General features: G+C 61.1%; 3 protein-coding genes and 2 long non-coding RNA genes across 13 annotated transcripts; 1 reads left to right on the top strand and 4 right to left on the bottom strand.

Annotated features, from left to right (window-relative positions):
* Nucleotides 1-26,444: 26,444 nt before the first annotated feature.
* On the bottom strand, nt 26,445-28,569 carry LOC138442227 (uncharacterized). Its single transcript, XR_011257578.1, has 2 exons — nt 28,250-28,569; nt 26,445-27,870 (listed from the first exon to the last, which is right to left on the bottom strand). It is a non-coding gene; the product is annotated as an uncharacterized lncRNA (long non-coding RNA).
* An 889-nt stretch (nt 28,570-29,458) lies between these two features.
* On the bottom strand, nt 29,459-43,077 carry SLBP (stem-loop histone mRNA binding protein). Of its 2 annotated transcripts, XM_069594936.1 has the most exons (8): nt 42,640-43,077; nt 42,404-42,520; nt 37,931-38,035; nt 35,216-35,275; nt 34,779-34,916; nt 34,113-34,262; nt 32,534-32,615; nt 29,459-30,395 (listed from the first exon to the last, which is right to left on the bottom strand). In XM_069594936.1, the coding sequence occupies exons 1-8, from the start codon at nt 42,696-42,698 to the stop codon at nt 30,279-30,281; spliced, it is 828 nt and encodes a 275-aa protein (XP_069451037.1). In that variant the 5' UTR covers nt 42,699-43,077; the 3' UTR covers nt 29,459-30,278. The 2 variants fall into 2 exon arrangements, with proteins under 2 accessions (XP_069451037.1, XP_069451038.1); XM_069594937.1 differs by lacking the exon at nt 35,216-35,275 and having other exon boundaries at nt 42,640-43,066.
* A 1,493-nt stretch (nt 43,078-44,570) lies between these two features.
* Nucleotides 44,571-49,724, bottom strand: TMEM129 (transmembrane protein 129, E3 ubiquitin ligase). Of its 2 annotated transcripts, none has more exons than XR_011257916.1 (4): nt 48,715-49,110; nt 46,863-47,337; nt 46,224-46,720; nt 44,571-46,093 (listed from the first exon to the last, which is right to left on the bottom strand). XR_011257916.1 is itself a non-coding variant. In XM_069594934.1 (4 exons), exons 1-4 carry the CDS (start codon nt 49,235-49,237, stop codon nt 45,845-45,847), a joined length of 1,407 nt encoding a protein of 468 aa, XP_069451035.1. In that variant the 5' UTR covers nt 49,238-49,724; the 3' UTR covers nt 44,571-45,844. The 2 variants fall into 2 exon arrangements, 1 of the variants encoding a protein (XP_069451035.1); XM_069594934.1 differs by having other exon boundaries at nt 46,224-46,383; nt 48,715-49,724.
* Nucleotides 47,405-48,677, bottom strand: LOC138442803 (uncharacterized). Its single transcript, XR_011257917.1, has 3 exons — nt 48,501-48,677; nt 47,905-48,085; nt 47,405-47,553 (listed from the first exon to the last, which is right to left on the bottom strand). It is a non-coding gene; the product is annotated as an uncharacterized lncRNA (long non-coding RNA).
* On the top strand, nt 48,679-59,505 carry TACC3 (transforming acidic coiled-coil containing protein 3). Of its 7 annotated transcripts, none has more exons than XM_069594928.1 (17): nt 48,679-48,883; nt 49,386-49,639; nt 51,160-51,322; nt 51,491-51,633; nt 53,001-53,891; nt 54,366-54,420; nt 54,543-54,687; nt 55,817-55,869; nt 56,097-56,185; nt 56,280-56,484; nt 56,651-56,755; nt 57,139-57,215; nt 57,701-57,744; nt 58,141-58,301; nt 58,818-58,924; nt 59,048-59,168; nt 59,291-59,505. In XM_069594928.1, the coding sequence occupies exons 3-17, from the start codon at nt 51,161-51,163 to the stop codon at nt 59,354-59,356; spliced, it is 2,424 nt and encodes an 807-aa protein (XP_069451029.1). In that variant the 5' UTR covers nt 48,679-48,883; nt 49,386-49,639; nt 51,160; the 3' UTR covers nt 59,357-59,505. The 7 variants fall into 7 exon arrangements, with proteins under 7 accessions (XP_069451029.1, XP_069451030.1, XP_069451031.1 ...); XM_069594929.1 differs by having other exon boundaries at nt 48,853-48,883; nt 56,283-56,484; XM_069594930.1 differs by lacking the exon at nt 48,679-48,883 and having other exon boundaries at nt 56,406-56,484.
* The last annotated feature ends 7,719 nt before the right edge of the window (nt 59,506-67,224 follow it).

Here is a 67,224-nt window from a genome sequence, read left to right as displayed (position 1 = left end):
AATGCTCCAACAATAGAGTCACGTCTGACCTTTCACCAAACACTATGCAAGCCAGAAGACAATGGAACTGCTTCTCTGAAGAAGGAGGAGGGACTGCCCTGGTTGTCCAGTGGCCCAGGTTCACTCCCCGGTTCGGGAACTCGGTCCCCCACGCCACTGCACGCGGCAGTGAAGAACAAAGATCCCACGCGCTGCCACTAAGGCCCAGCACAACTAAATAGTTTAAAAAATTTTTAAGGTTATAAAATAAGAAAGGAAGGCAGCAAAGCAGAATTCCACGTATAACAAAGCTATCCTTCAAAAATTAAGGCAAAATGAAGATATTTTCAGATAAACGAAAGCTGCGCCATCACACCCACAGTTACAAGTCATGCCAAAGGGAGGTCTTCAGGCTGAAGACAAATGATACCCAGTGAAAACTCAGGTCTGCTGGAAGGAAGGAAGGCCATCAAAAGTGCTGAACGTGGCTCAAAAGAGAGATCGTAGCTGTCTTACTAACACAAATTAAATTTAATCAAAATTATCAGGAGACAAAGAGGGTCCATCTGTAACCAAGAAAGATTCCTTCGGAGGCTTCCCTGGTGGCTCAGCGGTAAAGAATCGGCCTGGCAATGCAGGAGACACGGGTTCCATCCCTGATCCAGTGAGATCCCATTCAGAGCAACTAGACCCGTGCGCCACAGCCAGGGAGCGTGCGCCGGAGCATGCGGCCGCGGCTCCTGAAGCCTGAGCGCCCCAAGCCCGCGCTCCACAGCAGGGGAAGCGGTGACAGAGAGAAGCCCACGGCCACAGCCGGAGAGGAGCCCCACTCCCCACAGCCAGAGGGCGAGCAGCCGGAGCAGCAGCAGAGACCCGGCACGGCCGAGAATACATACACACGGGAAATCGCTTTTAGAAAAGATTAACTGGAAATATAGAATTCCGACGTGAATGCGTCTACCAAGCTACAAGGGGAAACAGGCATTTCCACCATCACGGAGTCTAACCCGCTCTCAAGACTTGATTGATCAGGCAGACAAGGAATTCCAACAGAAATGAAGATCTGTGCAATGAATCTAGACCTTGCCGACATATCGAGAGCGCTGCATCTTCAGGATGTATGTCCTTTCCAAGCACAGGCACAACAGCTGTAAAAACTGGCCCTACGTCAGGCCATAAACTTCCGACACACTCCCTCCTATCATGCGGGAGAGTTAAATATCAGCCACGAAATAGAAAGCAGGCAATCTCCACAGGCACCAGCCCCCACCCCCGAGGGGAAGGCTGACTACCCACACAACAGCAAACCCCTGGCGCCGGCCAGGGCGTGGGCAGACGGGAGCCTGTGCACCGCTGGCGGGAACGTAAGCGGCGCGGCGGCTGGCAAACACCGTGGCGGCTCCTCGAAAACTAAGCAGCGCGACACCACAGGGTCGTCATTCCCCTTCTGGACACGCACCCCAGAGGATTGCAAGCAGGGTCTCAACAGGGTATCGGTGCCCCATGTGCACAGCGGCACGCTCTCCGCAGGCACGAGGTGGAGGCCGCCACAGCGCCCATCCACAGAGCGGGACGTGCTGCAGCCTCGGGCAGGAAGGGGACACGGACGCCCGCCACAAGGACGAACCTTGGGGACGTTGTGCTGAGTTTAGGGACGTGAGTCAGTCACCAAAAAAAAAACCCACACACAAAAAATACTGTGTGGCTTGTCTTACCTGAGGCCCCTAGAATAGTCAAATCCACAAAGTAGGGGGGTGCGAGGCTGGGGGAGGGGAATGGAAAGCTGAGCGGGGGGGGTGCAGAGTTCAGCTGGGGAAGACGGAGGCGCTCGGAGCGGCCGGTGGTGGTGGCTGCCCAGCAACGTGAACGTCCTCACTGCCTGAAGCGTCAGACAGGAGGCGGAGAGGCTTCCCCAGTGGCCCAGCGGCTAGGACTCTGCACTCACGGTCCCGGGTTCAATCCACGGTCAGGGAACTAGATACACGTGCCACAGCGAAGACCCAGTGCAGGCAAACAAGTAAAGAAGACGGTAAACAACAGTGACTAAAAACCAGAGATAGATGTACAGACGTGGTTACCCGTCTATAAAGCTGCGGGTACCCGGAGGGAAGGCGGGCAGCATAAATCGGGAGGTTGGGATTGACAGACGCACACAATATCTACTACAGGGGCCTCCCTGGTCGTGAAGAACTGTCTGCAATTGGGGGACCTGGGTTCCGTCCCTGGGTCGGGAAGATCCCCTGGAGGAGGGCATGGCAACCCACTGCAGCATTCTGGCCTGGAGAGTCCCATGGACTGCATAGTCCATGCGGACACGACTGAGCACAGCACGCAGCACGTCTCTACTTTATGAAACAGACATAAAGACCCGCCGTAGAGCACAGGGGGCTATGCTTAACTATGCTTAACTGCGGCGGCCTTCATGGGAAGAGTCCGAAACAGAGGCTATACACACAGCAGGTTCGCTTGGCTGCACACAACGCTGTGTGAAGCTGACAAGGCATTGTGAGTCAGCTGTAATCCAACACACTTTCAACTGGTTAACATGGTAACCATTGCGCGTACTCTCCCACGATCAAAACCTGGAGCCAGGGTTGTTTTCTATACTTAATTGATTAACACATTTATTCATCATTTCTGGTTTTGCCAGGCTTTCTCTGGTTGTGCTGAGCGGGAACAACTCCGCTGCAGTCTGCGGGCCTCTCCCGGGGCACAGGCTCAGCACGGACTTCAGTTTCTCCCCGACAAGTGGAATCTCCCCGGACCAGACTGAACCCACATCCCCTGCACTGGATTCTGACCCACTGGCCATCAGGGAAGTCCAAGACATGGTCTTCAAAGAAGTGACCGGCGTAAACTGAGGTCCCGAGAGTGGGCTCTGGTCCACTCTGCCTGGCGTCCTTATAGGAACGCGGGGTCAGGACACAGACACACAGAGGGAGAGCCTGTGAGGACAGAGGGCGCAGACGGCTGTCTACACGGCCAGGGAGAGGCCTCGGGGGAGCCCACCCGGCCCGCACCCTGACCTGGGACTTGCAGCCTGAGGACTGGGGGGAGCAGGTGCCTGTCGTCTGAGCCCCCCAGTGCCCCCAGATTAAAGGAGAAACATCACATGGTCATCTCAATAGACAAACAAAAGCTCAACATTCACGGGATTTTCTACAATCAGCAGACTAGGAGTAAAACTGGACTTGCTCTGTCTGAACCCCCTGGGTCCACTCCAAGCTCCACTCCTTGTTTCAGGGTTGAGGGGAAGGCCTGGCACACAGCCAGGCTGGGACCAGGATGAGGGCCACCCTCTGCGCCAGCACAGGGGCCCCCACAAGCCTCTCCCAGGCCGCCCAGCAGTGGGGCTTCAAGGTCTTTGTGGCTTGTTAACAAGCGGTCCTGGCCACCTGGACCCACCAAGGGGCACGAGATCGGGGGTGTCACTGTGAGTACCCGGGGAGCCCAGCTCCAGCGCCCAGACCTCAGCTAGAGGCCCAGGAGCAGGTGGACAAAACTGAAGGAGAGCGAGGCCTGAGTCCCCTCCCGCAGGCCCTGTCTGGGCAGCCCTCACCTGGCTGGAAACGACAGAATATTCCCCACCCGTGTGCACGTGTGTGTGCACCTGGGCACAGCCCCACGGGGCATATACACACCGGTGCCTGCACACACATCACACACGGACACAGCCACACATAGGCAAACACATGCTGCACACACGCACACGGTTCCACAGATGCTCACATGTGGCTGTGTGTGTACACGTGTGCACACAGAGGCGCACAGACACGCATGTGCACGTGTGTGTGGGTACATGTGTGCACGTGTGTACACACCACGCATGTATGCAGGCACACACGTGCATGTGTGCACATGCGTGGGCCCACAGGTCCTCACAGGTACGTGCACGTGGGTGTGGGTGTGTACACGTGTGCACACAGACATAGGTGCAGGTGTGCACGTGTGCACGCATAGGTACGTGCATGCACACGCATGAACACACGTGCACACATATCCTGCTATATTCCAAGCAATAAAACATTTGTAGGCCTCATTATTTAAGCTAATGCAGTGAACCTAAAAATCGCTAAAAGGATCTTTAAAAGAAGCCAGGCAATTTGGAAATTCAAAGCTACTCTCCTAAATAACTCCTAGGTCAGAGAGCAAATAAAAGTTACTGTGACAGACGATTTTACAGCTGTACAGAGAGAGAGAATGCACGTCCGCGGAGCCGGCCTCAGGAGGAGTTGGCGGGGAATTCACAGCCTTAAATATTTTTATTACTGAGCAAGAGAGACTGAAATAAATGAACTAAACATTGGACACAAGGAGGGAAAACAGGACGATAAAGCAAATCCAGGGAGGCGGGAGGGGCATGGATAAAGGCGGATTAATGAATTGGAAACAAGAAAAATGGGGGAGCTCCTCAGTAAATCCACGAGCTGGTGCCTCAAAATAAATAAATAAAATAAACAAACGTCTGACGGGCTAATGAACAGAGCGAGAGAACACAGAGGCCCAGCGGGCCCAGAGCGGGTCAGAGCGCCGGGATTAAAAGTGACAAGGTGGAGAGTGGGATTCTCTTGACGAAACTGACAACGTTCTAAGACAATATAAATTACCAAAATCAACTTAAATAGGTTTTAAATTAGTTAAAAAAAAAAACCTGCAGAAAAGCAGAAAGAGGTGCATGATTGCAGGGGAGGGGGTGTCATTTCCCTTCTACTGGACCCCAGAGCAGAAACCCTTGAGGGGGGCCCCTGCTGAGCATGGGGGGCCAAGGTCAGAGGCCCTGGGGAGACATGGGGAGGGGCTTGGGGCCTCCAGGCTGGTGGCCCGAGTGAGGGGACCAGGGCCCTCTCCCCACTGTGGTCTAGAGGGTTGGTGTGGAGGCTACAGAAGCTGGACCCTACTTGCCCTCGACCTTGTCCACCCTGACCCTTGACCCCGGCTGCCACTGAGCTCCACCCCCGCCCCCACGGTCCCCCCCACCCCCATCCACACCAGGGTCCTGGCTCGATTCTCAGGGGCGTGTCTCCACCCAGAACCTCGTCTATGTGCTCCGTGGGGTCTGCCCAAAACTGTCCTGAGTGGGCATGGTCTCTGCAGGACAGTCAGAGGTTGCAGGCCCTCCCCCCGGGCTCTGACTCCTGTGTCTCCACCCTGCCCCCTCCCCTGCCCACCGTGCCCCCTCACCAGCGTCAGCATCCCTGCCGCCCTCGGGGGCTGCATCCCTCCTCTCGTCCCCCCTCTGTCTCACCCTGGTCATCCCGCCTGGCCCGTCCTCTGAGGCCAGCAGAGGCAAGACCCCCAGTCTCCTCGTGGCAGCCTTGTCAAAGTCCTCCCTTTCTGCCCTATTTTATGACCTGTTTCCTCTTCGGTTTTATCCTTTTATTCCCTGAAATCAGGGCTCGGCAAACGCCCGCTGAACTTCGACTGGCTGAGAGCTCAGGTGGATCTTAGGTTTCTGGAGTGGGGAGACCAACCCTCCAGACCCAGCCCCCAAGCAGGAGGCGCAGTGCGGGCCCTTGGGCCGGCCCCTGCGCTGTCCTCTGAGGCCTCGGTCCCACCCCTCCAGCCCCGTGCTTGCGGCTCCCCCGCCCCCTTATCTTTGACCTTTCCTTTTTCAGCTAAGCCTGAGCAGCGTCCAAAACCCCGCCGTCCAGGCAACACCCGAGGGGCCACCAGTGCAGGGGAGCCTCCGATGGGACACGTGGACTGTTCAGAACAAGGCAGAAGGCGCGTTCTGCATCCGTCTGGGGCACAGACATCCAGCCCCCACCCCTCAGGGGAACAGCCAGTAGCAAACTGTGTGTCTGAGGGCAGCGGGGCCTCGGGCTGCAGCCGAGGTTGTAGCAGAAGACAGACCTCTCTGATGCCAACCGGAAGAAACCCTTCTGGCCACCAGGCAGGTGCTGCTGCGGTCCCAGCAGGAGACGGGCCAGCGCCTGGCAGGCGGCGCGACGTCCCAGGAGGGGCCCCAGCACTGAGGCAGCACTTGCAGGTGGAGGCCTGAGGGTGGGGGTCCAGCAGGACGAGCCCACCTCCCCACTTCGCCTGCCTTCCGCCTACATCCAAACTAGTTCAGAAGGTGCTTTTGCTCTCCACGGGGCCCCATGACAATTTCTCAGGAAAGAAAATCAAAGACGTTTCTGCAAAGGTCATAAACGTTTCCTTTTGCTGTTTCAAACTTTTTCTTACCCAAAGTTCCTCAGATCAACATTTTTGGTGGAAATCTCAGGGTTTATTGAGTCAGAACGAACAAACGGAGACCCGTGCAGCCCCTGCCCCACCCCGCACCTGCCCGGGGACCGTCCTCACCAGCCCAAAGCCTCGGCCCTGAGCCCCTGGCCGGCGGCCCGAGACGCGGACCTGCTCCAAACAGGGCAGCTGGCTCGCGGGGGACCGTGCCGGGGGGTCCCGAGGAGCTGAACCATGTGCGGGACACATGGCCACGCCAGTCCGCGCACAGGGCCTGTTAACAGAACACCCATCCGAAAGTTCTTTTCAAAACAGAGACGCTTTCTCAGAACTGCGAAAGCGTAAAAAGACAAAATACTGCTTTAGGAAAGACTGAATCCAAGAACACTTCACATTCAGAACAGCCCGCGCCTTTGCGGGGAAGAGGTGAGGGGCCCGCCCCCGGCCCCGCCCCAGCCCCGCCCCAGGCCCCGCCCCAGGCCCCCGGCCCAGCCCCGCCCCCGGTCAGCGGCTCTCCATCTGCTCCAGGTCCAGCTCGCCGGGCCCGGGGATGGGACGCCCTCCTCGCCAGCACCGTCCCTGTCACCGGAGTCCCCGCTGCTCCCACCCTCGCCCTCGCCAGTGGCCCAGCCCCACCAGGACCCCAGGCCAGGGCTGGTGCGGAGGAGGTCTGGGCCTCGCATGGCAGGGCCACGGGGGTCACACGGGGAGAACAAGGCCATCCTCACTCGGTCGTCCTCCTCCTCCTTGTCTTCGTAATCGAGAAGGCAGAAGCTTTTTGAAGTTTTCAGAGTCTGCAACAGAAGAGACGCAGGCTTCAGGCACTCCCAGGTCACGGGCAACGTGGTGTCCCACTGGCCCTGGAGGGTCCCCGAGTCCACGTTAACCTCCCTGGTCCTCTGGCAACAACACACACCCTCCCTGCCTGGGGGCCACCTTCTGAGAGCCCTGCCCACCCACCCCTGCTTCAGGCAGGCGGTCCCACTGAGACCCAGGGCACTGGGGATGGGGTCCGGGCCCCAAGGCCAAAGCTGTGTCCAGAGTCCCAGGAAATACTCAGAGGAAGGTGCACGTCCAACTGCCCCACTCAGCAGACCACCCTACTCCTGCCTCCGCAGCCTCAGGAGGCGCCCATCGGGAGCCCCCAGCTGCAGGCAGGCAAGCCACCCACGGCCCCTCCCCAGCTGCCTCCTCAGCCCTCCCTCTTGCAGTGGTTCCGCTTTCAACACAAACACACTGCAGCTGTCCTCACCCTTCAACTCCAGAGAGAGACACACACCCCAGGTCGGAGCCTCCCCCCCTCTGCCCCAGCGGGCATCTCCCCGCCCAGCCCTGGGCACCCAGCTGAGACGGGCTCTACAGGGCTCCTGCCCCCCTGTGGCCCGTTCCTCCCTGCCACGGCCCTGCCCCCGACAATCGCATCCCCAGTCTGTGCCCCCAGACCAAGCACCGGCCCCAGCGGCAGACGCACACCCACCGGCGCGGAGTCACCTCTCCCCGGTGGTCCCACGGGCAGCCGAGGCCCGGTGGCCACCTCAGGCCACCCCGGGGTCCTGATCCGGGCGGAGCAGCGGGCGCGCACACAGCAGCAGCGCCTCACACGGCCACGCCGCCCAGACCCGTCCCGGCACGCTTCAGGGTTTCTCAGGCCACTGGCAGAGCACGAGGTGCCCACGTGTGTGTGGGCAGCAGTCACGGGGTACGGTGCCCCCGGGCCCCCCACAGCCGGGGTCCTGACACGCGTGTCCCAGAACAGCGCCCGCAGGCCCCCCGCGGTCCCTCTGGAGCCGGCATTTTCGAGCCACTCGCTCGAGCAGACAAACGGCCTGGTTTCGGCGGCCACTGCTCTACTCCAGCGAGTGAGCCTCTGGGAAGTGAAACCGAAGAGTCAAGTCTTCAGAGACCTGACAACTGGCCACACGTTCTGGTCACGAAATGAGGGTTCGTGAAAGAATTTCCTCTGCGTTCAGATGCGTTCAGATCCAGGTGGACTCCACAGTCAAGGTCACGAAATGAGGGTTCGTGAAAGAATTTCCTCTGCGTTCAGATTCGTTCAGATCCAGGTGGACTCCACAGTCAAGGTCACTTTCCCCCCCACTGCAGGGCGGGCCCAGCCCCGCACACTTGGTGGCAGAGCCCATGTGTCCCTCCCCGCTGCTCCACCCGTGAAGACACGGCACAGAGGTCAGGCCTTCGGCCGGACGGTGGAAACCTGCCGGGAGGCAGAAGGACCGCGGCCCAGAGATCTCTCTGCGGCCGGGACACAGCCCAGCCGTGATCACAGCTGCAGCTCAAGTGTGAAAGGGGCAGCTCTGGTCGCTCCTGGCTCAGGCCACACGCAGCTAGAAACCACCAACTTCACGGCCCAAAAAGGTGTGTCACGAAAGGTGAGTCACAGGGGGGCAGTCCGGGCGGGTCAGGGGACCGGAACTGACATGCACAACTCTCGCCACTGGGCGGCCCTGCTCCAGTTTGATGGTGACCTACATCTGACCACCGAGAAAGCGATGGCCCCCCATTCCAGTCCTCTTGCCTGGAAAATCCCATGGGCGGAGGAGCCTGGAAGGCTACAGTCCATGGGGTCTCGAAGAGTCGGACACAACCGAGCGACTTCACTTTCACTTTTCACTTTCACGCATTGGAGAAGGAAATGGCAACCCACTCCAGTGTTCTTGCCTGGAGAATCCCAGGGATGGGGGAGCCTGGTGGGCTGCCGTCTATGGGGACGCAGAGTCGGACACGACTGAAGTGATTTAGCAGTTTAGCAGTACATCTAACCAGGTGAACAAAAAATACTTTTTCAAAAAATCAAAGGTCAAGGCTTTGAGTCTGAATCAGACGCCCTTGATCTTACGGGGTCTCTCATCTTGCATGCAAAACAGCCAGTGTGGACATGCCTGCCCGCGTCGGCCGACTTACGCCAGACAGGAGCTGTACCCAGGCTCGGCGACTGGAGCCAAGGGGCCCCAAGGCTGAGCTGAGAGCAGGGAGGACACCCGACCTGTCCGGCCACGTGCGGCCCTGAACAGATGCCGTCCCACGAGCCAAGAGCCAACCTGCCCGCTACGCGTGCCCCCAGCCGAGGCGTCGGGCCTTCTCCAGACAAACGCTCAACCTCTCTCCCTCGTGGAAACACAGCCCAGTGTCTGTGCTCACACCAGAGCTGACCCTGCCCACAGGCCACGGCCACGGACAGCTGAGCGAGGGGCCCCTGACTGTCCGGAGCACCTGGAGCCCGGCATCGGGGCTCCGGCCGCGGGAAGGCGCGCCGACACGCACCTCCGCCGACCTGCCCTGGCCAAGGCCCTCGTCCCCTGCCACCGGGCTGGGGGGGCCCACGGTCCACCAAAGGCAGGACACAGCACCAAGAGGGGCCACCTGAGGGGCACACCTACCTGGGCCCAGCCTCCCCAGGCGGCACGGGCCGAGGCCTCCCTGGAGAACCGGGGACGCAGATGGGGGTGTCCCAGCACCCCACTGAAAGCTCACGGTGGAAAGGTCGCACCCACATGCGAGGCCACAGGTCAGCTTCTGGGTCCCAGCGTCACCAGACACCCAGGGACAGCGCCCGCATCTGAGGCGGCCATGAAGACAAATGAGCCGACACGGTCTGCAGGAAACGGGGATGCAGGACAAAGGAAACGCCCACAGCACCAGCCGAGCGGACAGACAAGGTTCTCCACCGGCCAGCGGACAGACGCCGAGGGGGTCACAGACGCCGAGGGGGTCACAGACGCCGAGGGGGTCACAGACGCCGAGGGGGTCACAGACGCCGAGGCGGGCAGGAGTCCACCCTCCGCGGGCAGGGCCCCAGGAGGCAGGCCAGAGCCAACCGGGAGGGGCTGCGGGGTGGCACACGCCCCGGAAGCATCTCCCAACAGACCCGGGAGCCCCAGGCCCAGCTGACCCCCAAGGACCAGGCACAACCGACAAACACGGACACGTGGGTCTGTCCTTGCGCAGCGCTCCGAGGACAGAGGAGCTTGGGGAGCAGGATGAGCGGGGGGGGGGGGGGGGAGCGCGCCAGCACCGGACGCGGGAGGGAGCCTCACCGGGGCCATCTTCAGCAAGTCCAGGGCCGGGCGCGGCCAGCGGGCGCCGTCCGCGCGCCCGCGCTTCCACGGGCCCTTCCCGCCCGCGCGCACGCACGGCTGCGAGCGGCCGCGGAGCAGGCCCTGACGGCGGCCGGGCGCGGGGGTGGGCGCGGGGGTGGGCGCGGGGGTGGGCGCGGGGGTGGGCGCGGGTGCGCTGCCGGCGACGGCGGGGCCCGCCCGCCAGCTCCAGGCGCTCCTGCGGCGGCGACGGGCGGCGTCGCGGGGAGGCCGTGCGGTCCCCCTCCGGTGGCCCGCCCAGGCCCGGGGCCGGGAGGCTGCGGCTGGCCGAGGCCGGCCAGGGCGCAGGGGGCGAAGCGGCGCTGGTGGCCGAGAGGGCGCGGCCCGGCAACCAGGCGCTCCCGCTGCTGTGGCAGCGCCTCTTGGTGAGCGGAGTCCAGACCCTGGGGCCGCCGGGGCGCCGCGGGGACCCGCCGCGCGCCAGCTCTTCGGGCTCCGACAGGGAGCGGCCGGGCAGCTTGGTGGGCGGCCCGGCGCTGCCTCTGAGGTCCCGGGCGCTGAGCGCGCCTACGCTGGGGCCGCGGGGGCCAGGCGGGGAGGGGCTGGCGGGGCCCACGGCCACCTGGCTTCCGACGGGCCGTCCTCCACCGATGACCTCCTGCGGAAACAGAGAGGGGTGAGGGGTGCCGGCCCCCGTGCGCGCACCCCTGGCCTCCAGGGTGCTGAGGGGCCCTGCCCACCGGGAACATCACCCCCCAACCAGCGCACACTGTAGGGGTCGCCTAGCGGCACAGCGACGGGGACACCAGAGCCTCCACTTTCTCACTGCCAGCCAGGAGGCCTGAGCCTGGAGCCCAAGGGGCCCGGGTAGGAGAGCGGGACGCCCAGGGAGACCCTGGGGCACGAGCACACCCGGTCAGTCAAGAGAGGACGGCAGGGCTGGGTCCACGGGGGCACCCAGGGGCGGGCCCGCGCACCCACGCTCGGGCCTGCGCACCCACGCTCGGGCGGCCAGCCCACTCAGACTGCAGGGCGCACATCTGTGGGCGCGCACTGCAGGGCAGGCCGGCAGCCCCAGGCACTCCAGGCACTCAGGTCCCCGACGCGCACAGCACCCAGCAGCACTGGAGCCGAGGCTGCGCACACCGCCTGTCCTTTCACCGGCAGCCACAGGACCCCTCAGGGCAGGCCTTTCAGCTCCGCCCTGCAGGCATCTTCTAGAAGGTGGGCAGCAGCCCAGGGCTTCACCCACGCCGCTGCCCTGCGGAGGAAGGCCAGCAGAGGGCAACCTCGCCTCCGGGCCAGCGACCCTGTCCTTCCCGCCCTGCCCACGGTCCCAGCCCCCAGCAGCCCCAGAAAACCCCCCGGGGCTTTTGAACTCACTGTTGGTCTCAGGTGGCTGCTTCTGGTCAGCTTCTGGGCAGAGCACTGGAAGTGAAGAGAAAGCAGTTTCAGGACTGTGGGTCTACGCCTGCAGATTCACCAACAGTTCAGAAACAGGCCTGTTTTGAAACCTGTCTTTCTTCAGCGCCGGTCTTCCTGGTGATTGAGAGAAGTTGTTACTCAGTCGCCAAGTCGTGTCCAACTCTCGGCGACCCAGTGGACTGCAGCAGGCCTGGACCTCAAAATACGTTGTTTTTTTTCTTTTTTTTTCTCAAGACTTAAACACCTAACAGGTCTTCAGGTGACCAAAGGACATGAAACGCGTATCCGCTGTGGCCCACCACAGCTGTCCTCAGCAGGGCGGCTCCTCAGAAAGCTGGGCCTGCCTCGACCATGGCCACACAGGCCCTCTGTCCAGCGAGGCGGGCAGCTGCGGGATGCGGCGGCCAGTGGGGCCCAGCCCGAGCCCATGCAACTCTGCTCGGCCACGGTTTAGCCCTGGGAAGTTGAGGGCCCACTTGGAGCCGCGTCCTCTCAAGGCCTGAGTCTGTCTGATCCCCCTCAGACCTCGTGCACAAGCCGTGCTCAGCTTTCTCCGCCTCCAACACCTGGAGCCTCCTCCACAGCACGCAGCGCTTGGTCATGGGGCTCCAGCTCCTTGGGGGGACCGTTTCACAGAACAACAGGCTCATGACAAAACGAAGACCTTCTCTGCTGTTCTCATGAAGGGAGTGAGTTAAAAGCTGGGTTCATCACCCAGAAGGACGAGGCCCATCAACTGTCAGGCTGTGCAAATGCAGGCCGTCTGGTCGGCGGCGAGCAAGTGCCCCGGGCCTCCAGTTCAAGACAGAGCCACGCAGGGGGCCGTGCAGGCTGCACCAGGCCTCTGCTGAGAGGGGCGGGCTGCCAGGCTGTGTGCCTGCCGCGCCCAGCACAGGGCCAGCTTTGTGAAGTGCCCTGGGGCGGGGGCATTTGCAGGGACAGTGGGGGGTCGCGTTGGCTAAGGCCCCAGGCTGGTGCCTCCGGGGTCCCGGCGCCCCTCCACACTCACAGAAGCTCCCCATCTCAGTCCTCTGCCACGCCAGAACCCGGTGATGACTTGTGCAGTGAGTGGCCAGGAGCGCAGCCGGGACGGGGCAAGACCGGCCTTGAGTCCAGCTCCCCCAGCCTGTCCCCAGGGAGGCTGGCTCCTCTCTGCAGGCCTCGTCTCCCGCCCAGGACAGAAGTGATCATGGGACACACAGAACAGGGCTGCCACTGGGGTCCCACGGGAAGCCCACAAGACCACTGACGGGGCAGGGGCGGTGGTTTGAGTAGTGGTGCCAGCCGGCCGCGCCCCTACACACCTGCCTCGCCCCACACGGAACAGCTCAGACGGCACAGGCTTCAGGCTGCAGTAAGGGAGCAGCGCTTCAGAGAGTGTCTCCCGGACTCAGATTAGCAAAGACTTCTTAAACAGGATTTTAAAAAAAGAAAACTAATTTACACTGATACATTTGTCTGCGTTGAAATTTGGAATTTCTCTTCATCAAAAGATACCATTAAGAAAGTGACGCGGGGGGGATTCCCTGGTGGTCCAGTGGTTAAGAATCCGCCTTCCAAAGCAGGGGAGAGTGCATGCGTGCTGTCACATCTGACTCTTTGTGATTCTGTTAAAATCACTGCATCCCACCAGGCTCCTCTGTCCATGGGACTCTCCAGGCAAGAATACTGGAATGGGTTGCCATGCCCTCCTCCAAGGGATCTTCCCCACCCAGGGATCGAACCCACGTCTCCTGAGGCTCCTGACTTGTAGGAGGATTCTCTACCACTGAGCTACTGGGGAAGCCCCCAGTGCAGGGGACCTGGGTTCAGTCCCTGGTTGGGAGCTAAAACCCCTCCATGGCACGAGGAGCTGACCCCAAGTAAGACCCGGCACTCCCGGGAACAACTAGTTAATTAAATGCTCTATGAACTAGAGTGACAAGGCAAGCCCGACCAGATAGGGGAAAATACTTGCAATAATTCACAGGCGAGAAAAGGCTTGTAGTCAGAATACGCAAACCAATAAGAAAAATACACACAACTCCCCCCCCCCAAAAAAAAAATGAGCGAAAGAACACCAAAAAGCACATTTAAAAACTCCGACGAGCACAGGATTGAGGGCAGGGAGAGAAGGGAAACAGAGAATGAGATGGCGGATGGCGTCGTCCACTCAGCGGACACGAGTATGAGCAAGCCCCAGGAGAATGGCGAGGGGCAGAGAAGCCTGGCAGGCCGCAGCCCACGGGGTCGCGGAGAGTCCGGCGCGACTGAGCAGCGGAACTCCAACAGTACAGGAAGTGGCCGTGATCTCCCTGGCCATCGGAGACGCGAGGCCAGTGCCGTGACACCACCACAGCCGACCGGGGAGAAGGCACAGCGGGGTCAGTGCCCACAGACGGCGGGGACATGGACGCGGGAGCCACGCGGGATGTGGACGCCGAGAAACAAGCGGGCCATGGACGTGGGAGCCACACAGCCCAAGGTGGGCACACGTGGCGGGGGGGGGGTCCTCCGCCACCACAGACGTGCAGGGAAAGGCAGCCACTCGTCAGGGCCAGGCAAGCATGTCTCCTGGGGCGGTCAGGCACCACCCAGGGGCCACCAGCCACAGGCAAGGCCAGGGATGCCCGGTGAGGACGCCCAGCAGCACACCGGGCATCGGGGTACAGCTCAGCACTGAGCGCAGAGCACGGCCGTCCTGACGACGCTCTCACTGTCCTGCTGGGAAGGGACGTGTGCCACCTGGGGTTACCAACACGCGGACTCCAATCCCACTCCCGGGGCCACCCCCACGAAGCGCCAGGACAAGGTGGGGTTAGGATGGTTCTGAAGCGCAGAGCCGGAGGCCCAGCCGTCGGCAGGGTTGGCCCCCGCTGGGGGAGGCCGGTGGTCCGTGGGGGCCCGGCTGGGCCGGCATCACGGCCAGCCCCGCCCCCTCCTCCCACAGCCTCTGCTGGTCCTGCATCTCTGCGTCTCTCCACCCCAGGGACCAGGCCGAGGTCCACCCTGATCCAGCGTGACTGTCTCTTAGTTCAAACCTCAGTTACACTTGAAAGGACCCCGTTTCCAAATGAGATGTGTGCGCAGGTGCTGGGGGGCAGGGCCTCAGGGGTCAGGGGTCAGGGCTTACCTGAGTAACTTTTTGTGGGGACACAGTTTGGCCCATGAGGCCGAGCCAGGCCCCCTCACAAGAAACCCAGCAGGCGGGATGAAACCCCACTGTCACAGTGCGCGATGCCCTGCTCACCCCTGCCTGTGGTCAGCGTGCCGAGCGGGGCTGCAGCAGCTCAGAGCCCTGGCCCTGGGGACGCGTGCTCTCGCTGGGGACAAGCCAGCTGATGGCAGACGCGGAGACAGGAGGGTCAGGAAGCCCAGAGACCCCAGAGCGCCCCCTTGACCGGGGCAGCCTACCCCCGCGCCAGGCACAGCCACGGCAGAGGACGCACCCTCAAGGACAGTCTCCACTTCTCCTACAGTGAGAAACCCAAGCTCACGTCCCCACCTCCAAAGGCCCTGGTCCATCCTTGCGACCAAACCAGGGACTCAGCAGCCCACCTCCTGACTCCCCTCTCCCTGCCCGCCACGCCAGTGAGCCTGGGCAGCTGCAGCCCCTAAGCTAACCCTTCCTGTCCATCAGCGGCCCCCAGCCGGCCTCAACTGGAAGCAGCCACAAGGCTCCAACCCCAGAGCACCCCACGTGGCCGCAGGACACAGGCCAAAACCCTCAGGCTTGCCCTCCCTGCCCACGCTGTCGCCACTCGAATCCTGGCGATACTGGCATGCTCCAGGCCCAGGGTGGCACACACAGCGAGGGCTCCACAGACTGCGCTGCGCACGGGCCCGGCTGGCCGGGAGCCCCCCCTGTGGCCACCCTGGCCCCTCGGTCTCGGGACCCCATCCCGCAGGGGCCAGAGTGGGCTCCGGTCTGTTTCCGTCTCAGCTGATGCGCAGAGTCAGACAGGGTTTGTGGAGCGCCACGGGAGTGTCTGTGGAGGAGGGCACGGCGCCCACTCCAGCCCTCTTGCCTGGAGAACTCCATGGACAGAGGAGCCTGGCGGGCTGTCGTTCATGGGGTCACAAAGAGTCGGACGCAACTGAGTGACTAGGCACACACAGGAGTGTCTAGACAGCATCACGGATGCGGTGAATGGACTGGGGCAGACTCCAGGAGTCGGTGAGGGACGGGGAGGCCTGGCGTGCTGCAGTCCATGGGGTCACAAGGAGCCGGACACAACTGGGCGACCAAACGACAACATGAGCGTCTGGGGCGGCCGTGACAAGGTGCCGCACGCTGGGGGCTTAGCGACAGACGCTTCCTGTCTCCTGCTCCGGAGGCCAGGCTCCCCAGAGGCGCCGAGGAGAGCCTGCTCCGGGCTGTGCAGCTCCCGGCAGCTCCTTGGCTCATGTGTGTCCAAACCCCCGACTTTTCACCAGTCATCCTGGATTAGGGGCCACCCTCCTCCAGTGTGAAGGCATCCTGATGCATTCTGCACACAAGCCCATTCCTGAGGCACTGGGTTTAGGATTTCAACACAACTCAGCCGACGACAAGCAAAGTCCGTTGTATCACCCCACACATCGTTTCAAAGACCAGCACTGCCACGTTCCTGTGACGCGGGGCTGGGCACCTGGCCCGCAGCTCCGCCCTGGCCTCTGCTGAGTTCACAGCGAACGGCCCCGCGCATGGCTCTTCCTGGCTGTTTCTGACTTGGGGAGCATCAGGGCTGAGGTCTTGCCACCATGGTCCCCCACCCTACCTCCCCGCCCCCAAGCTCTACCAAATCCTCGTTCAGTCATCACGACATGATTCTGTCACTATAAATCATGTCCCCAGCGGAGCCACACGGGGAGTCTGTTTCCCAAAATTTATAACTGCCTCCTTTTCCTCCTATGCAAACTTTCTACACAAGGCAAACTCTTCCCCAAACTCCCCCGAAGAATTATAAACTCAACAAGTAAGCTTGGGACTTCCCTGCTGGCCCTGTGGTTAAGACCCTATGCTTCCAACTCAAGGTTCAAGCCGCAGTCAGGCACTAAGATTCCACGTGCCACAGGGCGTAGCCAAAAAGTTGGCTTTAGAGAAAAACAGGCATCATTTGGTCAGACACCAGGATGGCTGTTAGCCCTCATACTCCTTGACCCGTGGCCTCAGCTCAGGTCCAAAGGGCGCTGTCCAGCTCGGCCCTGGGCCCCCCACACCTCAGTGCTTCCCGGGCAGGGTGCCCAGTGCCCCTCTTCTCCTCCCTGGATGCCCGCCAGCTTTCCACATCTCCCGGGGTCAGGAGATGTGCACAGGCCTTGAGCAGGGTCTTCTCAACAAGGAGCCTGAGCTGTCAGGGCCTCTGAGGTCTGCCCGGGATCACTGCTGAGCCCTTCCTGCACCCCTACCCCCGTTCCTAGAGCAGCCGGTGCTCGGGGCTGGGGCCTGGCCCGGCCTGGCCTGGGCCTCCCTGCCTGTCCGTCTCCACCTCCCTGTTTGCTGCTGCTATCTGTTCCCACACTTGCCCGGTGACCACATCTTCCACGCCTCCCGATGCGACACCTATCCCTGCTCCCGGTCTAAGTGCCAGGGCCCCACCTCACTAAGCACCACGAGCCTGCGTCTGCTCACACAGCGCTTCCCTCGAAGCCTCGCCTCCAGTCCCTACTGTCCTGCCTGGATTCCTCGGCCTCCTCTGCTCCGCTTCCAGCCAGAGGGGTCCCCTGTGCGGGTCACCTGGCTCCCCATTCACACTGGGAGGAGAGTGCACGGCGTTCGGGGAGGTCAGCAACGGGTGGGTCTGCGCTGGCAGCAGGCTACAGACAGGGTGCAAGGGGGACGGGGCCCGGATGGCAGCCTCTCCAGCCCTTAAGCCCGACCCCGGCCTTGGCTGCAACCTGGATGCTAGGCCCGAGGCTGGGCTCTAGACAGGTCGCTCCAGCTCCCCGGCCAGCTCCTGAAGCCCGAAACGGGGAGGAAAATGTCCAGGACCTGCTTGGCCCGTTGTATCAGTTGGAGCCGGGAGGCCAGAGCCCGATCGCATTGGACCCAAAAGTTTCGGCCCTGAGGTTTTCACAGAAGAGACAGCACTAAGGCCCCGGTACCCCAGACCCAGCAGCGCACCCCCATCACCGCCCCCCGAGCAGTCGCCAGCCCGCGGCCAGCAGCTGCGCAGACCTCCTCCAGCGTCTCTGAGCTTCTACTTTGCTTCCTCTCCAAGAGCGCGCAAGTGAAACTCGGAACCCGGCTGGGCCTGAGCCTCTTTTTCCCTAAAGGGTTTATTTATTCATGGTGTGCTGGCGTGGGCTGCCCTCGCTGGGGAGCACGGCTCCAGAGTGCAGGCCCCGTACCTGTGGCTTAGTCGTCCCTCTGCACGTGAGATCCCCGTTCCCCGACCTGGGATCAAACCCGCGGCCCCTGCGTTGGAAGGCAGATTCTTCACCACTGGACAAGCAGGGACGTCTCCCTGTCCTTGAGCCGCTCTCCTCGCCTCCCCAGAAGAGATGGTGCTGAAGGCCCCGTGGACCTGAGGGGAGCACGGTGACTTCCAGGAGCCGCAGAGGCCTGGTTCCTTTAGGAACACCCCGCGGGGGTGTCACGCGGGGGACGGCCACAGCCACAGAGAGGCCAGCAGCCCTGCTGTCCACGTCTCCCCAGCCCTGGAGCCGGGAGGTCCCTGAGGGGGCGCTCAGCCCCACCCCCAGGCGGCCAAGCTGTCCAGTGAGAACCAGCGCGCTGCTCCCAATTCTGGGCCCTGAACCCCTGAGTGGTAACAAATGATGCTCACTGTAAGACTGGCTGTTAGCTCTCCGCCGGAACGTGCAGAGCACACAGGCTCAAGGAGGGCCACACCCAGGAAGCTCGCTCTGGGAAAGGACACGAGACGGACTCTGCTCAGCTGGACAGAAGATCCAGGGTCAGACCTGCTGGCCCACTCAGAGCTGGGCTCTCCCAGGCCTGCGACTTCACTCTGGGGAAGAACCAGCCACATCACGAGGCTGCGAGGGATCCAGTTAAGCAACGGGCAGGAAAATGCTGGGCCTGCGCGGCACAGGCATTATGACCACTTATAACAAATACTCCAAAGATTGTGCAAGTCCACGTTCCTTGGAAAAATATTACAGCAGAAAAAAGGTTTATATAAAAATTTTAATTTGCTTTTTTAAAAAAAGAAAAAGCCAATTTTTTGAATGTTTGCAATCCACCTGTTAAAAAAAAAAAACAAACTGACAGTTGCACTGGTTCCTTTATCCACCAGCAAACAAACAGGTCTCCTATGAGCCTGTTCCCTGTGTACACAGGTGCATATGAGCAAATGGCAGGTCCTGATGCACCCACTTAAAAAGGAAGAAAAAAAAAACATATTAATGATGGCTGCCTCCCAGTTACACACTCCCAGGGGCTCCCAGAACAGCCTCCTCTCCGTGGTCCCCAAATCCAAAGTAAGACAAGACAATGTAGGGATCCACCCAAAGGGCAAACCATTCACACCACGCGTAGCCGCCCCACCCCACGCAGATCCTGAGAAGGGCGCTGCAGAGCAGGGCAGGGGGCCACAGCGTCAGAACTGAGGTGTCGGCTCACTGGGCATCAAGGGAGGAGACTGGCTTAAAGAAAGGCCACTGTTCCTAAACAAGCGTATTTCAATTTCAGTTAGGAGGTGGGGGTAATATTCCAGAACTTCAAAATCAACCTGTTTTCCTGCCTTCTACTACCAGTGGGCAAGTCTGTGCTTCTCTGCCCAGACCTGCTTCAACGAGGACACACTCCAGTCGGTCAGAGGAAGAAGCCGCACCTAAAAGCTCGATTAAATTTCTTAAATACTGTGAAGCTGAAGCCATTCTTGAAGTCAAACTAACTTCCCTTGCAAAGCTCTCAATTCTGAGCGACCATCATAAACTCAGCTAAGCACTGAGTAACACAGGTAGGAAGAAACGTGACCCTGTGGGCACTCAGGAGTCCAGAAGAGGTAGCCCACGATCAAACGCAAACGACTGCTCAGCTGAACACAGCCTGACACGCTTCAGGCCCGCGAGTGCACCTGGACAAGGGGGAGACCACGCAGAAGTTAAGAAAAACGCCATCCCCCTAACACCCGTCTGCACTCCCAGGAAAAGCCCTGAAGAGACTTAGAACCCTCGTTCTTGGCAGAGACAGCAGCGTGGCAATCCACCTCCAGTCAGTCGCCTTCCACAGGTCCCCGGGAGGGTCTGGCCTGCCAGGTCCAGCGGGCCCGCCTTTGGGCTCCCATAAGGCACAGTCGACGGCGTCCAACTTCCTGCTTCTCTCGCCGCCGGAGAACAGGCGCGGGAGGGGCCCTGGGAGCCGCTCAGGCTGCGCGTCCGGGCGCTGGGCAGAGGCAGCTAACAAGGGCGGCACCCAAAGACGCTGTGGCGAGTGGCAGGGCGCCCCAGGCAGGGCCCTTTACAGCCGAAGGGCGGGCGGACTGCACGGGGCCCTCAGGCTCTCGGGGCGCCGGACTTCTGGGCAGCAGGGGTCCCGGGGCGCGCGGAGATCCCAGAGGGCGCAGACCTCTCGGGGTACGAGGGTCCCGAGATTTGTGGGGCGCAGGGGGCCCCAGGGTGAGCGAGGTCTTGGGGTGCAGGGGCGCCTGGGGCTTGGGGAGTCCCGGGGCTCAGGATCCCCAAGGCCAGGGACTCCTGGGGCACGAGAGATCCCGGAGTGCACAGAGCTCTCGGGGTACAAGGGTCCCGAGACTTGTGGGGCGCAGGGGCCCCAGGGTGAGCGAGGTCTTGGGGTGCAGGGGGCCTGGGGCTTGCGGGGGTCCCGGGGTCCGGACTGACTCGGGGCCGGTGAGCGCAGCGGGAGTTCCAACCCCGGGCCGCGAGCCCCCAGTCCCGGCGCCCCCAGGGAACAGCCGCGGAAAACGCCCGGCACCGACGCGGGCGGACGCGCTCCGGGCGGCGCGGGCCAGGCTCGGCGCGCTGAAGGAACGGACACCGTCGGGCCCAGGCTCACGCGCGGCTCCGCGCCGGCGCTCCCGGGCCACGCCGAGCCCGGCGCCTGAGCGCGGCCGGGCGGGAGAAGAGCGGGAGGCTCCGGCCCTCAGGCCGCGCTCGTCCCTCCAAGGATGCGGCGCCTCAGCGCCCACGGGACCGCCGGCGGGCGGCCGCCCGGCTACGAGCCCCCGGGGGCGGGGCTTGTGTTGGGGGCGGGACCCCCGTCTGGGGGTGGGCGGGGCTCGTGGGGAGGAAGGGCTGTTGGATGGGCGGGGCTTGTGGGGCCTAGGGGCGCGTCCGGTGGGCGGGGTTTGTGCCGATGGGCGGGGCCTGCGCAGACCCCGGCGCGTTTCCGCGGCCAGCCGGCAAACGGCGCTTGCGCAGCCCTAGCCCGGTCTGCAGACTCGGAGCCCCACCGGCCTACACGGCTGCGAGCGGTGGATGTCGGTCCCCCTCTCGGACCGCGAGGCCCGCCAGTGGCGGCGACTTGAGTCGGCGCGGGGCACGCTTGGCTCGGGGTTGGCGATCGATCCAGCGCGAAGAGCCCGGTCCCGCTGACGGCCCGGCCGGCCGTTCGAGGTCCCCGCTGGCCCGCCGTCGCCGCTCTTGCTGCCCTGTCTGGGGCTGGCTGCGAGGCCTTGGGCAGGCCTCCTGCTCTCTCGGGTCCCTTTGCGGCTCCGCCCTGTGCGATCGGTAGGGCGGCGGAGGCCCCCAGGCCGTGCGTGGTCCAAGGCCAGAGAGAAGGCTGGGCACTCTCCATCTGAACCCAGTGGCAGCTATGGTCGGACCTCGGAGGGGTCTCCAGATGAGGCTGGCGGTCAGCGCTCCTGCCCTTAGAAGGGGCCCTGCTCCACCTCTAGCCTTCCATCCTGGGGGTTGGCTGGGATACTGACCCAGGCCCACAGGCCCACTGGACCCAGCAGCAGACAGGGCCCTGGCACCCCAGCTCAGGAGCAGCCCTGAGTCTGCATGAAAGTGAAAGTCAGCCTGTCATGTCCGACTCTTTGCGACCCCATGGGCGCTATACAGTCCATGGAATTCTCCAGGCCAGAAGACCGGAGTGGGTAGCCTTTCCCCTCTCTAGAGGTCTTCCCAACCCGGGGATCAAACCCAGGTCTCCCGCACTGCGGGCAGATTCTTTACCAGCTGAGCCGCAAGGGAAGTCCATTTGTTTCAAATGAAATGGCTCACTAAAAGGGTGAAGACAGAAGGCTCCTCCCCCAGGAGAGGGGTCGCTGGGCCTGGAGTGGCCGTAGGGACCATGTGGTCCAGAGGCCTCCCATCTGAGTTCCCAGGCTCTGAGCTTCTTTCGGGTGGTGAGAAGGGGTCTGATGGGAAAGAGCCCCTTTCCACCTGTATGCTGACTCAGCCTGGGGGCAGGGAGAAATTGAAGAGGGGGCCCCAGCTGACCAGGCCCCTCTGTGGGCCCTGAGGCCAGACGATGCATGACAGAGATGGGGTGGAGGCTCTTTTAGACAGGATCAGGGGGCTGGATGGGGGTGGGGGACAGGCACTCTGATGCAGGTGCCCAGGCTGTCCACGGCGGGCCGGCAAAGCTGCAGCTGTCCACACTGCTGTCCTCTAATCCAAGAGTCAGGCAGTGCTGGCCAGGTTCCCCAGGACCAGCAGCTCTGTGATCTGGGCCAGAGCAAAACACGGACCCCTGGGGGTGCCTGTGCAGAGGATGGAAGCTGGGTCTTTTTTCTAGTCCATCTGGACCCATAATGACCACCTCAAGTCACCAAGGTCCCACTTCACAGCATAGAAGCCCGGGGGAGGTTGTGAAACTCAAGCTGGAGGTGGGTCTGGAAACCTGCCATTGGGAGCCAGGGTCCAAGTCCTCCTCGGGCCCAGCACCAGCCTTGACAGCCTCCGGGGCCAGGTGGGAGGTGGGCGGAGGTCTGGATGCACTGGGCTCAGCAAGCCCAGCATCAGTTCCGGGTGCCGCTCATGCCCTCGGGCACATGGCAGCCTGGGGCCTCCCTCCCGGACACGCTGCCCTTTGAGCTCAGGGCTCCAGGCAGAAAGTGCCCTGTGCTCCAGGGGGGTAGGCCTGAGAACTTGGGGACCAAAGTTGTGGGGCAGTGCTCTTGGGGAAAGATCCTTCTTCCAGGGCAGGAGGGTCCACAGGCCGGTGGGTGAGAGCCGTCACAGTGGACTGGCAGTGGGGATGACCGCCCGGGGAACAGTGGGAGCCTGGACTTGGTCTGGACCCCACTGGGCAGCCTGCAGGGCTCTGCTCGGGCCGGTGAGGCCCAGGACACAGGGCTGAGGTCATGGCTGAGGGGGGCTGCAGAGCCCCTGGGGAGCCTGGCCAGGGGGACCTGCCTCACGACGGCCAGCTGAACCGTCAGGTGAGGGTGCGGAGACAGGTCTGCCAGGGCCTCGGGCAGGAGCAGACTCCCATCTGGGAGGAGCTCCGCTCGTGGAGGTGGCTTCAGGCTGGCCTGAATGTTAACATGGCATCCGGGGGAGCGAGGAGCCAGTGTCTGAGGGGGCCTCTGCTGCTCCAGCCACGCTGCACTGGTCACCCCCCAGCAACTCAGGGCAGCACCCTGGACCCCTCAGTACACGGCCCACCCGCCCCGAACGGGAGGCCCCCCATCACCGCTCGAGGCTGGTGTAGAGGTGACTGTCCATGTCAGCTCTATGGGTCACTGGGCGCCCAGACACTTGGTCAAACACTGTGCCCTTAGGATTGCTGGGAGCGTGATTTTAGATGACAGTGACATTCAAATGGGTGGACTTTAGGCACAAGTCAAGCAAGCACACACGTGCACACACCCCCCACACACAGGCGCACCCTCCCCACCCCTGAGTGCACTGCTGGCTCTGAGGTCACTGTTTGGGAGCGCTGGCCAGCAGAGTGGGTTTGTCAGGACCAGGCTCCTCCCACCCCTTGCTGGGCCTGTTCAGTGGAAGGCTGCCTCCTGCTACAAGGCAGCTGCCCAGCTCCCCTCGTCCCCTCCTGAAGTGGGTCATAGGTCACTGGGCTGGACCGAGTCACATGGCCACAGCTACTGAGGAAATGTGGCCTTGAGCTAAAAATTCAGTCACCTGGGGAGAAAGAGAAGGCTGAGCAACGGGCTGTGTCCTAGATGGGACAACGGGCCGTGTTCACGATGGGGACAGCGGGCCGCGTCCTAGACGGAGACAGCGGGTCGCGTTCTAGATGGGGCTGCCCACCAGCACTGACTCACAAGGAAGCCGCGGTCACCCAGCCTCCGTGGTGGCAGTCCCAGCACTCAGGCTAGTCTGAGTCCTTGAGTCAAGGACCAGGAAGGAGGACACCCCCACCTGGCGCCGGCCATCCTGAGGCTGTGACCACAGGGCCAGGCTGCCTGCTGCCTGCCCCCTGGAGGGGTGCCTGCCTGAGCGACGGTGGTCCCAGACCACAGAGCGTGGCCTGGGAGGCCTGCAGCCTCACCTCCTCTCCTTGAAGCCTTCAAAGGGGCACTCACGGTTCGGGGATCTCCCGGCCTGCACACCGTCTCGTCCTCCGCTGCGGGTGCGTCCCGGAACGCAGGACTGATGGATGCGGCCGTGCTGATATGAATGCTGAGCAGCCCAGCAGCAGGAGCAGGCCTGCACGTCCCGACCCTGGCGTTTGCTCCAAAAAGTCAGAACAAAAAATACGTAAAAAACTAAAACAATTAAAAAATGTAAAGCTATGACAGTCCAACATGCTTTCTGATATAATGTGCCTTTTTCAAGATGCCCAAAGGATCCCTTTTCCCCGTAAAGTCCAGTCATTCCAGCAGAGGTGCCTCTGTGTCGGTCACTGAGCCAACACGCCCGGGAGCATGACGTGCCCTTCCAGGATGTGTCAAGCTCTCTCGTGCTCCAGGAAAACCGTCAGGAGCGCTCACGCCCCAGGGTGGCATCTTGCAGAGCCCCAGCCAGCGCTGGGTCGTGGCCAGGGATCCGTCCGAGCTGTGGGTGCCCTGGGGCTCAGCGTTGCCTGCAGCAGGACCTCTGCCGTTCTCCAGGAGCGTTTGCACGGGGGGTCCTCCTGAACAGGCGTTCTCGGGGAGCACCGTGCTGGCTCCAGGGGTAGCTGTTGGGTTTGAGGGGAGTCTGAGTACTTTCCAGAGCAGCTGCACCGTCTCCCCGCCTCCAGCCCTCCGAGCGTCCCCCGCGGTGCTGGCCTCAGGCACCTGGCTGGTTGATTCCCAGCCGGCTCCCGCCGCCGTGGGCAGCCAGCCGGCCGCACTGGGCGTCTCCCCACGCGCTCCGCTGCCACCCACGCGTCTCCAGTGTGATGCCTCCCTCCTCGCGCCCCAGCCCGTCCTCCGGTTGGACTGCTCCTTCCTGTGAGTTTGGGGTCTCTGCCCATCCCAGAGGCAAGCCCATCGCGTCCACGCTTGGCAGTCATCTCCTCCAAGTCTGCGGCTGGTCCTTCCGCATCTCAGCAGGGTTTTGCGCAGAGCAAGTCTTTCATCCTTGTGGGGCCCCGTTTGACAGTTTTCCCTTTAACTGAGCGTGCTCTTGGTGTCCAGCCTAAGCACTGCCTGGACCTAGAAACCCGTTTTCTACAAGCTCTATGCTTTTGCACTTTACGCTCAAGTCTGAGATCCACTTCTTCCCCCTACCATTTATTCGATTGGGTTGGGCATGCAGGATCTTAGTTCCCTGACCAGGGGTCGAACCCAGACCCCTGCACTGGGAAAGAGGTCTTAGCCAGTGGACCAAGGAAGGCCTGGGGCCTGTCTCAAGCCGAGTTCTGTGTACCATGCAGCTGAGGTGCCAGAAGGTGTCCACTGCCCTGCCAGGGCCTCTCACAGCGGGGTTTGGCTGTGGTTCCAACAGTCCCGCTTCTTGTGGGCAGGCTGGACGGCAACTTGCTCCTGCCCAACCGGAGTGACAGGCCGTCAGTGATGGGCCCCCACCACGCCATGTCCACTTGCTCTGGTGAAGCCAGTCCACCCTGTGAGGGGCGAGGGCGACCTCTGGACTGTGAGGCCCCCTGACGACAGCTATGGGTGTGGGTCCTCCCGGGTCAAGCCTTCGGATGACATCCCAGCCAAGAGGCAAGGACCCAATCAAGCCGCGAAAGCCAGGGACAATTAAGACCATCTGTTAAGCCAGCCAGCCTGTGGCAACTTGTCCCACAGCAGCAGGCAGCTGTCCCGGCCTCACACACCGGCCCGTTTCGGTGGCAGGGGCCTGCTTGCCACTCCCGCCCGAAGGAGGGAAGGCGGTTTCTCCGCCCTTTTCCTAAAGAGCACGGCAAGCTCGCCAACGGCTATCATACCCGGAAACCCCTGGAAATCGCACCTGCTGCGTGCCCCTCACGTGGCTGGGTGCTCACTCAGGGGAGCAGCAAGCCCTGGGCTCCAGGGACACCCCCTCCCCAGGCAGACTGACCATGTCTCAGCCTCCGGGAGGCAGCTTTATGCCCGTGTGGCGGGCGCCCACTTCCTAAAGGTCTGCATTGTTACTTTCGTTCGAGGACCACCCCACCCTACCCATCGGTGAGAGTTAATGGGCCTGGGGCTTTTGCGGACATCTTAAACGGGGCCCTCGGCCGGCACGACAGCTGCCGTCACGACGTCACTAAGATCCCGTGTGCTCTCTCCTGTGATCCTCAGGGCTGGCCTGCTGGGAGGTGCTGCTACCTGGTCTCGGCCACAGGGACACAGAGGCCCCGTCACATGGCTGGAGAAGGCGGAGCTGGCACCGACGCAGGGCCGCACTCCACGTGCCTGCAAGCGCCAGGCGGCGGGCTCTGCGGACCCGACATAGTCAGCACCTCATGGGAGGCCGGCGGCCGCACTGGTGCCGGAGTCTGTGCTTCCTGCACGCTTCACTGAGGGTTTTCCGGGAAAACTTCACAGGCATCTCTGAAGTGTGCGTTTTACAAAGGGGCTTAGACTCCAGTAAAAATATGTAATTTTTATGTAATTACAAAGCAAATATTGACAAGAAAGCAACAAAAGTCTGAAACAAACAAAAAAATCCTCAGGACTCTTTTTTTTTACTTTGGCTGTGCTGGGTCTCAGTTGCATGTGGGACCTAGTTCTTTGACCAGGGATTGAACCCAGGTCCCCTGTACTGGGGGCACAGTCTTAGCTACGGAACCACCAGGGAAGTCCCTCTCAAGACTCTTCCTTTAAAAAAGATTATTTATTTGGCTGTGCTGGGTCCCAGCTGTGGCACGTGGGATCTAGTTCCCCAGTGAAGGGCTGAACCCAGGCCACCGGCACCGGGGGCTCAGTCTTAACCACTGCACCACCAGGGAAGTCCCCAAGAGTCTTCTTTTTCTTAAAAAAATAATGTTTCACTAATGTGTTTATGTCCTCGTTGCTGCTCAGGCCCTTCTCTAGTTGCACTGAGCAGGCGCTGCCCTCCCGCTGCGGTGCGCAGGCTTCTCATTGCGGGGCCTCCTCCTGTTGCTGAGCACGGGCGCTAGGTCAGGCAGGCTCGGCAGCCGCGGCTCCCGGGTCCAGAGCGCAGGCTCGGCAGCTGTGGTTCCAGAGCGCAGGCTCGGCAGCCGCGGCTCCCGGGCTTTCAGTAGCTGTGGCTCTCAGGGTTCCCTGCTCCCTAGCATGTGGGATCTTCCCAGACCAGAGACGGAACCAGTGTCTCCTGCATTGGCAGGCGGATTTCCTTGCCACTGAGCCACCAGGGAAGCCTCCCTTCAAGATTCTTAAACATGAAATATACACACTGGTGATTAAAAAGGCACACACCCCTCTCCCACCCTGGTTCCAAGAAAACAGCTAACGTCAAGGTCCTCCCAGTTCAGCTACTGCCATCCTGTGACTTCACCCAGAAGGACTTTTCGAGTCGGCCTGCCTGGGACAAAACCGCTCCTGTAACCCCTCTCTTAACCAGAAGAGCCACCACCCGGTGGGAGCGCAGCCGTTGGCTCAGGCAGGCTGCCTGCTCACGCGGGAGGCGTCATCAGCATCTTCCTCCCAGAGAGGCAGAGGGTCAGCAACTTGATGGCAGGGTCCCAACGGGCCAGCAGAAAAAGACGACGTCCTGGCGCAGGAGCGGCCCGGGCTGCGGATGACAACCCCGATAAGCCGACCACGGCTATACACGGGAGACAGGAAAATGAATCTCCGCTGGCGACAAGATCACAATCAGCCTGGTACGGTGAAGAATTAATCATGCTGGCCAAATGTAATTGAGTTCTGACACCTCTGGGTTCGAAGTACAAGAGTCAAGAATAAAGGCCAGTCAGTCCCAGCCGACCGGTTACTTGTTACACTCGCATGGAAAGGCCAGATTATGTTAACAGCACTCACCCGCAGGGACTGAAGTCTGAAGACAGATTTCCTCGGGGCTTAAGAGCATTCTGAAAATACAGACGTGACAGCAAAGGGGTAGCTGGGCGACTCTTCCAGGACCTGAGTCAGGGATCATGCCTCCCACCCAAGCCCCCCACCCCAGACCACACCCCTCAGCCTCTGCTCCAGCCAGCCTGCCTCCTTCACCCCGCTTGTGTCCAACACAGTCCACGCTACGGCCGCAGATTTACAGTGCTCCCAAGGGCCCCGTCTCCCTCTCCGTCAGCACCAGCCTGAAGCCCTGGTTCCCATCATGAGAACAGGCTCTGACGGACGGAGTCCCCTAAATCCAGGCCTCAAGGTGAAGGTCCTCAGGGTCTGAGGACACCTGAACAAGAGACAACTTCCCTGCCCCTTCTCTGTCCCCAGGCCCCGTCACATACATACCCCGACACGCGGCGGGCCAAGCCTGGGGCCACTGCTGCCAACCACTCCCGTCTGGGGGACCCCGGGAGTGGGGGCACGCAGGGCTCCTCGGAGTAAGCCCTCTGTGCCTTGGGACAGGGTCCTGCGCGTCTCAGATGGGAAGGCTCTCCAGCTCCACAGTCCTGACAGCCTGCTCTGCTTCACTAAGGACCGCCCTCCGCCGCTTCTGGGGAGAGCAGGCCAGGACCGGGAAGGGCCCGCCCCCAACTGGACAGCGGCCCCGCTCCCCAGGAGCCCGGCAAGCAGGGGCGCCTCTGTGGCTCCGCCTAGAAACCCCATCCAGCCCATCAGCCTGTCTTCCACGCCTGTGTGCACAGGGCTGCCGGCGGCCACTAAGGAGCATGGGTCTGCTTTGCTTTGGTTCCCAGTGCCCCACCCCTCCCGGGCACTGAGGCACGCCCACCCTGCGCCCCGGGCCGAGCCCCTTGTGAGTGTGGACAGTCTGGCCACCAGCCTCCCACCTCTGGGCCTCTGTGCTGGCCGCATCCTGGGGCCAATGCTCCCGACTCCCGTGGCACATCTGGCTCCCGGGGCACTCAGGCGTCTCCCAACCTCCACCCTGCCTGGCGGCCCTCCTGCCCTGTGACCTGATGCCACACTCACTCTGTCCCCAAGTACCTGTGCGCAGGCTTAGAGCAGCCGTCTGTGTCCCCCCCCATCCATGAGGCTGCTGGACAGTGCAAGGGCTGCATGAGACAAACCAGGAAGGGCTTCTGCCCCGGCACAGCACTTTGAACACAGTGGCGAGAGCCCACCCCTTGCTTAAAGGGAGCTGTGTCACTTCCAAGGAGGTGGGCAGAGCTGTGGGCAGAGCTGCAGGCTGCAGAGACACACCATGGGCGGGGAGCCCCTCGGGCTGCAGGGTGGACTGTACAGCCCTGGTCCCCAGACATGGAAAGGCGCTGGCCTCCCAGTGCCCGCGGGGTACACACTCCCTTCAGGAGCAGACTGGGGCCGACAGGCACACACAGGACATGGCTGGCTCCACACCCAAGGTCTAGACCCCGCTTCAGCGTGACCAGGACCCCAGGGCAGAGGTGGAAACTGACTAAAAGGAGGTCATTCACCATCTCCGTGTCCACCCTCCCCGTGCACGTGCCCAGGACTGACGCTGACGTAGCTCCTCCCAGCACAGCCAGCACCCAGCAGCCAGTCTGTCTGGCGACACAGTTTAAGTCAGTTAAAGAAGGTTTTTATTTTTGCAATGTCATTCCATACAAAAGCAATAGAAACATAACAGTCTTAGGAAGTTTACAACTGAATATACGAACAGAAAATCTGTACATGTTATCCTTTACAGCCATTTTACAAAGTGAATTAACTGATTATTGAAAAAAAATTCTTTCTAATCCCTCTGCTGCCTTAACTTTTGGAGTATTATAGGTAGAAGGCCCACTCAGTGCTATTTACAAGTACCAAGTTAAGACTGTATAACTTACATAAAATCCATTAACTTATCAGCTCAGTTTAGCATCTTTGACTATTCAGTGCTCTGTATGAGGAAAAAATCCCACCTTGATATACTGACAAACAGCCAGAAAACCAACGCTTTCCATAGAGATGGTGAAGGAGCCGATTATGAGAACACTCACTCAGATACCAGCAAAGAAAGTCGATGCCAGACTGGTCCCAAGAACACAGTTAAACCCAAGCCAGCCATCTGGCGAGTAGCAGTTTCACATCTGCAGTGTTTAGCAGGTAATGTTAAATCACCCGTGGAAACAGTTACGCTACACTTTCCAGGTTAACGTCAAGGACGTTGGAGATGAAGCGACTGAAGCTGATGCAAGACTGCTTCAAGATAAATTTTCCTCGAATTTAGTTCCATTTACAATTTAAAACATGCAAAGTACACTCCCTATACATAAAGTTAACATTTCTTAAGAAAACAGGGCGAGAACACTTCCCCAGGAGACAGCAAGCTATTAACAGGAACCTCCAGTTACACACGAGGATGCATGCTGGGCAGTCGGCCTCCAGGTGGCGCCGGTTAGCTCATGGCCGGGAAGTCTCTCAGGGGCTCCGTTAAACAGGCCTCCAAGTCAAACTCGTCCTCCGCCTGGCGGTCCACGTGCCTGACTTTGGTGGGGGTGCCGCAGAACATGTCCTGGAAGACAGAAGCACAGTCTCAGCGGCCCCTGGGGCACCGGACTTGCTGCTGGAGGGCGCTGAGCAGGGCTGCTCAACCTCTGGGGGACTCAGACTCCCCAGGAATGCAGGGAACTCCCGGGAGAGAATCCAGAAGTTAGTTAATTAACATTCACAGGTGGTGTCCAACTTTAGCTGACCTCTCAAATTCCAGCCCCCAACCCTGCCCCATGAGAAACCGAGCGACCCTTTACGGCCTCTGAGCCTCAGCCGCTCAAGGTGCCGGAGCTGATGTGGCCAGAGCTGATGTGGACGAGCCGCGATGCCGTGGCTCAGAACCACTGCCAAGCGCCCGAAACCAGGCAGGGAATCCCCCTCAGCTCTGGCCCTGGGGTGACGCAGCCTCACTCCACCCCGAAACAGGGGCCAAGGTGCTCAACCTGAATCGAATCTAAGCGGCCAACGTGACAGCCCCCCGCTGAGGAGCCTGAACCCCTCTAGGAAGTCATCTCGTGGGGGAAGCGGGAAGACTGCTCTAAACCACAGGGAACTAGAGAGACGTGGCTATTAAACATGTAACCCTTGATTAAACTCCAGATCAAAAGAGAGAAAAAGACCTGTGAAGAGTATCTCTGGGACAAACGGGCAGGCGGAAGAGCCTGTTCGCGCGGCAGTGGCCTTCCGTGCACAGCGGTGACAGTGTGGCGTCTGTGCTCAGCTGAGCAGCTCTCCCCCCGGCTCGCCTGCTCCCACCCAGATTGCTCTCTCGCCTCCCACATCCCCCACGTCCGCTTCGCCTCCCCCTGGAGGCCCCGGGACCCCTGCCTCTATCTACACAGCCGCCCCCCCCCCCCAACTTGTCTGATCACAAGCGCCCGATCAGAATCCTGATCAGAATCCGTCTGCTGAGCTGGGACGAAGGTCACTCTTAATCCAGATCAAGGACGCCACTTGCCAAGATCACCTGGCATGGGTTTCTCTGTAGCCCTGCCTGCATCTGAATACCCACTCAACTGGGATCCTCCTGCGGTTCAATATCCTGTTTTCATTTGGCAAGTTTCCAGGTCACTGGCCCTCAAAAAGCACTCGTGGTGACTGTATTCCTTACCAGTCATCTGTGTCCCCTGCTGCACTGGAGTTCGCGCCACTTCTAGCACCTCACACAGTCACAGAAAAGACGTGGGGTGCAGGTGGCCCCCGTGACTGGGAGGACAGGTACCTGTTTCCCAGGGTGACGGGCGGCAGGCAGGAAGGCAGCTGTGCGCTTCCCTCTTACCTGCTCCTCAGCTGTCCACAGTATAAGCTGGTCTTACATGAAGTCTGAATTTTCCAAGAAAACATTTACTTCTTCTAGTTTTTAACCTGTTTTTCCATTCAGTGGGCAGGATATTCATACATGCAAGTACTGGAGCAGGCTCCATACCAAGTGAGATCTCAGTCACTTCAGTCATGTCGACTTTCTGAGAGCTGGTACACTGCAGCCCATCAGGCTCCTCTGTCCATGGGATTTCCCAGGCAAGAGTACTAGAGTGGGTTGCCATTTCCTCCTCCAGGGGATCTTCCCAACCCGGGGATGGCACCTGCATTGCAGGCAGACTTTACCGCTGAGCCTCTGGGGAAGCCCCTGTGGTCACAAAGGCCCCCTTCGCTGTGAAGTGCTGTGTGTGTGTGTGGCTTGTACACATGCAGAGAAGAACTCACACCCAATCAGGAACCACAGAATCAGAGATGGAGGATTCTGCACACGGCTTCTCATCTTTCGAGGTTTTTTTTTCCTATCCCAAAACACGTACTCTTTAAAAACTGGCAAATGTGGGGAAACCCCTAGGCCCAACGCATCTCTGCACTCAAGACAACTAGCCGGTGATCCTGCACCAACAGTTCACCAGCACAGACTGCACAGCCTGACTAGCACCGATGCCCCAACCAGAAAAGGCCTTCCACTTCTACATGAAAGTGGTGTTGTCGATCAGTCAGACTGAACTCGGAGTCTAAAAGAAGGATCCATCAAATCTGACATTCCAATAAGATCAGAGAATGATGCTTCTAAGCATCAGAATTGAATTTCAGCCTCAACTTCAGTTTATCAAGGGGCGTATGTCATAAACAATTAACCCGCAGCACTTGTGGGAGATTCACCCAGGGAAAGGCACTTACGAAGTTGTCCTGAGAGCTCGTCTGGGACTCAGAGCTGCTTTCTGCGGACTCAGTCTCCATCTCCCCGAGGTCCACAGGATGTCTGTGCAGTGAACACACGCGTCAGCCACCACGTGAGGGAACCAGGAGGCACGCGATGCAGACAAGCACACCAGGCCGGTTCCGTGAGACCCTGCCAGTGCCATGCCGCCACGCGCGCTCCCAGCACCTCCTCCGCCCTGAGGAGGGGATGCCCCCCCCCGAATCCTCCCCGAGGAAGGCTGGCAGCGGCCACCACGGGCACAATGCCCACCATGGGCACAATGCCCACCGTGCTCAGAGCACACAACAAGCTGCCCACTCCTGTGCGTGGCCAGCTGTCTGTACGCGCCCACAAGCATCCCTCTAAGCAGAAGCGGCGACAGTAAAGCCCAGTTTGGGGGGACACACGCTGACAAACCAAACTACACACCACCACTCATGTTTCCAATCTCCTGCTCACAGAGAGAATGGGGCAACAATGGCAACTGGAAAGAAACCAGGCATGCCTGTGAAGCGAGGCCAACTTCACAAAGACGTGCCTCAGACCTCGCCTCAGACCTGACAGCTTCTAATAAATGTCCCCAGCTCAGAGCAGAAACTCAGACACTTGGACGACTAACTGGGTCTCTGAGGGAGGGAGAAGTTCAGACAAGGGAGCTGAGGAGAGAACCACAGGCCAGCCTCCGTCTCCCCGCCAAGCCGGCATCCACACCACATGGCAGAAGCTCAACCCGAGGCCTTCTCCACTGGACAGAGGTTAGAAAGAAAAACCTTCCGTAGGCAAAAAAAAAAAAAAAAGGGAAAGCCTCTCACGTTTGCTGTTCAGCCACTAAGTCAGATCTGACCCTTCTGCAACCCTGTGGACTGAACACTGGGATCCTCCATCCATGGGCCCTCCAGGCAAGAATACTGGAGTCCTCCCTCCTCCAGGGATCCTCCCGACCCAGGGACTGGGCCTGTGTCTCCTGCACCGGCAGGCACTCTTCACCACTGAGCCAGCTGGGGAGCCCCAGTCGCCACCGAGCGTAGCTGCTTCGCGAGCTTGTGCCAGTCTCTACCGCCCAGCGGAGCGAACGGACTACACAGCGCGCCTGCTCACTACTGCTTAGCCCCTGAGTCACGCTCAGCTCTTTGCGGCCCCATGGACTGTAGCCCGCCAAGCTCCTCTGTCCATGGGATTTCCCAGGCAATACTGGAGTGGGCTGCCACCTCCTTCTCCAGGGGGTCTTCCCGACCCAGGGACCAATGTGCAAGTCTCTTGCAGATTCCGTACCCCTGAGCTGCCTAGCTCAACCTAACTATTCAAGCTTTCCAAAACATTTTATCTTAGAAAACAAAGAAAACCCCATGTACCTCTACTAAGGTCAGTTTGGTGTAGCTACAAACAGTAAGTCCAACCCAGGAAGCGCATCCCTCCCTCCAGCCCCTCCTGGAGCCCACACCGCCAGCTTCAGACACTAGCAGAGACAAGACAGACAGGATACAGGGTGACCTGCCACACAGCAAGAGCCGCTGCCATCACGGCAGACAGGGGGGACAGGACTCCAAAGAGACGTACATTTCTTGCAAATCACATCCTTCTTCAGCTGGGGGATCCCAAAAATGCAGAGCCACCTTCCAGAGTCTGATCTGCTGGTCCCACGACCGCCGACTGTACTTCTTGAATTTGTTGGGGGTTTTGGGATGAACGCCGGGCTGTCGAAGGTGCCTACAGGGACAGAGGGGTGATGCTGGTGCACAGGCAGGCCCACATGTGAACAGGAGCTAAACAGCGCTACCTCGCCGATTGCTCTTCCCTGCAATCCACGCTCCAGCAAAGGACACCTGCATTCAGGCCGGCAGCTCCCGCGCCCCGTAAAGCTCCCACTGCATCCCTGTGTGGGAGGCAGGACGCATGCTGCTGACGCAGACTGGCTAAGGCTCGTGCTCTTCTCTAGCGAAAGCTTTACAATCTGCAACCTGAACTGAACCTTCGCCATCATGTACGTTAACAGTCCCACATTTACAAGACAGCTACTCCTGACAAACGTCACCCAACACTCTAAACTATGAAAATGTCACTTGTCTTCGTGTCCTTGGTTTCACAGGCACCAACATGTTCCTCTTTATGTAAGTGCCTGAAGATCACTGATAAGAGAGCTCTTAGCAGGCGAACTACACCCAGAATCAGATTCAGCACCCACGCCCGTGGCCTGGCCAGCCCACGCTGGCGGCGCGGGCCTACCTGGGGACTTCTTTGATGTAGCGGTCATAGGCGATGGTGTTCTTCCCATAGTTGATCTGCTTCTGCCTCCGCATCAGGACACTTTCATCCGTCTCCAAGTCGGCCGGCAACGCAGACACAGACTCCTTCGAATCCGAACTAAATAAAATGAAATTAACACAGCAAACCTCACAAACAAGATCATGACATAAGAAAATGCGTAAACACAATAACAGAGCACTTGCCCGCTGGATTTCCAAACTGTATTAACTCCAGAACAGTCTAGAATCTGAATATACAGAGATTTAGTACAGGATACGTATTTCAAATCAGTGAAGAACAGAAAAAATAGAAAACACTACTGAGAGCCAGCATTTCACGTTCACATGTCCGCCTTATTTTTCATGAGTAAGTCACAGGGTTATTAATTAGAAAAGAAACGATTACATAGCATTTACCTTCCTGATGATGACTTTCTCTCTCTTCCAAAGTCATTGATGAGGAGTTTCCTTTTATATCTGAGAGCAAAGTAAATAAACGTTGCTGTTTTTACAAAGGTACAGAAATCAACTCGACGCTTCTAGAGCTACAAAGCCTCTCTGAGGGTGTGGTCTGGTGAGTGGGTTAAGCAACAGTCGCAGTAAGGCGGCTTCTTTCATTTCCAACCTCCTTCAATCACCATTCTCTGGTGAGAACATAAGGCTGCTTGCCAAGACCATACAGGAGACTTAAAGCAACCAGTTCTGAAAGAAAACTCAAGCTGCCCGCTAAGTGGTGAGACCATGGAAATTTACATCTCTCTAACCCTGAAACCTTCAGGAAAAACTAATGTGAGCTGAAATGAAGTCTTTACTTCTAATACCACAATCACTCATTAACAAGACACATGCCTGTTGGGCACCGCTCACCTTGGGAAAGCTGCACACCTTCCCACCCCCAACCTCCTTCCTTGTGGATGCACCGGGAATTTGCTTTCTAGCACAGCAACAACCAACACCGAACTTTGCAAAGGTTATGTCACCAACCAAAAAAACACAGAACAATCTGACCTGGAAACTGCCTCTAGGTAGAGGTTCACGATAGGGCCCAAAAGAGGCCACACACTGCGGTGCCTCATCACCAACCAAAAAACACAGAACAATCTGACCTGGAAACTGCCTCTAGCTAGAGGTTCACAGTAGGGTCCAAAAGAGGCCACACACTGAGGTGCCTCACCCGGTCCCAGTCTGCGGGGAAGTCCCAGGGAAGTCTGGACGCCAGGAGACAGTGTGTGTCTGGAGCCATCACACGAGAACTGAAACGCTAGTCCCTGAGGTCACTTTCTGCAGGATCTCATTCTTTCTGGAACCCTTTCAGGTATGACTAAGGGATTCCCTGGTGGCTCAGAGGGTAGAGTCTGCCTGCAATGTGAGAAACTGGAGTTCAATCCCTGGGTGGGGAAGATCCTCTTGAGAAAATGGCAACCCACTCCAGTATTCTTGCTGGAAAATCCCACAGACAGAGGAGCCTGGTGGGCTACAGCCCATGGGGTTGCAAAGAGTCAGACACGACTGAGCGACTTCACTTTCACCCTCAGGTGTAACTAAAGCCCATTTTCCAATTTTCAGGCTGCTGGTGTGTAGTGTGAGCCAACTGCCTTGATACACAGCGAGCTCACGGCTCACCCCTCACCTCCTGGTGGGAAGGAAGGCAGACCACCACCATCAAAAGCTCCATCACCTGGTCTGCTCAGAGGCAGCAGCTTTCCATCAGAAAGGGTGTGATCCAGAGAGGAACAAAGAGGAGTTCAACAACAGGAGGGTCAGGACGGACAGGGTCTCCCTGCATCACACAGGTGCTGGAGACGGTCCCCAGCAAGGGGCGACAGGTGGGTATCAAGACACACAGCACTGGGGCTCCACAGTCCAGTGGTCAGGACTCTACACTCCCAATGCCGGAAGCATGGGTTCAATCCGTGGTCAGGGAACCAAGATCCTGCATGCCAAGCGCAGTCAGAAGAAAAAAAGAGAAATACACAAGCACATGGTCCGAGTTGCTACAAACCTGTGAGCAAACCCAGAAACCGCACAGACCCAGCCAAACAGCCTAACTTCTCACAGCTGAGAAAAATCAGCATCCATGTACATGCGACTCATTCAAAATACTGCTGCTGCTAAGTCACCTCAGTCGTGTCCAACTCTGTGCGACCCCACAGACGGCAGCCCACCAGGCTACACCGTCCCTGGGATTCTCCAGGCAAGAACACTGGAGCGGGTTGCCATTGCCTGGAGCCTGTCAACTCCCAGTTCACTCTTCTACCCAGGCAGATATCTGCCCACATACGTTTTTATGTCTGAAAGAAATTAAGTGTCCCCTTAAGTGGTCATAGCCAAACCCAAGTGTGCCTGTGTCCTTTCCACTGGAGGCAGCTCTGAACACCGTTGACCACTGCAGATGGAGAGAAAGCATCTGGCCCCGCTTCCCTGCTGGCGGTGAGGACAGACCTTCGCCTCTGAATTAGGAACCAACAGACTCCTGGCTCAACATACTTCAGTTAATCTAAAGCCACAGCATTTTAACTCAAGGCTCATTCAGTGGATTGGATGGCATCTATCAAATGGAAGAAAGGCCCCAAAATAGCAGGGAGAATGTCATCTTGGGATAAGCAGGGGTGAAGAATGCCATCATCTTCTGAACTGTAAGGAGCTGAGGAAGAGGAAGTAGCTTGAAATTGAACTTGAACACACACACCTTTGGGCAGGCCTGCAAAGGGGTCACAGATCCCAAGTCAGGGGCTTCCCTGCACTCTGGCACTTCTGAGCTGTTACCTGAGGCGGGTGTCAGTCAAGAGCGCACTCCCCAGTGGAGGGGAGCAGTCAGGCGGCAGGCCAGCGCACAGGGCCGTGGCTCTCTGCAGCCCAGCCAGCCGCTGCCCACCCGCAGCCACCCCAGGACAGCCCCAAGGCACTGGTCCGCAAACAGCAGTGGGCAGGCTCACCTGAAGGGCTTAAGACAGGGCTGGACCCCACCCAGGTTCCCATCCAGCAGGCCTGAAAACCCACATTTCCCACAAGTTCCCAGGAGCTGTGATGTGGCTGGTTGGGGGCCCACCACTACTTTAGGATATGCGTCAAATTTTCATACACACTTTAAAACACCACAGATAACACTTCAAAGTGGTCTATAACATATACCTTGCGATTTCTTTGTTAACCCTGGTCCTCATTTCATCTTCTTCCACTGCACTTGCCCAGTCTGAACATCTAGAATGGGGCTTAGGGCCTTCAGGAGTGGTAAAGCTGCAAAGCAATGAAAAGGCACATTTGAACCATGACACAACTTTCAGTTTCCTCTCAAATCATCCATCAGGAAATTTTCTGAGGTTGTTTGGAGAGTGCCAAGAAAATGGGCTCCGGAGTAATCAGCTCCATTACCTCCCTAGTTCACCAAGTTCCAGCAATTCGCTCCAAGCCTCTCTGGGCTCTGTTAAACAACCGTGCACTCCCTCTGTGCCAGTGTCGGCTAGATCGTGAGGACACAGTCCATGGGGGGAAAGGCAGACCAAGTCAACAGCACCAAGAAATGCACTTATCTAATACAACTTTTTCTGTAAAAAGAGTTTTGTTTTTCCAAAAGCATTTTAAAGAAAGATTGCAGTTACTACATTCTCAGTCCTAAGCAGAGTGACCAACACCCAGTAAATGCGGCTCCTATCTATTTCCAGATGCATGCAATTAACGGTTCAGAATATATCACATCATAATTAGAATGTGGGGAATAAAAATACCCTTCAGAGCTCTTACCACATCAGTGCTTGGTCTGATAAAGGCACCCCTAGAGTTGGATACATTTAATCTAGGAGCTCAGTTCTATCTGGAACTCAAGGAAATCTTCAGTCAAGTTCAGGCAATTTGAAAGCATGGGGCTTAATGCCAAGAATTCTGGCAGCTAGAATTGTTGGTATGTCTGTTACTTATAGATAAGATGTAAACGCACATTTTTATCTTTCGTCCTCAACTTTCTATTAGCCACTACTGGTCCATCAAAAAGAGAAACTAACTTCAACTGCAAGAATAAGCAATTTTATATATTCTAGCTGAAAACTCAATGGCATGCTTTGAAAATGCAACAGCAATAACCAAAGAATAATCCCCTTACTTAACTATCATTTCTTCCCTTAGTTACACAACCAGAAAAACTCAAGTCCTAAAAACAAATTTCCACAGTCTAAATACGGTTGGTAGGGTCTGAAATCAAATTAATGAACAAGTGAAAATGACTCAAGCTTGTATCGCAGACACAGAGGAAAATCAAATGGAGGTGTGCCCAGGGTTAGGCCTCAACCCTCTGCAGTGTGTCAAGAGGCCCAGGTCTGCATTTCCCAGCTCCAACAGGTGCCTCAACCTTTAAAAGGCGCTGAAAAGACTCTCTGAGAGTCCCTTGGACAGCAAAGAGATCAAACCATCAATCCTAAAGGAAATCAACTCTGAACATTCATTAGAAAGACTGATGCAGGAGCTCTAACAGTGTGGCCACCTGATGTGAAGAGCCAACTCATTGGAAAAGACTCTGATGCTGGGAAAGATTGAGGGCAAGAGAAGGGGGCAACAGAGGATGAGATGGTTGGTTGACATCACTGACTCAATGGACATGAGTTTGAGCAAACTCAGGGAGATAATGAAGGACAGGGAAACCTGGCGGCTACAATCCGTGGGGGATGCAAAGTCAGACACAACTTGGCAACTGAACAATGCCCTTTTACTCCATCTCACATTTTGGTAGCTCAACAGAAACTACCTTTTGTGGAAGTGAAACTCATGTTTTAGATTAGGCAAATTACACTCACCCACCTCACCCTAGCTAAGTGCTCAAATGGAAGATAAAATCTTTATTTACACACTGAGCTAACGTCCCTCCAAAGGGATCAGTTCTTGCACTCCTGGAGATGTGGATGGCTCCACTCTCCAAGAACCTGCAGGCACCTCCCACTGCCACCACAGGGGACTGTGGGAATAGAAGCACACAGAACAAACGGCAGGGGCAGTGCCCAGGACAGGAACATGCTGGCACAGGAGCCAGCAGGCCTGCGTGGCTGTGAGCCAGGCAGAATCCCAGGGTACAAAGGAACTTCAGAGCAACTAAGCAGTTAAGGACTTAATATTTTGTCTTCAGTTAAAAGAGAGATCACTGCAGGGGTCAAAGCTTGATCTCAAAGATAGCCTTGTGACAATGCCAAAGAATGTTCAAAGTACTGCACAACTGTGCTCACTGCACCTGCTGGCAAGGTAATGCTCAAATCCTTCAAGCTAAGCCTCAAAAGTATGTGAATCAAGAACTTCCAGACGTATAAGCTAGATTTAGAAAAGGCAGAGGAACCAAAGATCAAACTGTCAACACTGACTGGCTCACGGAGAAAGCAATGGAGTTCCAGAAAAACATCTACTTCTGCTTCATTGACTACCTGAAAGACTTTGTGTGGAAAATTCTTAAGAGATGGGAATACCAGACCACCTTACCTGCCTCCTGAGAAACCTGTATGCAGATCAAGAAGCAACAGTTAGAACCGGATATGGAACAACGGACTGGTTCCAAACTGGGAAAGGAGTACAGTAAAGCTGTGTATCATCACTCTGCTTATTTAACTTATATGCACAGTACATCATGCGAAATGCCGGGCTGGGTGAATCACAAGCTGGAATCAACTGCCAGGAAAACATCAATAACCTCAGATATGCAGATGATACCACTTAAATGGCAAAAAGTGAAGAGGAACTAAAGAGCCTCTTGATGAGGATGAAAGAGGAGTCAAAAAGCTGGCTTGAAACTCAACATTCAAAAAACTAAGATCATGGCATCCGGTCCCAACACTTTATGGCAAATAGATGGGGAAACAATTTTCTTGGGTTCCAAAATCACTGAGGATGGTGACTGCAGCCATGAAATTAATATAGACACTAGCTCCTGGGAAGGAAAGCTACGACAAACCTAGACATTGTATTAAAACTCAGAGATATCCCTTTGCCAACAAAGATCCATACGGTCAAAGCTGTGGTTTTTCCAGTAATTATGCATGGATGTTAGAGTTGAACCATAAAGAAGGCTGAGTACCAAAGAACTGATGCTTTCAAATTGTGGTGCTGGAGAAGACTCTTGAGAGTCCCTTGGACAACAAGAAAATCAAACCTGAATATTCATTTCAAGGACTGATGCTGAAGCTCCAATACTTTAGCCACCTGATGTGAAGAGCCAACTTATTGGAAAAGACTCCAACACTGAGAAACATTGAAGGCAGGAGGAGAAAGGGGCAACAGAGGATGAGATGGTTGGATGGCATCACTAACTCAATGGACATGAGTTTGAGCAAACTCCAGAAGATGGTGAAGGATGGGGAAGCCTGGAGTGCCGCAGTCCAAGGGGTCACAAAGAGCTGAACTCCACTTAGCAAGTCAACAATAACCTATTCCTCACATCTAGCCCCAGGGCTGTTAGAGCCTCTCCTCCTCTCACATCTTTCCCCAAGATCCTTCCCAGATCTCTCACATCTTTAAAAGTCACGTGTGTGCTGATAACTCAATTTGTGCCTCCCAACCCAGACTGTTAGATGCTGCTTTCTCAATATCTTTTCTTTACTCATCTGAAAAACTTAAAGCCTAATTCCTTCCGCAGACCAGGTCTGGTCCACACCATCCTCTTCATCCCGGTAACAAGGTTTCATAAGAGACCAAGGTCTCCAGGTCTCAAAGCTAGAGTCGTCTTTGACTCCTCCCGGCACCAGCCCCTCAACCCATCAGCAAGTACTGAGAGTCCTGCCTTGGAAGCCTACCCGAAGCTACACGCTCCTCATACCATCTCCACTGGGCAGTCTTCACCGCCCCTTTCGCCTGACATGGCAGCTGGCCCCACCCTTGTCCTCCTCTAGCCAGTCCTCACACTAGCTAAATGCATCCCCACCTGAGGGCCCTGGTGTGTGGATCCTCAAGGGACCACCTCCCAGCTCATCCCAACGGAGGCCTTGCCAGACCACGGATCTGAAGAGCACGCCGGCCTTCACCACCGGACACCCCCTGCGTGTACTCTTCAGCCACTCGTTTCCCTGAAATACCTCGTCTGACTTGCTGACCCACCTGTGTCAGAGTATAAGCAGAACAAAAAAGAAAAACCATGGTTGGCAGTGTCTTGACCTCCCCAGCACGCTGCCCCGCCTAGAAAACACTCGAGTAAACCGCAAGCTGCATGAGAATGGCCAAGGCTCCTCAGAGGGGAAAGCGCCTCAGGAGCCTCAGGGTGGACGGAGGGTCCTGGAGCCTAAGTCTTGGTTTGCCTCCTGGCGCCCACCTTCTGTGACTGCTGCAACACCCAACTTTCCTGACTCTCTCGGGGGAGCCTGACTCGCCCTGTTGGAACGCTCTGTGAAGTTTCTGGCGGCCCTCCAGGCCACCCCTGGCACCTAGCAGGGCCCGCTGCCTGAGACTGAGCCCAGTTTTGTTGACACCCGTCACTGAGACGCCTCCTCGGATCTTCAGGGGCCTCCCGGTCCTGCTGTGACGCACAGGGGCCGGGACTCGTCAGGGGTGGGGACCCAGGGGCGCCCCGAGCCCGGCCGGTCAATCAGGTGCGGGGAACCTCCGCCCAGGCACCCCCCCCTCCAGCCGCCGCAACGGGCCCACCTGTCGGGTCTGCGGCCGCTGGGCGGCCTTGCGAGGCCCTCGGCGTCTTCGGGCTTCCGGCGCCTCCCGTCGGCCGTGCGCTTGCGTCCGAGGCTCCAGCGCGCGGGGGGCGGAGGGCTGGCGACGAGAGACCGCGTCAGAGCGAGCCGGCCCGGGACCCCCCGCCCGGGACCCCCGCCCGGACCCCGCCCGCCGCGCGCCCGCCCGGGAGCACCCGGCGCGCGGCCCGACCTCACCTGGCGTCGTGGTCGCGACGGTCCTGGCCGCCGGCGGGGCTTCGCGGCCTGTAGGCCATGGCGAGGCGGCGAGCGGGGCTCCCGGGGCCGGCGGCGCGGGCGGCGGGCGCGAGCTCCTCTCCGCGCGGCGCCGACTGACGCGCGCGCCCCGCCCCCAGCCGCGCTTATAGGGCGCCGCCCCGCCCCCCAGGCTCCCGCGCGCGCCGCGCCGGCGAGACCATCGGGCCGCGGCCCAGGGGGCGCCCCGCCGCAGCGCGCGCCGCGCAGGCGGCCCAGGCCGGGGCGGCCGCCGCGAAACCGCTGCCCCGCGCACTGCCATCCGGGCGGCCAAGGGGCTCCGCCGGGGAGACTGAGGCGAGGCCCTCAGAGAAGGGTGTCCCCTCCGCCATGGAGGCGGCCGGGCCGCCGGGCCGCTCGATGCTGATTGGCCGCGCCTTCGCGGGCGGGGCGGGGGGGAGGGTAGGCGTATTGGCGGGAGATTCGGCGGCCGGCGACTCGGGCGCGCCGAGGGGGCAAAGCGCGCGCCTCCGATTGGCCGAGCCCAGGTTTGGGGCGCTCTCCGATTGGTCGGCACGCCAGGGACTTTGTCCGCGCTGGCGGGAACCCGGAACCCGGAAGAGGAGGCAGCCTCGGGCTGCAGGCTTCGCGCCCCGAAAACTCGCTGCCGGCGTCAGATGCCCAGACCCCTGAGCCTATGTCACGTTGTTTACACACACACACACAACCCGTGAGCCTGTGTCACGTTCTTCACACACACATACCCCTTCCCTTCCCTACCCCCCCTCACTGGGCTGGGCCTTTGGCCAGTCTCCAAGCATTAGGTGGTGATACTTGCGTGCAAATAAAGAAGATAAAAGAGACTTGGGTTCAATCCCAGGGTTGGGAAGATCTCCTGGAGAAGGAAACGGCAACCCACTCCAGTATTCCAGGCCTGGGAAATCCCAGGGGCAGAGGAGACTGGCGGGCTACAGTCCATGTTTTAGGGAAAAGTCAATTCTCACTCCATACTGGAACTGTTTTGACAATCATACATAAACCCTGCCTCAGAGAACCCTGCTTCTCTGCCAGACTCTAAAGTGCCTTTTGTTCAGAACCCTGTCCACCAGTAGAAGGCAGGAAGAAATTAGCATATACCCTGCCTGAGGCTTGCAATTCTAGGAGATATTTGCAAGATTACCGGCCTTTTTACGGTTCCGTCACCTCCCCCATCTCTGACCTATGAGAGAATCTGGCATCCCGACCGGAATGACATGGTTGTTTTGAGACAGTCTGCCGCCTTCTCAGTCAGCAGGCTCTCAGAATAAAGTATTCCTTGCCTCAGCACCTCGTCCCAGATTCACTGGCCTACCGTGCAGTGAGCAGAGCGAGCTTGGACTCGGTAACACATGAGGTCACAGAGTCAGACATGACTTAGTGACTAAACTATCAGAGAAGGACTATAATGAAAAAAAAAAAATCAAGTATCTCCAAGATAAAGTAAATTCCAGCCCACTGGCTTTCAGTAGGTTGCGTGTACTTTATAAACATGTTCAGGGTCCAGCAGCAGCATAAGGGAGCACAGAGCTTATGCTGCTGAGGAGCTCTCCCAGCCAAGCGGCTGTGCCAGCAGGCTCCACGTGGGACCCAGCAGCAAGCACACGGCTGCAGGTCTCACCCAGCAGGGCTCACCACCTTGGATCACCAGTGTCCTTCACGTCGGCCCCTGCATCTGGAGCACGTGTATGCTAACCCCTCCCCCCACCCCTACCCTCCAGGACCCATCCACAAAGGCTCCCTGGAAGTAAGCTTTTGAGACCCCAGCAAGAAAATCAGGGGAAGATTCCTGAAGAGTCTGCCTCCCTTTATTCTGAAGAAAAGATGCACAATAAAGAGGCCATTTCTAAGACGGCCTCGCCCCAGTTGTTTGAGTATCAGGAGAAACAAAATATTGATAACGTCATACTAACGTTTTATTCAATAGCATACCACTTTGCTACAATAGGTATATCTTTATAAAACTAAGTAACCGTCTCTTGTAGAAAAGACAACCCCAGGCCTGGCTCTCCCTTGCCAGAGTTTGAAATTCCAGGCTGAGGCCGGGCATGGCTCCTGGCTGCCCTTCTGACGGCTGTCCCCTGTGGGTGCCCCCGGAAGACCATGAATCTGGGCTTGCTCACTTCCAAATCTCTGGGCTCAGTGCAGCCTTGGTTGAGTTCATTCCATCTAACTTGCTTAGAAGGACCACGTTTAGGAGGCTCAGGGCCCCTCCAACAGCCCCATTCAAAGCTGTACCCCGGAGCCCAGCACTTCCCCCTGCCCTCCACCTCACCATCCAGAATTGGGGAGGCAGCTGTCATCTCCCTGACTGCCAGGCACTCCCCTTCTGAAGCGGGTGGGCCTGTGGGGAGCCTCACGCTGGGTCCCCACAATCTTGCTGTCTGGATACAAGATGTCGCTGGGCAACCAGGAGTCTGAGACAGCCCATTCCCTGGACTCATGGGAGCACCAGAAGGCACATGGCCACAGGCCCCTCAAAGGGGTGGGCAGCCCCACATGCACTCGGCCAAGGGAAAGGCAGGTGAAAACAGGCCCTGATGGAAAGCCCAAGGCATCTCTGGGTAGGGGGCAGATGGGGGCCACCCCACCCAGGAGGGCGCCCTCGGCTGGCTGCGGTCACCAGGAGGCCCTGGGCAATGCTCGTGCCCTCCACCGCCAGGCTCTGCACTGGGTCTTCAGAGCAGCCTCGTGGGGAGGGCGCCCATGCCGCAGGGCCAGCGGCCAGCCTGGCAGCGTAAGCGTGACAGACTGCAGTCATAGACAAATCCAAGTCTGTCGTATAACTGAGGAGCAGTTCAGACTTTTGTGCCCCATACATTTAAGGCAAGCGGCTAGGTTAGGGTCATCTGGGGCAGACCAAGGGGTCGCCCAGAACACAGCTCGGGGGCCACAGAATGCTCTGGAGATGGACCCGACACCATGCTCTGCATGCCCAGCACTGACCCCTGGTCGGAGGAACAGAGAGTGAAGGAGGCAGAGGTGCTGAAGACCACCCCACTGCCAGGGACGGAACTTCAGGAGGAAGGTTCTGCCGAAACCGCAGCCAGGCCCTTCCGCAGCCTCGGGGCACCAGTGAGTCGCTGCACCGAAGATCTGCCCACAGCAGCGCCGAGGAGGGCCCAGAGGCCCGTCTTCCCCTGGAGGCAGCCGCAGGGTCCCCCCAGGGGGCTCAGCGCACGGCGCACACGTCCAGGATACAGAAGCGCGCGCGGCAGGTGGGGCAGGGCACACGGCTGGCCAGCCAGGTGTCGGGGCGCTGCGGGTCCTGGCGGCTGGCGAACCACTTGCCCATGCAGGCGAGGCACCACATGGGGCGGCAGCGGCACTGCTGGCACTCGCCCGCGGCCGCCGCCTGGCAGTGTTTCACCAGCTTCACGCTGGCCCGGGTCTGCATGCAGCCGATGCAGGCCTCCAGGTCCTGCGGGCAGGCCAGTGGTCAGAGGGAGCTCGGCCGGGCTGCCTGGGGACGGGGGTCCTGCCCTACCCCAGGAGAGGCGGTCCACGGCGGCCCAGCTGTGGGAACCCACCTCCCCTGCCCAGCCCCCTACCTGGCTGCTGGGGACCGAGTAGGCCGGGTTGACCTCCACCAGGGAGGCGAAGGTCTCCAGGAAGAGGTCGCCCAGGCTCTGGTGGATGACCACGTTGGCCACGCTGCGGATGGGCGCCCGGAGCTTCTCACACAGCTCGCCGTACTCCGTGGAGTTCAGCCTGTAGAGGTGGACGCTGCTGGGCGGGGCCCACTAGAGATGGCCGTGGGTCCAGAGCCCACTGGCCCAGTGCTGCCCATGGGCCTCTCCTTGGGACATGCGGAGGGGCCCGGAGGGTGGGAGAACTGTAGCAGAGAGCCTGGCCCTCGGCAGGTTCAGGCCCAAGACGGGTCCAGGAGGGGCGGGCAGGCCTGCCACAGCCTGAACTAGACAGGAGCACCTCGGCCCCGGCCCAGGCTCAGGGCTGAGGGAGCCACCCAGCATCTGTCCCATACAGTGGCCCCCAGACACCCCCCGTGTGCTCCCGCCGAGGCGCCGGGAAGACAGCTCAGAGCAGGCTGGGAAGAAAGAGGAAACGCAAAGGACCTGAGGGAGGGGCACTCCAGAAGGACCAGCTCCCACCCACCCCGGCCCCTGAGCAACACCAAGAGCAGACCAAGGGTGCACCACCCCAGCGGCCCCAGCCGCAGGCCCGCCTACCGGATGTCGAAGGCCTGCACGGCAGGGTTGGCGCTGGCCACGCGGATGGTGAGCAGCTGCACGGGCAGATGTGAGTCTGGGGAGAGGTCGTGCTGCTGGGCCTCCATCAGGGTCAGGTGCACGTCCTGCTGCTGGGCCACGTGCACGCGGTACGCGGTCACCTTCATCACCCACGTGTCCGTCACGACCACACGGGCACCCGGCACCCCGGTGGCAAACTTGTCAATCCGCCGGAACTCCGTGTTCACGGAGGAAGCCACAGCCCGCCAGCCCGACCGTGGGAGGGCATAGAGGGCCAGGGTGCGGGCCAGGGGGTGGCGGGCCCACCGGTCCCGGGACCAGTAGTAGATCAGGGTGCAGGTGATGGTGGGCAGCATCAACGCTAGCAGGAGGAAGGCCCGCCAGGTCTCCGGGGTCTGGCTGGGGTAGTAGAGCTGCTTTTCCGAGGCTGCAAAGCACATGCCCACATAGTAGCCTAAAAGGGACGGGCAAGCTTCAGCAGAGGTTGGGACTGCCCGGCTGCCAGCCTCCCCAGTACTGACCCTATCCCTTGGTGGGACTGGGGGAGGCCTCTTCCTTTAATCCCCAGCCTTGGATCTGGCTCTCTGCCACGGTCAGCTCCCAGGGCAAGGCCGTGGTACCCCAGGGCAGGTGGGCCTTGTCCAGCTCCATAGCTGACTCAACTGAGTACCTGTCCAGTGAGCAGAAAACATTCTCATCTTACTACTTTAGCTTTGTAAAACCACATATGAGTAGAGGAAATAAAATGAGAAAATCCTAGAAAAGCAAAAATAAGCACAAGGATATGGTGTCACCCAATGCAGAGCTGCCCACAGGCCGTCTTGGGACTGGATCTCAGCCTCTGGGTCCCACCTACTCTGAGGAAGCAGACCAGAGTATGGCCCTTCCCAGAACCGGGACGTCGTGGACCAGACAGTAAACAAACAGTGACAAGAGCAAGGGACATGGGAGCCAGCTCCAGGCCCCTGGTGGCCAGATGGGGGCCAATTTGCATATCAAAGTTAATAACGTGGATACTGACCTGCAGGAAGGGTTTGAAGTTGCAAAAATAGTAATAAATGCTATTGATCAAACTGATACATGATAAGTAACTCATGTGGCAATAAACAACACTTCTCTGAAGTTCCAAAAGGGCTTCTCTAGGACTTCCCAGGCCGTGCTTCTCTAGGACTTCCCAGGCCGTGCAGCGGTTAAGAATCGGCCTGCCAACGCGGAGGACATGGGTTTGATTTCTGGGCCCGGAAGATCCCACATGCTGCAGAGCAACTAAGCCCGGTGCCACAACTACTGGAATCTGCGCGCTTTAAGGCTTGCAACAGAGTATCTCCCACGCGACTAGAGAAAGACCTCGGGCAACAACGAAGACCCAGCACACCCGTGAATAAAATTATATATTTTTTAAAGGGTAGGGGTGAGGGTGGGGGCCTTCCCTAGTGTTCAGTGGCAAAGATCCTGCCTGCCAATGCAGGAGATGCGGGTTCGATCCCTGGGTCAGGAAGATCTACTGGAGGCGGAAATGACACTCGACTGCCGTCACCCTCTCTGCCTGCCTTTCCCGCACCCACCTTCCAAAGAGATTGGAACAGGCCACCCCTAGGGGCATCAGTTAACTCATACCTGACCTGTCCGCCGAGAGCCAGCTCACCACTTGCCCCAGTGAGCAGAGCACCCCCTTCCCCAGGGTTCTGAGCTCGCCTCTCCGCCGGGTACCTGCAAGGGGCAGCACTTCCCCGAGCACACGGGCGCTCCCCTCGCAGCCTCGGCTCTCCAGCACGGGACCCCGCCCCCCGTCCCTCCCGCTCCGGGTTCCGGAGGTCGGCGCCCGGCTCACCGAGGGGCAGCAGCGAGTGGCACAGCAGCGTGGCGGCCGTGCGGCGCAGGTGATAGGGCACGAAGGCGGCGTCTTCGCTGCCCAGCCAGCCCGACAGCAGGTTCTGCACCGTGAGCCCGGCCGAGTGGAACTCGGTGGGGGTGAACACGAAGCACACGGCGAACACCAGGTAGGCCAGCGTGAAGGTGACCTCAGGGCTGTCCATCGCGCCGCCGTCGCCGCCGGGAAACCGGCCCGGCGAGGCCCGCCACCCAGCGTAGCGAACCGGCCACAGCGTCCGGGTCCGGTAGGCGCCCGGCGGCGCGGGGCGCTCTGGGAAACGGAGTCCCTGCCCTCGGGGCACTCGCGGGGCGCTCTGGGAGATGGAGTCCCGCGGAGTATTTTGGGAAATGAAGTTCTCGAGCCCCTCGTTCGACACCCCCCCCCCACACACACACACATCGCGAGCCGCCCCTACAGTTCTCGCGAGGGTTTGGCTCTTCCCCCACGACCCGCTTGGGGGCGGCGCTGCACTCGATCCCATTGGCCAGCTGGGGAAACTGAGACTCGGGGGAGAGGCTCTCGGGCCCTAATTTCCGCGCAGCTCAGGCGCGTCCGCACCAAAGCCCGGGATTCCTGGGAGACGGCGGGCTCCGCAGTCACCGTCCACCCGCGTGCGGCCTCCCCTCTAGGCGCGTCAGGAGAACCGCCTTTACTGAGGAATCCGGCGACCGCCGCGCCCAGCGTGCCCTCGCCCCGGAAACGAAACCTCCTAGTAGGCGTGGGCTGGCGTTCTGCCTCCCATTGGCTGTCGGCGCCCCGCGCCCCGCCCCAGCCACGCGCTGATTGGCCGCGCTCGCCAACCGTCGGTATTTGAATCGGCGGCGGGCAGAGGGGCTCCGGAACTCGGCACCTCCCACCCTGGGCTCCGCGCGGCGGCCGACAGGTAAGGGGGCGACGGCGGGGGCCCGGCTCGGGGCTCCGGTCCTGCCTCTTGCCGGGGCTTGGGGCTTTGTCGGCCTGGGTCTGCCTGCCGCGCTGGCGACCTCCCCGCCCCAGACCGGGGCCTAGGCCGCCTCCGGCTCCGCCCTCCTCGCGGTCTGGGCCGTTCTCCCGCCGTCCCTCACTCCGCCGGCCCGGCCGCAACCGGGAGCAGAGCAGATGGGCTCCCACCCCCGCCTCCCGGGACGCCCGGTGATTCCGAGCCTGAGTCCACGCGCGCTCGCTGCCCTGCGCCCAGCGCTGGCCTCCCGATCCCCGCCCCTCTGGGTCCAGCCCCACCCGGACCCATCGCCGACTCCTGCCGCACCGGATTCGGCAGACCCCCCTCACCCTAGGTCGCCAGTCCCTCCCCGCCTCCCCGGCCAGCCCTCCTCTTCTCAAAAGACCCCTCCTCTTGAGCAGAAGCCCTCGTCATTAGCAGAAGCCAAACTCCGGAAGGCTGCCGTCATTGTTCTCCCACTTTCCCCAGGGCAAGGAGGAGGTCTGCCAAAAAGGCGTCCTGTCTGCTCTCCGTCCTGTGTCCTGCAGCCCCCCCTCCCCTGTTTACCCAGTTGTTCAGGCTAAACCTCAAGAGTGAGTGGCCCCTAGCTCAGGCTCATCTTTCCCGTCTCCGGACGCAGTGTGTGAGCCCGATGCCAAGAGGGGCTGACCACGCCCCCTGGCCCAGTGCCAGAGCCTCTGACCCCACCCCCCTCCCCGCTTCCCTCCTACCCCTCTTGTCGTCCACAGGCAGCCCCTACCCCCAAGCCCTTCGAGGTGGCCTGTCACCCTGACCTCCCCTCTTTTAAAAGCCACCCTTTCTCCCGTGCCTCAGCCACCTGGCCTCCTCAACCACAGTCCCCAGGGTCCCCACCGCCAGCGAGTACCTGTAGTGCCCCCACGAGGCAAATGCCCAGTCCTCTGGTGACTCCTCAGTTGGGAGTGCCATGCCACTGACCATCGTGAGGGCCTCGGGAAGGAGGAATGAGACTCCCCTGGAACCCCTGGGCCTGATTGGAGGCCCCTGGTGGAGACACTCAGCTCCCCACAGGTGACTCCACACCTGCTGCCTGCTGCCTTCTCCACCTCCTCCTCGGCCATGCTGCTGGGCCCTATTGCGTTTCTGTCCACGAACTGGGAGGCTGCTCCACTTGATGGAGGGGCCCAGGCTTCCTCTGCCGCTTCAGTTTCATCACAGATCAGCCCTTATCTGTCTCTGAACTTTTACCCACAAAGTTCAAGTTGTTTTAATCACCTGAGCCTTCCCTCCTGCCCTATTAGCTGAAGGCTCCTCTGGCTCTTACTCCTGGGAGGTGGCAGCTCCTTTGGAGCAAGATGGGGACTGCCTGGCAGAAGACACACTGCCTGAGGTCTGACCCACCTGTGCCGAAGGGGGACATCTCCCTGCAGCACCATGGGTCAGCCCTGTCGCTGTCGCCTATGAGCGTCACTGCCCGCCTGACACCCAACTGCCCGCTTTTCCAGAATGAGTCTGCATATCTTCAGTGACGGAAATGTCACTGGTGACAAAAGTACAGAAAACTGCGACTTCCTGTTTTCACCACCGGAACTTACCGGAAGATCATCTGTTCTCCGTCTGTCACAGAAAGAGAATGTGCCCCCGAAGAGCACAGCCAAAGCTGTGAAGGTGAGCACGCTGGGCCCCTGCGTTCGATCCGCCGTGTGTCCCACGAGAGGTCGCCCTGGCACCTGCTTTGCTGGCAACTTACTGCGCTGCCCAGGCAGGGCACGGTGCTGCCAGAGGGGCGTCAAAGACTTGAATTATTGAGCAGGTGCCCTCTTCTCTCCCCAACAGGTGACTTTTCAGACACCTCTGCGGGACCCACAGACACACAGGATCTTAAGTCCCAGCGTGGGCAGCAAGCTCGAAGCCTGTTTTGCTCTGGGTGACCCCACTGGGTTAGGAAACTGCCATCAAATCTACACCCAGAAAGAGAAGTAAGTGTGGGGTTGTCTGACGTACTGGTGTCGGAAGCCTCCGGGATTCAGCAGAAAAGCTCTGTTCGCAGAGCCTGCCACACCCGGTTAGGCTCCTCCTGGGCTCTGCTGTGTGTCCTGCGTGGCCCAAAGCACCTCAGAAACCATTTGTTGCTGGAAAAGTGAGTAATGGGACGGCAGAGGCACAGACTCCACATTCAGCTCCTCTGTTGGGCTCTTGCCAGCAGATGGATTGGTTTCTGTTCCTCTAACTTCATGAAGTGCCCTGGCGGACTCTCCAAAGGGGGTGCTCTGCAGCTGTGTTAGCACTCTTGGGGAATCTCCTGTGCTCAGCAGCAAGCCTGGGAGAGGGCTTACGGACAGGCCTTGTTGCTAAAGGCATAGGAGCTGTCTGTTGGGTGATCCAGTTTGATGAATCAGATTGGAAACACTTGACTTTGACCAGCAGGAGCGTCTTTGCAGCCTCACCTGCCATTAGGTGTTTGGCTGGGTGTGGCGGTCAGCTCAGTGAACACCCAGGCTTTCCTGCCTCTTTCTAGAGACGGGGACCCTGGTGGCAGCTCTTCACCCCAAATTAGGCTGAATTTACCCAGTTAGTGCCCCCAAGGGACCCACTGAGTGCCCCCAAGGGACCCACAGAATCCAGCGTGGGAAGGGGCCTCACTAGCATAAAAGTCAGCCTCATTCTGACTTTTATCGACTTACATGGTTTAAAGCTTGCTTTTTCTTTTAAACTGACTTTAGATGTGCAGAGAAAGGTGTAAAAGCAGAATCTCTCCAGAGCACCCTTCACCTCACTCACATAAGACATCCCTGGGCTGCATTCCCACCTCCCCTTGGGTGGAAATTCCTCGCACCTGAATCCCCTCCACCCAGGTCTCCTCACTGCTTTTCAGCTGAATGAGAGTAGAGTGACTCGAATACTGTCTGCTCATCAGAGCCCACAGAGAGGGAGGCCAGGCTACTGAGGCGCCAGCTCTGAGCCGCTCCAGCTGCGGGGAGCTGGGGTCCTGCTTCTCCTGAAGGCCACGGCCTCCACCTGGCCTTCCTCGCCAGTGGGGAGCCTGAGCCTCGCGTGCACTGACTCTCCCTGATGACACAGCGGTCCCCAGCCGGAAGGGGGAAATGGGCTGCTGCGGGGAAGCCCAGCTCTGACCGCCGTTGGTCGGGTTTCTGCTCTTGTCCCCTGCGTCTCCGGGGCCAGCCAGCAATGACTTGTGGGAATGTTCTTGTGAAAGCTGGTCCCAAGGAGGGCGTTGACGCAATGCTTCTTATTTTTGTATTTAGTTAATGTTTTCACATGGACTAAAATCTAACTAAAGTCCTAACTGGTCCGTTAGTGTTAACTAAGTTTGTTTTCTGAAAAGTCAACAGTTCACCAAGGAAACAGACACCAAAACGACCCATGGAATTCTCCAGAAGCCAGTACTGGTCAACGCCGAGCCACCTTCAGAGGGCATGAGACCAGCCTCCGAAGACCAGCCTCCTGGTGGGCCCCCCTCAGCTCCCCTGGTCAGCCTGGGCCCCTCAAACTCTTCCCAGATACCAGAGAGTGTTGAAAACCCCGAGGCCTCCCGAGGACCAGCGCCCGGCAGCCCTGAGTGCACCCAGGAGGAGCACGTCCACCCTCGGCCCTCAGAGGAGAGCATGCCCTTCGGGCCCTCGGCTCCAGAACAGCCCCCCAGGGTGGCGTCCCAGGACGTGGCAGAGGACCCACTCAGCACTACGGAAGGAGACTTGGAGGGGATCCCTGGTCCCCAGACTGGGCCCACCTCGCCCTCTGGTGCCCACCCTGGAGAAAAACCCCTCGTGGGCCTGCCTGGGGCGGCCCCAGCGGGCTCCGTGGACGCCACCGGCCGCGAGGACACGGCCCTGACTGGCCCCAGAGAGGCTGCAGGGGCCACACGCCCCGGTGCTCAGGGGGAGGAGGCCTGTGGCCAGGCCGCTGGCTCTCTGAGGAGTGGCCCCGTCCGGCTGGAGTTCGACTTCTCCGACGCCACCAGCAAAAGGTCGCCCCCACTGCGGAAACGAGGGAAGGTCCTGGGTCTCAAGCCCCCCTCAAGGAGACCAGAGGCGAGGCCCGGAAAGGCCCCCCTGGAGGCGGACAAGGGTTGCGAGCTCGCTCTCCGTGAGTCCGACGGCCCAAGCAGGGATGAGCCGGACGACCCAGACTGTAACCCGGCCACAGACAGTGGAGAGGCCCGGCCCCCGGAGCACCTGCAGAGCGGCCAGGCCGCAGAGGCCTTGTCTCTGAGCCGGTGAGCACGGGCTGGTGGTCCTCCAGGGCAGGCGTGAGACCAGAGATGTCGCGTGTCCCCCAGGTGGGGGCCCTGGGGACCAGCAGGGGAGCATCCCTTCACTGCGGGCACCCTGGGGACAGGTGGGGTGCTCGTGTAGTCCAGGAGGGCCGTCTGCGCCTCGGCCTCCCACCACCCGCTCCCAGGGGTGGGCTCGATGCTGAGCGTGGGCCTCAGCCTCCCGGGCGGGCTTCTGTTGCCATTTCCCAGCAGCCATAGGATTCACTTACTTTTGCTTTTACTTGAGTTGAAACGACCTCAGGGCTGTTTGCCCACTCCTGAGGAGCGTGATTCTTGTGCAGGCAAGGTTGGGCGGGACGGCTTTGTGGGGGCCCCCGATGCGGCCCTGAGCCTGGCTTCTAGGGGAGGGGTCGCAGGACCCCAGCAGCTCGGAGCTGGGCGTGGGCTCAGGCCCTGCTGACCCCGTCTCTTCAGGCCGGCGTGCTCAGATGACACACCCGGGACGAGGACGCCAGAAGCAGCGGGCGAGGTACGGGCGCGGCCACCACGCCTGCGGGCGCCGCTGGCGGAGGGAGGCTGGTGGGGAGGGCACGCTGCTCCCCTGCTCCCCTTGTTTCGGCCAGCCCTGCAGTGACCCCACCTCCCTTTTAGGGGGGGACCACAGGCTCTTCAGGGGGGTCGGCGCCCCTCAGCAGCCCAAGCAGCAAGCCACAGACTGCACACCCACCCCCCACCGAGAGCGAGCCGGAGCCCACCCTGGACCTGAGTGGGGAGCAGTTCCGGGACCCCGCGGAGGGTATGTGGTCGTCCGTCCTCAGCGCGGGAGGCAGCAGGCCGCCGAGCCGGGAGGGCTGTACGAACCGAGGTCCCTGGAGAGGGGGAGCCACCCGCCCCCAGAGACAGGCTGAGCCGCCTTAGTGCAGCCAGGGCCTTTCAGGGCAGGAGAGCTCGCGGGTCTCCGTCCCGTGAAGACCCCAGCCCTGAGGCAGGCAGGGCACGGGCCGAGGGTCTCTGGGGGGCTCTCTGTGGGGTCCTCACCGTGCCAGCGGGGCTGGGAGCCGGGAGGAGCCTCCCTCTGCCCCAGGGGCCCTGGCGTCACGTGTCCCTTCCTGTTGATGGCGCTCTGCCTCGGGTCAGGGTGAGTCGGGGCTTCTCTCCTGGCCGAGCAGCGCCCCCGCTGTGGATGGCGCCTCGTCTCCTTCCACTGCTGCTCTGGCCCTCGGGGACGAGCTGCCCGGAGCGCGTGCACGAGCTGCCCGGAGCGCGTGCACTGCTGTCTGTCTCTGGGCGGGGGCCCAGCCTGGTTCCGCGGGGTCTGAGGTCCGGGCTGTGGCTGCGTGGTAGGTTTGCTCCCTGATGCTGAGCGGCGCTCGTGCTCCTGACCTTCCTATGCTCAGGTTCTTTGCCTGGTTTTACTCGGACTATTTTTGTTGTCACGCTGTTGCGACTCTAATATGATCCAGAGAAGAGCTGCTCCTCAGGCACGTGGCTTGCAGAGGCTGCCTTCACTCTCTCGATGGCGTCTTCAGGGGTGCAGACGTCCACGCTCAACCCCAGCTCGCTCTGCGCCGCTCGGGCTCCTGGTGTCAGCTTTAAATCTTTGTCTATGCATCAGCCACCCTTGGGATTTTAAGCAGATTTCAGACTATCAGATAGTAAAGAACTCCTCCGTGGCGGTTCTCAACCAGGGCGACCTGGCCCCCAGGGAACATTTCTGTGACGCCCCCGAACCCTCCAGCCCCAGGCACCCTGAGCAACCCTGCTCTACAGCAAAGAACACTTGGTGCCTGGGGAGGGGTGCTGTGCTGGGCACAGCCAAGTGCCAGGCTGGGGGGCACACGGCTGACCTGGCCTTGCCTCACTGAGGCCCATGGGGGGCAGGCAGCCTGTGGCGGGCAGGGGGTGGCTGCTGACCCTCCTCTCAGTCCTAGGCGCAGGGGCCGAGGTGGACTACCTGGAGCAGTTTGGAGCATCCTCGGTGAGTACCCAGCATTGCTGCGGCCCCGCTGCCTGGGAGCAGGCTCTGCGTCCCTAGAGGCGGCGTCACCCCCGGCCCTTTGCTGCAGCCACTCTTCCCAGCGCATTCCTGCCCCCAGCCCCCAGACCACTTGGCTCAGGCCCCAGAGGCATCTCCTGCGGGCTGGGCTCCCCCGAGGGATGGGGCAGGCACGCTGGGGAGACTGCTGACCCAGCCCCCCCTCTTAGTTTAAAGAGTCAGCCCTGAGGAAGCAGTCACTGTACCTTAACTTCGACCCGCTCCTGCAGGACAGTCCCCGGAGGCTGGCACCCAGCAGGTACGCCCCACTGGTGGCAGGGGCAGGCAGGGGCGGGGGCTGGGCCCGCCTGGGGGCCCATTTGGTGAGCAGGCGTGCTCCTGTGTGCCCACAGCAGCGGCGGGCAGCCTGACGGGCCGCGGGGCCCACCTGTCCCGAGCACGGGCCTTCTGACCTCCGAGGAGTGCCCCGGGCTCATGCAGACGGCGGGCAGCTTCTCTCCCGGTCTCTGTGCTCACAGTGTGGACGCGCCTCCCTCTGGAAGCCCTCCGGAGGCCCAGCTGCTCGACCTGGACTTCCCAGGAGCCCCTGGCGTCCCTGTAAGTGCCTCCTCTCCTCTGCTTTAGAGACAGGTGTATACTAAGGGCCCGGCCTCACGGGGTGGCTGGGGGCCGACGCACTGCCTCTGGCCGCGCCGCGCTGTGGGGAACCGGGGGGTGGAGGGCCACGCAGAGGAGCTCACGGCCCTGCCGGTCTCTCCCGCAGATGCCTGGCCCGCCTCCGTGTGCCCTCGGACCCGGGGCTCCACTGCTGCCGGTGGGGCCGATCGTGGACGTGCTGCAGTACAGCCAGAAGGACCTGGACTTGGCGGTGAGCATGCGGGCGGGGCGGGGGTGGGCAGCATCACAGGCTCCACTCACTGCGCCAGAACCGGGCGGTCCGGCAGCCGGGCGTCCTGTTTCCGCCCCCACGTGTGTCATGGAACCCGTAGCATGAGGGTCTGCGCCGTCCCGGGAGAGCGCCCCCCAGCCTCCTCACTGGTGAGGGGACGAGGCCGGGGCGCTGTCTAAGGTGGTGGAGGCCTGGGCTGGACCCTGCGGCGCCCAGCACCTCCCACCCGCCTCAGGCTGCCCCGCCCCGCCCCGCCCCTCCCGTGCTGGGAAGCGTCCCCCGCGCAGGGCGTCCACCAAGTGGGGCGGGAGACATCAGCGCGGGGAGCGGCCCTGGGCCAACGCGGGCGTGTGGCCACGCAGGTGGAGGCCAAGCAGAAGGAGAACGAGGTGCTGCGGGGCAAGTGCGCGGCGCTGCAGGAGAGGCTCCTGGAGATGGGGTGAGGGCGGCGGCGCGGGCGCGGGCGCGGGCGCGGGCGCGGGCGCGGGCGCGGGCGCGGGCGCGGGCGCGGGCGCGGGCGCGGGCGCGGGCGCGGGCGCGGGCGCGGGCGCGGGCGCGGGCGCGGGCGCGGGCGCGGGCGCGGGCGCGGGCGCGGGCGCGGGCGCGGGCGCGGGCGCGGGCGCTCGGCTCCTCCCACCCCTCCACTCTCCTCCCACCCCTCCACTCTCCTCCCACCCCTCCACTCTCCTCCCACCCCTCCACTCTCCTCCCACCCCTCCACTCTCCTCCCACCCCTCCACTCTCCTCCCACCCCTCCACTCTCCTCCCACCCCTCCACTCTCCTCCCACCCCTCCACTCTCCTCCCACCCCTCCACTCTCCTCCCACCCCTCCACTCTCCTCCCACCCCTCCACTCTCCTCCCACCCCTCCACTCTCCTCCCACCCCTCCACTCTCCTCCCACCCCTCCACTCTCCTCCCACAGGAAGATCATGGACAGCTTTGAGGGGACTGTCTACCAGGTGATGGGTGAGTGCCGCCCCCTGCCCCCTGCCCCCTGCCCCCTGCCCCCTGCCCCCTGCCCCCTGCCCCCTGCCCCCTGCCCCCTGCATCAGGGGTGGGGGTGGCAACGCAGCGGGCAGGTTGGGTCCCTTCCCTGACGCTGCAGTGTCCACCCTGCCCTGGGGGCTGTGTGTCCCCCGGCAGCCTCCGTGGACATTGGGCACTAGCCGTGTCCAGGCTGGAAGCCCCGAGTGTGGGACAGGCCTGGGCTCACTGCCAGCTGCCTTGGTTTCTGGGCGGAGCTGGTGTTAAGGAGACAGCTGTTTTCTGGGCATTTGGAGCCCTAAGGGTCCGCCCTGGGAGGTCCCGAGAGAGGCAGACACCCTGCCGCCCGCCAATCCGAGGTGCTGGTCTCTCCTCCAGAGGAATCTCAGAAACAGAAGGAGCTCGCCAAGGCCGAAATGCAGAAGGTCCTGAAGGAGAAAGCGCAGCTGGCGGCCGACCTGCACTCCATGGAGAAGTCTTTCTCCGACCTCTTTAAGCGGTTTGAGAAGCAGAAGGAGGTGATCGAAGGCTACCGCACGGTGGGTGCTGGGCCAGCCTGGGGCCCGGGGAGGGGCGGGGGCCCTGCAGGAGGAGGGGCTGAGCATAGCCCCGGTGCGGAGCCTGGCAAGAAGCGAGAGGCAGGCCCGCAGGTGGGGCCTGGCTCAGCCCTGCCTCTGCCTGCACCCTGGGCTCTTGGCTTGTCACCTGCAACAGGACACGGTGCCCTCGAGGCGTCCGTGTGGGCCTTCGCGGAGACTGCGGGCCTGTGCTGGTTGCTGCGCTGTCCCCACCGCCACGCGGCAGGGCACCCAGCCCCCAGAGCCTGGGGCTCGGGGAACGAGACAGGCTGTTCCAGGGCCTGGTGCCTGACCCAGGTTCCCCCACAGTGCCTGGACAGAGCCCCCGTGGCAGGGCCCTGAGGGGCGGGCAGGGAGGCCTGGGCTGTCTGCAGGGAAACAGGCGGGCTGCTCCCACGTGGCCTTTTCTACGGCTGCTCCACGAACCCCCAAAGAGCTGGGCCTCGGCTCAGGGCTCAGTGTCCATCTTCCTCCCAGAACGAAGAGTCTCTGAAGAAGTGTGTCGAGGATTACATAGAGAGGGTGGAGAAGGAGGCCCAGAAGTACCAGGCGCTGAAGGCCCAGGCGGAGGAGAAGCTCCAGCAGTGCGTGGGGAGGCGGTGCTCGGTGGGGTCAGGATGGGGGCGCGGGGCTCGGGGACGCGGGCGAGCAGGAGCCTAGGGGCGTCTGGCCCGCCTGCGGCTCAGCCAGGCCCTCTGCTGCTCCAGGGCAAGCGAGGAGATCGCCCAGGTGCGCAGCAAGGCCCAGACGGACGCTCTGGCGCTGCAGGCGGTCCTGAGGAAAGAGCAGATGCGTGTCCACTCCCTGGAGAAGGTGGTGGAGCAGAAGGTGGGCGCAGGGTCCCTAGGCCAGCAGGGGCGGGGGTGGGCAGCCCTCGCAGCTCAGGAAGGCTCGGGGGCGCCAGGCTCCAGGCACTGCGGGAAACCCAGGGGCGCAACTCTCCTCTTCAGACTAAGGAGAATGATGAGCTGACCAGGATCTGTGACGACCTCATCTCCAAGATGAAGAGAATCTGACCCGGCAGCCCTGACCTTGCTGTCTTCCCTCTGTGTGTGTGTGTGTCTGTCTAGGTTTTCCTTCTCTATTGACATCGATTCTTATTTCAGTTTGTTTTTAAACTAGGTTGCTTTCGGAAAAAACTAAATAAAGTTTCTCTTAAATCTAAGCAATAGAGCTGTCCTGGCCTTCATTAAAGGGGCAGTTTCTGGCTGATCTGACCACAGTCGCTGTCCCTTCGATGCCTTCTCTCCGTCCCTGCCCGCACCTCGCAGCTGCCCGGCCAGCCACCAGCACCTCCTGGGTGTCGGCTGAGCGGGGCCCAGTCCCCCAGTCCCCCTGGCCAGCCACGTGGTGCTGGGGTGGACGCTGTCTGCATCAACCACAGGTCTCGCAGACCAGTGCCTTCGTGGAAGAAAGGCAGCCGCGGCAGGGGTCGGCTCTGGGTCCCGGTGAGGGCTGCCGGCCCCGCAGTGGGACGTTCACAGGGGTGGGGGGTGTCATGACCGGCAGTTCCCAGCTGCCCCCCTCCTGGCTGGAAGCCCCCAGTCTCCTGAGACCCAGGAAGACGCCGTGCGTGGAAACTCACGGGCAAGGGGTCTCCACAGCAGGGGGTCTCCCTGCAGAGCCCTGCCAGACATTCAACGCTCCTGACGGAGGAAAGGCTCAGAGTCTGCACCCCCAGGGCCAGGGGCCTGCTCCCCGGGAGAGGCTGAGCGCATCTTCCTCCTGGGCCCCTTCCCATGGGGCAGGGCCGGGGGTCCCTGGCCTGGGGGCAATGAGGGCCGGGCGGCCCCAGGGGGCCCTCTGAACCGAGCAGGCCCAGCCTGCTGGGCAGCGGGACCGTGGAGGGGGCAGGCCGACCGCTGGCTGGACACTGGTCAGGGAAGCTCGAGCTCTGGAGCGGTTACTCCTCACGACATGACCTGGGAACCGCCAGAGGGCACCTCCAGGGTCTGCACGTCCACCCCGAGCCCAGGGCGCCGTCCTGAGGCGGGGGGAACCAGTACAGGGAGCAGGGGTCCCCACGGAGAGGCAGCAGGCCACGCCCCCACCCCTTCAGGAGGGCAGGTCCCTGGGGGGCCGCAGTGGCATGCTCGCCGCCACCAGGGGTCGCTGCCGGCCACACGCGGCAGAAGGATGGGACCCTGGGGATGCCCGCCCCCCACACTCCCTCGGGCGCCACTGTGGCCCCCGCAGTTGCACAGCATGCCCCTTCTCAGAACTCAGAGTGACAGGGGTGGGGACTGGGGGCCACTCCTCCCAGCCCCAGGCTCCCTGGGAGCCCCCGGGGACCCCTGTGGGTCCCCCAACTCCCCCATCCTCAGCAACACCGCCAGCAGGCCTCTCCTGACCTGAGTCACACACAGCCCTCCTGCGCTCAAGAAGCTGTCCCGGCCCCCACGTCAGGGCCAAGCCGCTGGGCGGGGCCTGCAGGACCCTGGCCCAGGCCGGCCGCTTTCTGCTTAACTCCTGGAGGGGTGTCCTCAGCACCCGAACCCAGCCAGATGCAGGGCTGCGGGGTCCTGGGGCTCCTGCCAGAGTCACCCCAGCTAGCCCCAAGACTGTGCCCTCGAGGCCCAAGCCAGCCACCTCCCGACGCCAGGCCCTCCCCTGGCTGGCCGCACCTTGCCCAGGGGTCTGTGGGCCCACCCGCAGGGGCCAGGGTGGGCAAGGGATGCCTGCAGCGCCGGGACCACCCCCCACACCTCCCACAGGAGCTGGCGAGGGCGGGGGCCCCGAGGCTGTAGCTACGTGGCTCACTCCAAGAGAGCCCGCAGGCTTGCCCCCTGCTGCTTGCCACTCCACAAGCCGCCCAGGGCGCTGTCCCCAGCTGGGGCCTCTGAGCTGGGCCCGGCGTCTGCCCAGACAAGGCCACGAGGGGCGGCTGGCCACGCTGAGGACACGGGCCGCCGGACAGCGTCCTAGGCCAGCAGCCTCGCCCTGGACAAAGGGGCCTTGTGCAGCTGAATGGGTGTTTATCCTGGGGCCCGAGTCAACTCAGGGCTGAGAGGCCGGGCGGGGGCCTGGCACCGGGCTCCTGAGGGTAAACATGACCCGAGCTGGGCACGCAGCCGCAGCCCCGGCTTCCGCACCCCTGCGCCTGGCACGCCATCTCCACGGCCGGGGGCCTCTGCTGGGCGGGAGCGGGTCAGCCAGAAAGGAGGCCAGAGGTGTGGGCCTAGCCCTGGCAGCCACCCCCAGACGTACAGCCAGTGAGCCCCTCCCGGCGGTGGGGTGGGACCCGGAACCCCCAATACAGAACGGACGTTCGGGCCCCCAGATTCAGGGGCTGGAGCCCTAGACCAAGCGATGGGATCAGGAGGCGGTGGGTCCTTTAGGGGAAGCTGAGGGGTGGTTCCCGTCATGGGACGCACTGGCGTCCTCACGCTGAGGCCTCTCCGCCTCCACCGCGAGGGCGCGGCGAGAAGGCAGCGTCTGCAGGCCGGCGGGACGCAGCCCCGCATCCCGAAGCCGAGCGACCCTCCAGCCTCCGGGGCTGTGGGATCAGTGTCCGCCGCAGGGGAGGCCGGAGCAGTCACGACCCCACCACGCGGGGCGGTGTCTCACCCGAGGCCCCGCCGCTGCCGCCTGTCCTCGGGCAGCTGTGGCCACGCCCACCCGGAGCGCTCGCCCGCCTCGTGGAGCCGCCCAGGTCCGTGGGCATCACCGCCCGCCCGTGCCCCCCAGCAGGGTCCGCCTGGGCTGCCCGGGGCAGTCTCAGCCCTCTCACTGGGCTCCACCCATTCGGCTGAGTCCTCGAGGGGGACGGGAACTTGGGGGGCTGGCCAGAGTAGGCTGACCACAGGGCTCCCTGCTGAGCCGCTGTGTCCCCGCCCTGCCACCCGCTCCCAGGGGTCCTACCAGCCCTCTCCTGCCACGGACTCCGCCCGAAGTCAAGCGCTGCCTCCATGCATAGCGACCCCCAGCCGAGGCCAAACCCCAAACCCCCTCAGCCCCTCACAGTCCAAGCAAGTGGGGACTGCCAGGCAGGGGCCCACGAGCTCTCCCTGGGGCTGGCCAGCCCTCCACGCTGCTGGCCCTGGGGAAGAGCCCTCTGTCTGTGCCTGTGTGACCCAGGCGCGCCACCCAGAGTTCCCTCTCTGCCCTGGGCTGCCGCGGGTGCGGGGCTCTCATTCCTGTGTCTGGGGTGGGGGGGGCCAGAGGGGACGGCCCAGCGGCACCCAGGCCACGGGGAGACAGGAATTGGCGGGGAGCAGCCGGAGCCATCGCCTGGGCGGGGCCAGAGCAGGGCCCCCCTAACTTAGCGGGGGCTTGTCTGGGGGCTGCCTGGGGTGGGGTGGGGGCGCCTGCCTGGGGGTGTAGGGTGTGTCCCCTGGGCTGCGTGGGGTGTCCCCGGGGCTGCGTGGGGGTGTGTCCCGGGGCTGCAGGGGGTGTCCTCCAGGCAGAAGGCACACCTGTGGGGCTGTCCGTGTCAGGACAGGCATGCCCTTCCTGGTCCCGGCAGCCGGTCCGGGGTCCCAGGCCCCCGTGTGCCCCTCTGACCGCAGCTCTCCTGACCCCCAGGTGCTCAGCCCCCCATGCACCGCCCGGGTTGCGGTGGCCACCTGGGAGTTGGGAGCGCAGGCGGCCTGCAGGGGGCACTGTTGGGCCAGCCTGAGACTCCCGTGGGCGGGCGGCGCTGCATCCAGAGTCCAACCGGCCCTGCCCCCCGGGGTCCCTGGGACCCTCACCAACCTGGTGCCCTGCCTGGCTGCCTGGGGAGTGGTCCTGCCCTCCCACACTCCCCTCTGTTCTTCAGACTCCTGTGACTGGCCTAGCCCCTCCCAGGGGCCAGTGGAGGGCAGGCCCACCCACTACACAGGGGCCAGCTGGCAGGCCCAGGCCCAGGGCAGGTGGGGAGCTGACGGGCACCATCGCCACTGAGCAAGCCCGGGGTGGGGCCATGGGACCCGTCCGCAGCAGGACCTCCCCCCCCCCGCCTTCCTCCCCAGCCCCATCCTTGTCCAGTGACTTTTCTGAGCTCCCTCTCAGTGGGGTGGGTGCTGCCCCCCAGCCCGACACACGGGCGCAGGAAGTGCTAGCTAGACTCGTGGCCCTCACGCCCACAGTGACCCAGCAGTGGGCCAGGCTCAGGTGGAGATACAGCCCTTGTCCCAGACCTGGTGCTGGGCACCAACTGGACGGTTCAAGGGTGTGGATGGGGGAACAAATGGATGGGTGGGCAGCTACCCAGAGACTCCTGCAGCCTGCCTGGATCCAGAGCAGGCAGAAAGGATGAGTCCTGGCTCCTATGGACAGTGACTGGGATGACCTGGCACGTGAGTGAGCAAGTGAGTGCGTGAGTGAGTGAGGGAGGGAGGGAGTGAGGGAGGGAGGGAGGACCCGCGGGATCTTGATTTCCATTGCGGCGCGTGGGATCTTTAGTGCAGCACGGGAACGCTTAGCTTTAGTGTGTGTGTTGCTAAAAAAGTGGCCTCTGTTCCCTGATGCTAAATATAAATATGGAGACCGAGATTTGGAGGAGTAGAGGGGAGGAAATGGCAACCCCCCCCCCCCCAGCGTTCTTGCCTGGAGAATCCCTGGACAGGGGAGCCTGGCAGGCTACGGTCCCCGGGGTCGCAGAGAGTGGGACACGACTTGCTGACCTCACAGAAAGGACTGCCTTTGTTACTTTGCCAGGTGGAGGGGACCACAGCAAGCTGACGCTTCCAGGACCACTCCCCTGTTCCTGGGAAGCTGGAAGAGGTCTTATGGTTTAGGATGGCAAACAGGCTGGAGACAAGGAGTGCTATTGGTGTGGCCGTGCATTCTCCTCCTCCTGGCGGCACTGAGGTCATTAGGGCAGGCATCGGGTGATTCCAGGACAGGTTTGGGGGTCCTCGGGGTCACCATCCCTGTGACATTCTGTGATGAAGACTGCTCGCAGAGGAGAGTTAGGGAGTGTTGTCTTGGAAGGGTAAACGCCAGGTGTAGCTAGAGGGCACTCCTTTTCAGAGTGCGGTTAAGCAAGAAAGTCGGAGGACAAATATCCGTGGGTAAACCGGGTGGAGAGAACAGGATGGATCAGGGCTGGCGCAGCGGGGCGCCTCAGCTGTCTGCCATAGCCCGTGGGATCTAGCTTGCCCACCGGGGTTCGAATCTGGGCCCCTGCATTAGGAGCTTGGAGTCTTAGCCACCAGACCACAGAGAGGTCCCCCTTTTAACCGAGATCACACACCTGGTCTCAGGGCTTAATGGAGCTCAGGATGTTTCATGACAGAGAGAATTCAGTAAGCTACGAAGTGATAGCTAAGAAGTGGATTTATTTAGAGAGAAACAAGCTCTGCAGACTCCGGGCCATCTCAGAGGGCTAGAGCAGCCTTAGGGTGCAGGGGTGGTCCGTGTTTATAGTGAAAGTCGCTCAGTCGTGTCCAACTCTTTGTGACCCCATGGGCTGTCCAGTCCATGGAGTTCTCCAGGCCAGAATGCGGGAGTGGGCAGCCTTTCCCTTCTCCAGGGGAGCTTCCCAACCCAGGGATCAAACACAGGTCTCTCGAATTGCAGGTGGATTCTTTACCAGCTGAGCCACAAGGGAAGCCCAAGAATGCAGGAGTGGGCAGCCTATCCCTTCTCCGGATCTTCCCGACCCAGGAATCAAACCGGGGTCTCCTGCATTGCACATGGCTTCTTTACCAGCTGAGCCATCAGTGTTTGCAGGGGTGGGTCATTTCAGGCGCTGCGGTGGTGAAGATGAATGACGGTGCACCTGAATCCCACGGACAGCGGAGCCTGGAGGGCCGCAGTCCGCGGGGTCGCAGAGAGTCGGACACGCTGAGGATGCACGCGCGCATTTCATAGGCTAATGAGCGGCGGGAGTATTCCGGCTAGTTTGGGGGAGGGGTGGGGATTTCCGGGAACTGGGCCCCTGCCCACCTTTTGACCTTCACGGCGCCTGCGGCCATGTCACTCAGCTTGCTGATAGTCTGAGGCTCGGGTCTAGTGGGAGTCAGCTCGTCTGCCCTCTTGGACCTATTTGTTTCTGCTCAGTGGCCCGGCCCCTCCCCTCCCGTTTCCGTGGGTGGGTGGGTGAGGCTGCGCCCTCTCCCGCCCTTCTCCCTCATGCCTTGCTTCCTGCCGCCCACCCGCCATGTGCCCACTCCCGAGCAGGGCCGCTGGCAGGCCCCCCGGCGGCGGCGCTGGGACGGGGGCAGGGCGGCTGGGTCATGAAGGGAGCAGGAGCCTGAGACCCAGAGCCCGGCCAGGCCTGGCAGACTGGCCGCCATGAGCGCAGGGCGGGACGCCAACCTCACCTGTGTGCCCACGGAGTCTTTGCCAGGACAGGGCACCAGTGAGCGCCCATCCTGGCAGGAGCCACGGTGTCGGCAGAAGCTGGGGGGTGGGAGGCACGGGGAGGGTGAGGGTCTCCAGAACACTGGGGTCACAGCCAGTGGGCCCGAGGGGCCTCCCAGACGGCGTGCCCTTCCCCGTGCGCCTGGCCCGGGGCTGATCCCCAGGCAGGGTGGGGCCCCGGGGCTCCTGTCTGTCTGCACCCGCCCCCTCCCAGGGCCCAGGGCTGGGTCCCCGACAGGTCCAGCGGGCAGCGGTGGTGCCAGGGGCTGTGGTGGGGCCGTGAACTCTGAGTAGGCCCCTGTCCAGACCCCTACCCGCCGCCCTCAGCCCGTCCCCAGCCATCAGCAGGCCTGGGCCCTGAGGCCCGACGATGGCGCCACACGCCCGGCCGTCGGCTCTTTAGTTCACGGGCACCTTCACGGCTCCACGCGCTCCCCGGGGTTAGCGGGGACAGACCCACCCAGTCGCTGCCCTGGTGGAGTCAGCCTTCTGGCTGGGGTCAGGTGGGCAAGCGGAGAATGAGCAATGAATGGGAAACGCAGAGGTCGTCGGTGGGGGTGACCGCGGCAGGGGCGGGGGGTGGGCAGGGAGGCACGGCTGCAGCTGCTTGTGGGGGCTCCTGGGGGCCCCTGCGGCCAGCAGGGTCCAGCCACTTCCTCACAGCGCCCTGCCCACCGCTGCACACCATGCTGGCTCCCCACCCACCAGGCTTCCCGGCCTGGGGTGCCCGCTGTCCATGAAGGCCTGCTGGGTAGAGGGTCCTTGGTGCCCGAGGGCCAGAGGCTGGCCCCTGCCCAAGGAGGGGCTGTCCCCCTACCTTGGCCAGGCTCTGCCCCTTCTTGAAGCACAGGCAAGCCCCTCAGCCTCTCCCAGCCGTGGGAGGTCACAGGCCAACGACCCACAGGCTCCTCTGAGCCCGGCAGACAGCCTCCTACCAGAGTCCAGCCCCACGCCGTGGGCCAGGGCTACCAAGTGGGTTCTCCCCACCGAGGAAGGGGGCGCCGCTCGCCCGAGCTCTGCGCCGGGCAGGCATCAAGGAACCTGAGACGCACATCCGGCCACTCAGTGTCCCCGTGCTCCTGTGCCCTACACCCAGTCCCCGGGTTGCGGCCCCTCCTCGCCATGAGGGCCTAGCCATGGGCCATCCTGGGGGTCCGGGGGCTTCCTAGAGGCGCGGGCGTGCCGGGGGCCTCTCTCCTGAAGGCAGCACCTGAAGCCCCGCCTGGCCCTGCCAGGAGGGTCTCGACATGCCCTGGGGCGGCCAAGCCCAGCCCGAGGGCTGCGGGGCGGGCAGGTGAGGCCAGGTACCTGCCCCGACGTGCCCACCCGCTCCCCACTCCAGGTGCTGGCGCACCCGCCTGCACGGAGCGTGATCTCATCCCCCCACCCTGCAGGGCGGGCTGCACAGGGCCCACCCCACGCGAGGAGACTTGCCCACGGTCACGCCCCAGCCCTGCCCTGGTCACCCACCCTCCTCCTCTTCCTGGGGGCCGGGCTCCAAGCCCACGTGTCCTCACACAGACAGCGACCACCAGGCCGGCCCGATGGGGGAGCCCAGGGTGGACACAGTGGGCAGCAGAGATGGGGCCCCCAG

Source organism: Ovis canadensis, chromosome 6 (assembly GCF_042477335.2).
Source record: "Ovis canadensis isolate MfBH-ARS-UI-01 breed Bighorn chromosome 6, ARS-UI_OviCan_v2, whole genome shotgun sequence".
NCBI classification, from domain to species: Eukaryota; Metazoa; Chordata; class Mammalia; order Artiodactyla; family Bovidae; genus Ovis; species Ovis canadensis.
Note: the sequence above shows the minus strand (reverse complement) of the source record. Positions and strands in the feature narration are given on the sequence as shown.

Excerpts from the sequence above, each read along its gene's own strand:
- TMEM129 (XM_069594934.1), bottom strand. The coding sequence starts at position 49,237 with ATGGGATCGAGTGCAGCGCCGCCCCCAAGCGGGTCGTGGGGGAAGAGC. Across the intron at positions 47,338-48,714 it reads CCACTCGCTGCTGCCCCTCG|GCTACTATGTGGGCATGTGC; the intron begins GTGAGCCGGGCG and ends CGTCCCTTTTAG. Across the intron at positions 46,384-46,862 it reads GTGCAGGCCTTCGACATCCG|GCTGAACTCCACGGAGTACG; the intron begins GTAGGCGGGCCT and ends CCACCTCTACAG.
- TACC3 (XM_069594927.1), top strand. The coding sequence starts at position 50,622 with ATGCCACTGACCATCGTGAGGGCCTCGGGAAGGAGGAATGAGACTCCC. Across the intron at positions 58,925-59,047 it reads GCGGAGGAGAAGCTCCAGCA|GGCAAGCGAGGAGATCGCCC; the intron begins GTGCGTGGGGAG and ends CTGCTGCTCCAG. Across the intron at positions 59,169-59,290 it reads AGAAGGTGGTGGAGCAGAAG|ACTAAGGAGAATGATGAGCT; the intron begins GTGGGCGCAGGG and ends TCTCCTCTTCAG.
- SLBP (XM_069594936.1), bottom strand. The coding sequence starts at position 42,698 with ATGGCCTACAGGCCGCGAAGCCCCGCCGGCGGCCAGGACCGTCGCGAC. Across the intron at positions 34,917-35,215 it reads AGAAAGTCATCATCAGGAAG|TTCGGATTCGAAGGAGTCTG; the intron begins GTAAATGCTATG and ends CATTTTATTTAG. Across the intron at positions 32,616-34,112 it reads GGATGTGATTTGCAAGAAAT|ACATCCTGTGGACCTCGGGG; the intron begins GTACGTCTCTTT and ends TTCACTGCACAG.